General features: G+C 39.5%; 3 protein-coding genes across 6 annotated transcripts in view; 1 reads left to right on the top strand and 2 right to left on the bottom strand.

The window, feature by feature from the left end:
- LOC306861611 (uncharacterized protein) overlaps positions 1–16,448 on the top strand; it is a 17,498-nt gene extending 1,050 nt beyond the window's left edge. The window contains exons 2-3 of one of the 3 annotated variants that reach the window (XM_079403989.1): positions 13,889–15,589; positions 15,728–16,448. In XM_079403989.1, coding sequence (XP_079260115.1) covers positions 13,889–15,549 — 1,661 coding nt within the window. In that variant the 3' untranslated portion in view covers positions 15,550–15,589; positions 15,728–16,448. Of the gene's footprint in view, positions 1–8,700; positions 9,924–13,888 lie in introns of those variants that run through there. The other 2 variants (XM_079403988.1, XM_079403990.1) reach the window with 2 other exon arrangements.
- Positions 16,449–32,647: 16,199 nt separating this feature from the next.
- Positions 32,648–48,208, bottom strand: LOC306861676 (uncharacterized protein). Of its 2 annotated transcripts, XM_079404082.1 has the most exons (6): positions 47,873–48,208; positions 47,209–47,300; positions 40,507–40,548; positions 34,256–35,776; positions 33,553–33,808; positions 32,648–33,076 (listed from the first exon to the last, which is right to left on the bottom strand). In XM_079404082.1, exons 4-6 carry the CDS (start codon positions 34,318–34,320, stop codon positions 32,861–32,863), a joined length of 537 nt encoding a protein of 178 aa, XP_079260208.1. In that variant the 5' UTR covers positions 34,321–35,776; positions 40,507–40,548; positions 47,209–47,300; positions 47,873–48,208; the 3' UTR covers positions 32,648–32,860. The 2 variants fall into 2 exon arrangements, with proteins under 2 accessions (XP_079260208.1, XP_079260209.1); XM_079404083.1 differs by lacking the exon at positions 40,507–40,548 and having other exon boundaries at positions 34,256–34,366; positions 47,873–48,194.
- Positions 48,025–69,619, bottom strand: LOC306861617 (uncharacterized protein). Its single transcript, XM_079403996.1, has 2 exons — positions 69,037–69,619; positions 48,025–50,724 (listed from the first exon to the last, which is right to left on the bottom strand). Exons 1-2 carry the CDS (start codon positions 69,404–69,406, stop codon positions 49,400–49,402), a joined length of 1,695 nt encoding a protein of 564 aa, XP_079260122.1. The 5' UTR covers positions 69,407–69,619; the 3' UTR covers positions 48,025–49,399.
- Positions 69,620–72,089: the final 2,470 nt, after the last annotated feature.

Genomic DNA, 72,089 nt, shown 5'->3' with positions numbered 1-72,089 from the left:
GTTATGACATCCTGTGTGTGTGGCTGTGTGTTTGAGGGAGAAAGGGAAGAGACATGATAACTTGTTGATCAGATGATCACTGTTTCCTATAGTATAGCATTAAATAAACTGTAAACTAACTTAGTCAAATTTGTTAACTCCTTGGATGAACCTTTAAAAGCATAAGAAGGCATCCTGTGTGTGTGTGTGTGTGTGCGTGTGTGCAGTGGTGTATAAAGTAGGGCTGCACCATATTGGAAAAAAATTACATTGCAATATTTTTTTCCCAACGATATATATTGCGATATTGAGAGCCATCAATCCAGGTTCAAGTCAATAATGACCATTCCATGATATTAATAATTTCACTAATAAGCAAGCTTCATTACAAGTGACAAAAAGGTCACTTAATATTTTATTCCTAAATTAGAAAATTTCTGTGTAAACAAAAGCAGAACACATTTTTAAATAAAACAGCAGCTTTACACCAACCCCCCTGATTGGTTTACAACAATATAACTTTAAATAAATATATTTTTTATAAAACAACTTATAAGCATTTTGGTTCACAATCTTTTAAGTCAACTTTTCTTAGCCAAAGTGCCAAAGTAAAACAGTGTTGGTGTTGGTCATCATAATCATGGCTAAATATATGAAATAAACAAAATGAAATAAAGCTTTAATATATTTTGTATTAAATCTTCTAAACAGATTAGAGAACATATTCCTGTAAACAGAAAAGCTGAACAACTTTCTGTGTTGGCTGCAAAGATAAAGTTGACGATACTGACTCGCGATCTTCGCAGTAGTGAACGCGCCGGAGAAATGCACATGTCATACGAATTACATAGTTTTATTTTGTTTTGAATGGTTCTGTTTAAAAGTAGAGCTTTCTGTAGATAATAGATATAACGTTATTTCTAATAATTTTTTAGGTGTGTGAGGCGAGTAGGCTACCTTATACGCTGAGTTTCGGTTCATGGATGATAGTTTAAGTTCAGGCGCCGGCGCCTCCGTGTCGTGATTATCTATTGTCTGCTATTACTTTATTTATTAAAAGGAAATTGGATAATGAAACACTGATTGAAATTAAGATACAATTAATACAAAACGAAATTAGCTTTAAATAAAGGCTTTGTGCTTTCTGTTTGAGGTCTCTGTGAAAGTTTTAGTGCCGCTTTCAGAGCGGTCGCGTCCGTTACGGAGAACTGTCACGTAACATTGTTTTTTCCTCATAAATGCGAACATGAAAAATAAAAGACAAAAGACTTTTATAAAAAGACAACCATCAATTTTTGGGAAAAAATGGATGGATTTATATCGTTTTGAAAAGAAAAAAAATTAAGTTTGGGTGAATTTATCAACAACAATATAGTTGTTTGATTTAATAATCATTATTCAACATGTTCAGACTGAGCAAAAAAAAAAAAAAAACCACACATTTTAACAGGATAAATTGAATATTCACAAAATGTGTGGGTCTAGGTAAAAAATTTAATTTTCCCTGAAAACTATTGAAATGGAGTTATCGCGTTTTGGAAAAGAGCTCCTCAAATGTGCTCATAAAACTATTTTTTGCCACTGATTCAATAATAAGTTATATTTAAAATTAAATGTTTAGTGTCTATTTTTTTCTTACGTTTTAAAGCTCTACGTACACACATGCAACAAATTCATTTTACAAGTTTTGTCAGGTTCAGGACAGGTTATTAAGAAAAACAGCTGAGTAAAAATGTATATTTATTTAGGATAAAGATCATGGTCATTACTCACCAACTGCAAGATGCAGTCTGTGGCCGAAGCACTGTAGCCTGGTCCACTTGTTCAGATCGGCAGCTTTCACCATGTTCGCTGCATTATCTGTTGTTATACAGACTTGACGTGTCTCATCTAAGCCCCAAGCGGACACCGCTTCTCTCAGGGCCTCTGCGATATTCTCGGCTGTATGACTTTGCGGGAAAAATGCCGTCTGCAAACAGCGACTTTTTAGCTCAAAGTCCTCTGTGATGAAATGGACCGTCAGACTCATGTAGGGCTCCGTTGTCCTGCTGGACCACAAGTCTGTTGTAGTTGCATAGTATTCCACGTGCGACAGTTCTGCTTCAATCTTCAAAGTCAAGTCACCTTTATTTATATAGCGCTTTTAACAATGTAAATTGTGTCAAAGCAACTGCACAATATCCAAAAAAAAAAAAAAAAAAAGTTGGCCACAACTTTGACACTCCATGCAAAGTACCTCATTTTGGTCAACATCCTCCTTGTAGCCGAAATAGTCCCAAATAGATGATTTCGACTTTCTTTTTGGTACAAAATCATTTTTTTGCGGCGGATCCTCTTCGTCACGCATTTTTAGCAGTGAATGTTGGCTGTGAGTGTGAGCGGTGAGCAGCGGCACAGCGAACCAATCACTGTGCAGGCACGCGGAACAAGCATGTCACCCCAGCAACAAGCCATACAACAAACTCGTGTTTACTGTGTGCTACCCTGGTGCTACCGTTCTCTTAATACACCACGGGCTTCTACCCTTCACATCGCATGTTCCGGCGATGTGACTATCGCTCACGCGCACATCGCGATGTCAAAACAGAATATCGTTCAGCCCTAGTATAAAGTACCCGAAAGCCATACTCAAGTAAAAGTACAGGTATCTTACCAAAAAATTACTTTGGTAGAAGTCTTCGTTTAGAATATTACTTGAGTAAAAGTCTTAAAGTATATGATATTTAAACGTACTGAAAGTAAAAGTACAAGTAATTGCAAAATGGAAAAGCAGCAAATAAATATATATATATATATATATATATATATTCATACAGCTTTAGTAGCAAGATTGTGTTCAGTTTTAACTCTTTCTTCCATTTTGTATTTTTGGGTAAGAATAAGAAGCACTTCATCCGGTACTTAGTGTCTTTCATTCCAACATAAGAAAACATTTCTGCAATCTGCATCTGAAATAGCATTTAGACGTATTTACACAGTTTAATGTATCTCAGAGGGGACATGGATGCATTTAAACTGCAGTTACAGATGCATTAATAGGCCTAATGTTGTGTTTTTAACATAAAACGTCGAATACTGGTATTTGAAGTAATTTAAAACATGAAAAAAAAAGTGAAATTAAAACCGCTAGTAGCTGACAGCAAGTGACCATTAATGAGTGAGTCATTGAGATTCAAACGACTGATTCATTCAGGAACAGAGCTTTTGACTGTGTTAATGAGTGAATCACTGAATCATTTATTCAACCGATTCGTTCAAAAAGCGGATTCATTCAATAAGTACACCGTCCATTGCTCAGAGACGCAAAACAGTGCTGTGATCTTTGTTTGGAACTATTTTCTTTGGCAAAATTTAGCAAAAACAAGCAATAAGCCTAAAATGTAAGTCACCTATTGCTTTACTGAACTTGTATGAAATGATTATTAAATGTGTTCATGCTGATATCTGCAGAAAAACGGTACTCTTTGTGTGATAGATATAGAAGTTAACTATATTATATAAATATAAAAAACATACAGAAGCATTTTTGCCATCTATAATTTAGAATGCCTGGAATTCAGATTTTTAATACATTAATAAATCAAGTGTGTGATTTGATGATATAGCCTACTTGATAATGTCAGATCACACATCATTACAACAACACTTACCCTGTTATTGCAGAAGATATACTGTATATCACACACCCCAGACTCCACTTTGAGTGGAAAATGAATTATCCGCGATTGTGCGCGCACTTGTTTGCATGTAAAAGTGTACTTTTAATTAGGACATGTAGTGGAGTAAAAGTAAAAGTTGGCTGAAATATAAAAACTCAAGTAGGCTACAGATACTCCCAAAAAATACTTAAGTACTGTAACGAAGTACTGTATTATTACTTTGTTACAATACACCACTGTGTGTGTGTGTGTGAGAGAGAGCCCAAAAGGGGAGTTGTTTAAAGATGTGATTGGGTCGGCCCAATGTAAATTAAGATAATAACCAATGGGCTGCTGATTAAATGTCTCATGGGCCGGTCTGTCTGGGGGGAAAAAAAATCCTAAACCGACTTTTTTTTACAAATACATTAAACAGCCGCAAAGACCACACCGCCGTCAACTATAGGCTGCTAAGAGTTTTATGGGCCGATCAGACAAATATGGTATGAGAAGATGTATCGGCCCGGCCCAAAAAGTACGTCGGCCCAGTGGGAAAATGCCCGGTCTGCAGATGGCCAGTCCGCCCCTGCGTCGAGCCGATGTACAAAATCTCATCAGTAAGATGACGCTCATGGAGCGTTTGCTAATCGGGAATACGTCGCTGCGACGTCGGCCTCTGATCGGATGTTGTCCCGACATCGGCCTCAGCTGTAAATACTGGCTGCTCTGCGTGGACGCGGTTCACCTGCGTTTAGCTCATCGTTACGGAGCACAACATCTGCTTTATAATAAAACAATACACACCACTCTCAAGAACAGCTGCAACTTTATTAATATTATTTTAATCCATATTACATGTACAAATACATTTACCAGATGCTCTGATCAAAAGTGGATAATTCATGATTATTTGTAGTCTTTTGAAAATTAACCATGATTTTACTACAGCATTTGCAATAAAACCATAGTAAAAAACAAAATCAATCAGTTTTACTACAATCACCATGGTTTAATTATGACTGCTGCAGTAAAACCATAGTAAAAATTAAATATACCATAGTCATTGTTAAAGCGTGGTTACTGTAGTAAAACTGTTGCAATAAAACCATAGTAAGTACAAAAATAACCAGTACTACAGCAATTGCAGTAAAACCATAGTTACAACATTTACCATGATTTAAAAAACTACGGTTGCCACAGTTTTACTGAAGTATTACTATAGTAGAATATAGCATTAAAACCATGGTTTGGAAAGAATCATGCTTGGTACAGTTTTACTATAGTAAAACATGGTTAAATGTCGTAAAGGTATAACACTTTTCACAATAGTTATCATTTCAAAGTAGGTTTGCAGAAGATGCGCCTTTCAAGGTTACAATTTAAAAACATCCTTTAATCAGCCAGAAGTGACTGAGACTCGTGGGAAGACCATCTTCTGGCAACAAAATAATGTCCATATGACAGCAGTTCATAAAACAAGACAAGTGTTAGATTACATAAACACTAAATAAAAACCAGGCAAACAATAATTACGCAGTTAAAATGTTTTAAATTGCATTTATTTTCACATAAAATCTTACTAAACAAGTCTCTAGTTTTGTGTTCAGTTAAACATTAAGTTAAAACATTTTCAGTCCATTTTGTATTGTTACAATGTTGATAACATATAAAAGAATGTTTATTCTTTCTCCGAGATACTGTTTATTTGTCAGCAAAACAGCATTTTTTCATTTAGATGCTGCAAAAATTGTCATTTTGTCAAAACTCGTCATTTCATTTTGCATCATCCTGCGAAGTGCTGCTTACAAATAAAAGGGGGCATATAGGTCCACATAACTCAGAGAAAGAGTAAATATTGTTCATTTACAGATATTAGAGATGCTGCAATAATACAAAGCGGGTTGAAAATCGTCAAATTTAACCTTATAGGCAATATAAGGATAACATTTGTTTTGTGTGTCCATGTACACTTGCCGTCATCTGTAGTCTTTAGCCCGATTCGGACAGTAATTGTTTCTCATATAGACGTCTGTAAAAATGAATTTACATATCACCTCAGTGATAAAACTCATGGATTCAGATGGTGATTTATTCACAGTGGAGGAGCGAGTTCTGTGATCCTGCGAAGCCACGACCAGTCACATGATTGTGTGCTGTAAATTAATTAATTTATTCTTATTATTGTGTAAAATGCATTTAAAAATACTTATGTAAAGTATATTCTTATTATTCCAAGCATATTTTATCATGTATAATCTTATTTATTATTTGATTATTTAAATCTCCTGTTTACAATTAGGAAAACACACGCTATAGTTGTATATAATTATACACAATATATATCCGTTTATAATACACATTTTAAAATTGTATTGCATACCTGCCGCTGAGAATAATATATAACAATTATAATAACATATATATATATATATATATATATATACACAACAAATTCTACTACTAATAATAATATAATATAACAGATTCTATGTTTTTAGTTTTAGGTTGAGTGTCATTTACTTTTTGATGTCAAGGCCTTCTTAAAATTGTCTAAATATATTCTGAAAAATGCATATTAATGTATTTCATGATCTATATTTCATCTTCTTCAGTTCACCTGTATTTCTAAATCAGTAGCTCCCTTCAGAAATGTTGAAATCTTGGAGCTTGCCTTCTGTTCTGTAGAGTTTCTTTCTGTCCTCCTGAAATCACAGAACAATTTTTATTAATATTTGTATACCATGAAATATCAAAACTTGGCGATTACACTCTCCATGTAAGTGACGTCATTGATTCAGTAAATTAGCCTTTTCCAATAAACCATTGACAAATCACCAGTAGGGATGTAACGGTATGAAAATTTCTAATCACGATTATAGTGACCAAAATTATCACGGTTATCAGTATTATCACGGTATTGTTAAAATGTACTGGAGATGTTCAAAAAGTACCGAAACATAAATCACTTCACCAAGTTTCATACTTAAAAATCAACAAACAGCAAATAAAATGACTTTTTGTTTGCATAATCACTAAAACAATAACATTACCAATGAGGTCTGGATTTTAAATGACAATTTGACTGACACCAGTTTAATAGCATGTTCAAATAAATAATGTAAATGTTCTAATAAAGCTTTGAAAAAGTTTAACATAAAGGTAGACCACACATTTCAGCCTTTAAAGAAAAGGGTTAAATTAAAATGATAATTAATAAATGATTATATGTATTTTATCGGCTCCATAAATAATCCTATATAGCATATCTGAATTGTTTAAATGTACATAAGTTTGTTTTTCATCAACCGGTTAAAATTTACAGCAGGTCATGCAAATTTGGTCAATTTTTTGGCCAGACAGAAACTGCACACAGACTGAATGTAAATAAGTGTCTGTAAATCCACTCTCTGGCAGCAGGTGGCGCTTTATACGGAAAAGCTGAATTACAGCTGATTCCTGTGAACTCCGCGAACACTTCCTTTAGGTATTACATGGAGCGAAGATGAAAACAAAATGCCATCGAATTGTTTCTGAAGACAGTCAGATCCTTCAGACGTACATTCATATGATTAATTCATTGATATATTAATTTGTATAATTCCCTTAGCACTCTTTTAAAACCTCCCAGCTTTTCCGCCCTATTTTCACTCAGAACGAAACTACTGTGCTGCTGTGCGCTCGTGAGACTGTTACTGAAAACTCTGCTTTATGCCGGACAGTATTTATTTATCGCGAGTTGTTTAAATCACGGTAATCGAATACGGTTTTAATGATAATTAAAATATGAAACGGTAATACTAACCGCGGGGAATTTTATCATGATTTATCGTCAAACCGGTAATCGTTACATCCCTAATCACCAGCAAAACCTTACAGAGCTATCAAAATCTCTCATATGGGTAGTTGACGTATCAATAACTTAAGTTTCCATCCAGATTTTGTGCTGTTTTATCGACAAAGAGATATGCGTAAAAAAAAAAACCTTTGCGAAATTTCCATCCAACTGGCCTTTTACCGATAAAATGGTGGTCATCCCTAAAAAAAACTAATTGTCGCATAAGTTTTGGTGTATTGCAAAAATAATGTTGCCCTTGAGCTGTTTCCATACATAATTTATCCTATTGTGTAAATTATAGGCTAGGCTAGCTGTTCTTCATCCATTTGAAACACATTATCACATGATCATTTAGAAATCATTCTAATATGATGATTCATTATCAAAGTTGGAAACAGTTCTGCTGCTTAATATTTTTTCATAACATGTGATACTTTTGACCTGTACTGTACAGAGCAGTATGGACCGTAGTATACAGTTAAGAAAGTATAGTTTACAGTAATATAAATTAAATATATTATAAGAGCAGGATAGATATACAGTATGAACAACATATACAGATATGTGCAGTGTAGTTGCAGTAACAATATAAGATTAGTACAAAAAACTAGATGAAATTTGTTGGCACTTTTAAGTTGGCTTGAAAAGGCCTAGCCCGAAAGTTAAGGCAATACAGTTCGATAGATAGGTCGAAAAAAAAAAAAAATTAGGTGGAAAGAATAGATAAAAAATAAAGGTTAGAAAGAAATATAGAAAGAAAGGTTAGAGAGAAAAAAGAAAGATATGAAGGAAGGAAGGAAGTTTAATTGAGTCTAAGACTTCAGGGAGTTTAGATTTGAGTTTGTGTTGGGCACTACTGGGCCACCGTAGCCTTGGCTCAATTTGAACATTCTGCAATGAAAGTCAGTGGGATTTTCCAGAGTTTTAGTCGTCATTTTTAGGAAAACTAAGTCCAACCAGTTAGAAAAGATATAGAAACTTCAAGCCAACTTAATATAGATAAATACAATTAATTAACAGTAATATAATAAAAACACCCTGCAAAAGTTTACCCTTCCAATTATGGCATCATTAACAAGGCCGGACACCTGAACGCTGTGAAACTGGTTTATTACCCATGTTAAGGGAATAGGTGGAACCCATATATGGAGCATAAGTTTTCCCCTGCTGAAAGTTACAAACCATTTTTCTTTAATCAGTGATGTGAGGAAGGGTGCAGAACCTAAATCTATTGTTTTGCACTTTTAGTGGTAGAGGCAGAGGATGGTGAGGCAACTCCAGTTAAAACACTGGCTCTGAGTGATCTCTACACGTCCAAGCGGGCCCCACACCTGCTTCCAGTGCAATGCATCATTTGCAAACATGAGAAGTACAAGGTTCAGACACACAGCAGGAAAAGGGTAAAAGAAAAGCTAACACAGTGTGAAACACTCCATGCCGGGAAATTGCTACTCGCCGCTGAAGGGAGAAGGGATGAGTCTCTCCTTCTCCAGATCCAAGACAGGGACTTGGTGGCTAGTGAAGCACGGTATCACTTCACCTGCTATCGAGATTATACCCGGTACCTGACCACACACAAAATTGAGAGAACAGAAACAAACATATATGAAAATGGATACAAGCACTTCTGCAAAACAGTCATTGAGGAGAGGCTGTTAAAACAACGTGAAGTGCTTCGACTGTCAAAGCTGAATTTGCTTTTCAAAAAAACTGTGGAAGAAACAGAGGGAGTGAACATTGCAGCTTATAAGGCACACTCACTAAAGGCAAGACTTCACAAGTCTCATCCCTTCTTGAAATTCCTGAAGGCATCCACAACCTACCTTGTATATGTGGACAATCTGTCAGCTGACGAGATGCATGAAGTTGCCGTCTCCTCTGCTTCCTCCTGATCTGAAGAAAGTGAAGGAGAAATGACAAGTCAAGAAGATATTGAAAATGCTACCATCAACACGGATGATTCTCGGGTGTTATATCATGCAGCAATGACACTTAAAGAAATCATCCAAAAGACATCAAAAAGACCCCCAAAGATTCCATGGCCTCCCACAGCAGGTGACCTCACACTGGAAAATGCCATGAGTGTAGTGCCTCACCAACTTTTTAACTTCATTGCATGGATATCAGGAAAGTCATCACAACCATCATATTAACGTGTTGATGTCACTTCAGAGGACAGCAGAAAGATAGTGTCCACTTGTCAGGACATTATTACCCTGGCAACCAGAGGACGATGGCTCATGCCAAAACAGTGCTCACTTGCAATGGCAGTTCGGCATATGACTGGCTCTGCACAGCTTATAGGGTTGTTAAATGGTCTGGGTCACTGCTCATCCAATTCCCAGGTCCTTGAGCATGATACTGCCCTTGCTGAAAGAGTCTCCTCTCCAAAGTCATTTTTATCCCAGACAAGAGTCTAGAGTTAGATTAGTTTGTTTAAGGTTTATATAAATAAAATCTGATTTATATTGAAAAGAGAAGTATCTTGTGTTTTCTGCTCATAAGTTAATGTCTTAATCTGCCGATCTTGTTACGGTGCTGTTTAATAGTGTTTTCACTATATTTGGAGTTTGTCAGACGGCTCGTTCAGTGAATCGCCGTAACACTGATTCTGTTCAAATCCCTATAAAATCACAAATGATTCCCTTTGAGCTAAATTAAACTATTGCTGTAATTATCCGCCAACATACAGTGGAGCTGTAGTCTATGTGAGTTGGACGAAGTATTACCGTTAGAACGGAATGTTTACACCAAATCAAATATGTAATCGCATGATGCTAGCTACTGCCAGAGCCGTTAAATGTTATTCTACGACGGCTCTGGCTACTACTAGTTCGTCAGCTGAAACGTTACCCAACTTAAAACGACACTAACGAGACGCTTACACGCGTTTGAACAACACCGTGTACAAAACAAACATTTTATATAGATATCATATTCTAATTAAATGAATACTTACAATCACACAAAGAATGTCCTTGACGATGATCAATGGGCTGCTGCTGCTCGTGTCTGATAGCTAAATCATCCGTGACGTGTAACAGCTGTTCTAAATAAGCTACATCTGATTGGTTAATAATAATCCCATGTCAGTATCTTGCCTCGCTATTGGCTCAACTGATATAGTAGGCAACCGCGTTTACTTGCATATTTACGGGTCGTGCATTATGATTTCTGGGAAAATGTGCAATAAATGGGAGTGGCAATACTTTTCATATCGTTGAGAATAAAATAACCGTCCCAACTTTACAAATCCAGGTTCTCCCTCCATGGGGATCATCCATTTCGAAAAGTAAAGCAGATACGGACCCTCGGCCCACCGTCTAAAACAAACATCTAAAATTAAAACATTATATTAATAATTTTAGGGCTGCCTCTAACGACTATTTTTATTTCGATTAATCTAACGACTAATTTTTCGCAAAAAATCAACAATTTTACTTAAAAATATTTTATGAAACCTAATGAAATCCAAATTTCTATGAAATCCTTTTTTAAAGCAAAAGTGAAGTGCAACATAGAGTGCAAGAAGCAAGTGTCCATCTCAGTCAAAATCACTGAAATCACAGTTCAGTATTATAGTGACAACATATCCACATGCTCTAGTCTAATAATCATTTATTTATTTAGTCATTTAGCAGACGCTTTTATCCAAAGCGACTTACAAATGAGGACATAAGAAGCAATCAAAACCAACAAAAGAGCAACAACGTGCAAGTGCTATTACAAGTCTTGGTTAGCCTAACGCAGTACAGATAATTATTATTAATTCTTTTTTTTTTAAATAAAAAGACATATAGATAAAATAAATTAGAATAGAGAGTGCTAGAGTTAGAGGGTCAAGTAAAGATGGAACAGATGAGTTTTTAGCCGTTTCTTGAAGATGGGTAAGGATTCAGCTACACGGATTGAGTTGGGCAGGTCATTCCACCAGAAGTGAAACAAGTAGTAGGAATAGTATAGTATAATTAAAAGTCGATACTTATGTCCTCTGCCGGTGTCCCTGTCCGGTAGAGTCGATGGTCTTTACACTCTTCGGTCTTCACACTAGGAGGGCTTTACACGAGGGCTGCCGCGGTATAATAAGCTTTTTTATGCCCGTTTAACAAATCACTATTACAACCCACTTTCCTGTTTATCAGTAGAAATGACCAAGCAAGTGCACACACTGACAAGATACGCGATACAGTATGAGACCAAACGCGATTTCAGCAAGGCTCAACACCAATAATACAATTATAATCAAAAAAACACTTTTTAAAGGAGTATTTACCAGAATTTATTTACGTGAAAAATGTAAATGTGCAGTATTTCTGAAAAATACTTTTTAAAAAAATATAAAATCAATTAATTGGAGATGCTTTTGATTATTAAAATTTAATGGAACAATTCAAATGGAATCCAGAAATAATGGAAAACAGAATTTGGTAAAGATAAAACTGTAAAACTCAATTAATTAGACAGGCTTTTTGATTAATAAAATTTAACAAAACTGAATTTGGAAATAAAACTGATTTCATAGGGCCCTATAATTATAATTTTATATATATATATATATATATATATATATATATTTATTTATTATTTTTTTGTGGTAATACAAATGGATTTAAGTGAACAATAGATTTTAAAATGACTTAAAGTACATATATAATAGCAATGATGCAATAATAATTAGTTCAAATAAAGAATCAAAAGCAAGAAAGCATATGGTTTTATTGAACAAAACTGTTAAAATACATAATGTATTAAAAACAATAGAGCTAATGTAGATTACGCATTACAACAAAGGCCTGTTTTTACACATTACTGCGGGATCTAGTCCTTGTTTAATATTGACCAAGCACCATTTAATTCAAATGTCCACTTAATCTTTAATATTTGTCCATTTCTTTAGGACAGAAATGCTACAGCCGCTGTAATTAAATGAATATGTGGACATCGAAGCGTGTAACTCAGAGTGAGGGTTTTCGCTTTTATTCTGAAATCACGATGTATTCTCCTGTGTTTGTGTAGATTTATAAATGATTTACCTCACAAATCTGATGCTATGCTCCCAGATGAAGGTTATAATAAACCCAAACTCACAACAACATGCAGAGATGAGTTTGAGACGCTCCACATGTAAATGATAGCAGTTTCTGTGGAGCTACTGTGAACGGAGCCGCTGTGAGACGCACAAACTTAACCTACACGCATGGAAATAATTAAAGCACTGCATCGCATAGAATTATTGAATTCAATCCTAGCGTTTGTGAATTCACAATTATGCTTAATAGTGGGTTTTAAATGGGTTTAATATATCATGCAGCCTTGGAAAACAGTCTAATAATGTGTTTTCTGGATTCTTGATTGAAGTCGCCGATTTTTCATAATTGACTAGTCACGACAGCTCTAAATAATTTACAGTCTCCTTCAATAATTCTTCAGTAATGAATTTAAAACTCAATTTGGAGTTCAGAAACCAACAGCAACAATAGCTCACCGTATAAAGACGGATTCTCTCTGTCAGCCTGTAAAAGAGTGAAAAACATGGCGAAAAAGCAGTTAGGATTTCGCTTTAATAATCCGCTTCAACATGAAAAAATTACGTTTTTACCAATAGAATAAAACCCTTTTTAACTCGTGCATTTAGGTCTGTATTTTACTGCGTTAACTTGCTTTAATAAATTTGAAGGAAATCTGTTTATCCACCACATATGAGGGGTGCACCTGAAGTAAAATTACATTTTATTTGACTATTTCATTTTTTCAAATTAGAGATCAAAGACTGCCCATTTTTAATTTATGACAACAGTAAGTATTTTGTAGAAAGATGGAGGCCTGTCTGAATAGTAAATAAACTTACATTGTCTAAACATAAATCTAGCCCTTATAAATCCAAAAAGCATTGCTGAGGTCAGGATGCTTCAGCACTGTGTCATGTCTGTAAAATTTTAAAGATTAAGTTTATATAGTATAGTGATTATTAATGAAATTAACTTTAAACTTTGAAACCCTCAGACAGAACAGACAGGTTGTCGATGAGTGACAGAGCTGAATAAGGATGGAGCAAAGGATGTGAATGTCCTTGAAGGTCGTTCAGTTCAACTCGGTTTTGTTTCTTTATTTTTCTCTGCGACACTTTTCTTTAACAGAAATAATGTCAAACACGTTTTGACAAGACTAATAAAACATACACTTTTTTTTTTTTTTTCTCTCTGGGACACTTTTTCCAATTGTGTTTTAAATGTTAAACAAATTGTATCCTGGCAATAATAAAAAACAGGCTAAGAAATAAAATTTTTGTACAACATTTTATTTTCTCTGTGCCTCCCCCCCCAATCATTTGAATAATTGTTAGATTAATCAATGATCAAAATAATCATTTGTTGCAGCCTTAGTAATGTTTTCCTTTTCTCAAATCTACCAATTGGTTCTTATTTATTCCTTTTAGGCCTGATGAAAGTGAAAGAAGGACAAGATCTGAATGAAGTGGAGGAGGAACATCAGTGTCAGAAAGATCATGATGTCAAGGGAGAAAAATCAGTGAGCTGCAGCATTCAAATAACAGACGCCAAAAGGCCTTTCACCTGCTCTCAGTGTGGAAAGAGTTTTACAAAGAAAAGCCAACTTAAGGGTCATTTGCATATTCGCTCTCCAGAAAAACCTTTCAGCTGCTCTCAGTGTGGAAAGAGTTTTACAAAGAAAAGCCAACTTAAGGATCATTTGCTAACTCACCCCTCAAAAAAGCCTTTCAGCTGCTCTCAGTGTGGAAACACTTACAGACAGAAACAAAGCCTTATAAATCACATGAGAAGTCATACTGGGATAAAGCCTTTCAGCTGCTCTCAGTGCGGAAAAACTTTCACATGTAACATTAACCTTAAGAATCACATGTTAGTTCATGCTGGAATAAAGCCTTTTACCTGCTCTCAGTGTGGAAAGAGTTTTACACAGAAAGGGCAACTTAAGGGTCATTTAAATATTCACTCTCCAGAAAACCCTTTCAGCTGCTCACAGTGTGGAAAGAGCTTCACATGTAAAGCAGCCCTTGAGGATCACATGTTAATTCATGCTGGGATAAAGCCTTTTTCCTGCTCTGAGTGTGGAAAGAGTTTTACCAGGAAAAGTCAACTTAAGGGTCATTTAAATATTCACTCTCCAGAAAACCCTTTCAGCTGCTCTCAGTGTGGAAAGAGCTTCACATGTAAAGCAGTCCTTGAGAATCACATGTTAATTCATGCTGGAATAAAGCCTTTCAGCTGCTCAGGATGTGGGAAGTCATTCACAAAGAAAACAACCCTTAAGAGTCATATGTTAATTCATGCTGCAATACAGCCTTTTTCCTGCTCTCAGTGTGGAAAGAGTTTTATACAGAAAAGGCAATTTAAGGATCATTTGGTAGCTCACTCTTCAGAAAGGCCTTTCAGCTGCTCTCAGTGTGGAAAGTCTTTCATTCGTAAAGCAAACCTTAAGAAGCACATGTTAATTCATGCTGAAATAAAGCCTTTTACCTGCTCTCAGTGTGGAAAGAGTTTTACACAGAAAGGGACACTTAAGGAACATTTGGTAACTCACTCTTCAGAAAGGCCTTTCAGCTGCTCTCAGTGTGGAAAGTCTTTCACACGTAAAGCAGCCCTTGAGGATCACATGTTAATTCATGCAGGAATAAAGCCTTTTTCCTGCTCTCAGTGTGGAAACACTTTCACTCGTAAAGCAAGCCTTAAGAATCACATGTTAATTCATGCTGGAATAAAGGCTTTTTCCTGCTCTCAGTGTGGAAAGAGTTTTACCAGGAAAAGTGAACTTGAGGTGCATTTGGTAACTCACTCTTCAGAAAAGCCTTTCAGCTGCTCTCAGTGTGGAAAGGGTTTCATTCGTAAAGCAGACCTTAAAACTCACATGTTAATTCATGCTGGAATAAAGCCTTTCAGCTGCTCTCAGTGTGGAAAGAGTTTTACACAGAAAGGGACACTTAAGGATCATTTGCATATTCACTCTTCAGAAAGGCCTTTCAGCTGCTCTCAGTGTGGAAACACTTTCACTCGTAAAGCAAGCCTTAAGAATCACATGTTAATTCATGCTGGGATAAAGCCTGTTTCCTGCTCCGAGTGAGGGAAGTTTTACACCGAAAGAACACCTTAATGATCATTTGGTAACACACTCTTCAGAAAATCTTTCACACTGTAATTGGATTTGGTTATGATAGTATGACATTTTCTAATCAATCCCCAGCAGCTAATCAAACAAGACGACCAGAAAAAAACAGAAATTGATTTTCACGATCTTTTAGACCAGGGGCTGCGACGTTACCAGAGTAAGGAGGACAAGAAGAGACAGAAAGAGGAACGACGCAAGAGGGCCAAAAACAGAGCTGGAAGATCAAAAGATCTGTGTTAAGTTAAAAGAGATTCTGAAGTTGATGAGAAAACGAGCACGAATATGAATTGCTTTGAAGTTATTAATAAAGTGTTTATGAAGTTTGTTTTGCAAAGAGATGGTTGTTGTCAAGGAGATGCATTTTGCACTTGTTAGGTTACATTTGCAGAATGGACCTTCTTTTTCAAGATAAAGTCATGAGGTGTTATTCATGTTTGCTATATGTGAAGTGTATGGTTTTGGCACCTACATTCGGAATGTATATGTGTGAAATGAGGTGTTACATTTTTCCATAGTTTAAAATAATAATAGGTATGTTTTGCTATCTAGAAAAATGGGGAAGTTGTTATTTTGTATTTGAACTGTTAACCCTGCCATGAGTGATATCTGAGTGAAAGTTCACGGTCTCTGCCAGCTTGAGGAACTGAAACCAACCCAGACAGGGGGAGACAGGCGACACATGCAAAAGGAATGCAGGTGGATGGAGGACTATAAAAAGCTGAAGGCAGAGATGGACGAGGCCAGCAAGTTGCGTGGTGAAGACGTCTCGTTTGTTATTTTTGTTATTTGCTTATGAGTTACTGTATTTTTTTGAATAAAACGAAGCCATTGTACTGGTGATTCGTTAAACTTTTAAATCAGTCTCTGAGCAATTAATTCTTAACTAGTTATCAGAACCTAAATAAATCCTTAACATCGAGTTTCAAGTGGTCAGAACTTGACTGAATTAGCACGGACACCGGGAACAGAGGGGTGAAGCTACATCTAATATCCATTCAACGGAGAGGTGAGTATGGAATGGTCTATTGTGAGCCTATCCTGAGAAGTAGGGATATGATTATAGGGTTTTAATTCCCTGTACCGGTATAAAAATACTACAACACATAAAGGATTCATTGAAACTCGCATGTTAATTCATAGTGAGGTAAAGCTTTTCAGCTGATCTCAGTGTGGATGGAGTTTATATTTACATTTATTAATTTAGTAGAAGCTTTCATCCAGTTCATCTCAAAGAGGCAAACAGACACAGTGCTTGTAATACCAAGTTTCAGGCATTGTTCAAATAAGTACGAGCTAGACAGGGAAAGATTAAAGGAAAGAGAGAAAGATTTTATTTTTTTTCAAATAGTGACAAAAAATATGCATTCACACTACAAGCGACGCAGTGACAAAGTAACACAAATTTCAAAGGAGAGCCAGCCATTTCTGGTGACACAAGTGGGTAGGTGATAAAACAGTGAGGTTTATTCACAGGAGTCGTGCTGAGTGCCAATGGTGCTGATTATAAGAGGTGAGTGCAGGTCTTGTGAGTTCGCCAGGAACTTGAACTTGAGGTTGATAGAGGCTTTGTTCGTTCACAGGGAAGGAGAGCTGAGACAGCGGTCTGTACAGGAAGTATTCGTCGCAGGGCATGACGATCTAGGACCAGAGGGCAACAAGAGGAGAACAGAAGGTAAGTACTAACAGATATCAAATTTCAGAGGTTATACTCAACAGACTGGATGGTGTTCGAGGAGTCCACGTTGTATTAACGAGATCGGACGGTTGGAGTGACAGAGGTGAGCGTTCTTATATGTTTCCTGATGACGGAGGTGACGAGGTGCAGGTGCGGATGATCAGTAGACAGGTGAATCGGATCGTGGTAAATGACTGGGGGGAGAGCCTGGCCGTGCTGTGACATTACCCCACTCTCCACGGGCCGCTCCTGAGGGCCGACCCCGGCGACGTGGTGGTGTGCCTCGGCCGCGCGGAGCAGGACGTTCTGGATGGTTGGCATGGAATTCCACTAGGAGTGTTGGATCTAGAACGTCATCCCTGGAGACCCATGAGCGCTCCTCGGGACCGTATCCCTCCCAGTCGACGAGGTATTCCAGATGACCACCACAATTCAAGATCTCCCGAACCTTATATATGGCTCCTTCGTCCGTAATGAGAGGGAGAGGTGGATCCTCGACCTGGCCAGGCTCTGTGGAAACAGAAGGAGAAAATGGTTTTAGTAGAGAGACATGAAAAGTGGGTTGAATCTTGTATTGAGAGGGCAGTTTGAGTTTAAACGTGACCGGGTTGACTTGTTCCAGTATGGTGAAGGGACCAATGAATCTGGGACTTAACTTCCGGCTAGGCAGGCGCAGTCTGATGTCCCGGGTAGATAACCATACCTTTTGCCCTGGATGGTAAGTGGGAGCAGTAGAGCGCCGAACATCAGCCGTTATCTTCTGTCTGCGCACTGCCCGTGGCAAGCTGATGGTGTGCTGCGTCCCAGACTCCCTCGCTCTCTCGGAACCAGTGATCGACTGCGAGGACGTCGGAGGGTTCTCCTGACCAATGGAATAGTGGTGGCTGGAAACCGAGTACGCACTGGAAGGGCATAAGTCCAGTAGAGCCTTGACGCAAGGAATTTGTGCGTACTCGGCCCAGTCTAGGAACTGGTTCCAAGAGTTCTGGCGGCCATGGCAGAAGGTTCTCAGGAAGCGCCCTATCTCCTGGATTTTCCGTTCAGTCTGCCCATTGGACTGTGGATGGTAGCCAGAGGATAGACTTACGGTCACACCTAGGAGTCTAAAGAAAGCCTTCCAGACATGAGAGATGAATTGAGGACCTCTGTCCGATACGATGTCCTCAGGGATGCCATAATATCGAAAAACATGATTGAAAAGGAGTTCCGCTGTCTGAAGAGAAGTAGGAAGTTTAGAAAGTGGTAGGAGACGACAGAATTTGGAGAAACGATCAACAATTCTCCAGGATGCAGGTATTTCCATCAGAGGGAGGTAGGTCCGTGATACAATCCACTCCTAGGTGTGACCAAGGATGGTTAGGTATGGGTAGTGGATAGAGTTTACCAGCGGGAAGATGACGGGAACTTTTGGATATGGTACAGTCCGGGCAGCCTTGAACAAACCTTCTTACATCCCTTGCCATATTTGGCCACCAGAAGCGGTCTCGTAGCAGCGAGAGAGTAGTATTGGCCCCTGGGTGGCCAGTACCGAGAGATGTATGCGTGGAGTGGATGAGTGGTGTGCGTTGGGCCCGGGTGACATATTGACGATCAGGGGGACAGCCCGGCGGATTAGCTGGAGGATTATCGGAGGCTACTGGTGGAGAGGACCATTGGATGGGACTGATAATCATTTCGGCTGGTAGGATCCCTTCTGGTTCCTCTTGTCTTTTTTCTGAGGCATACAAGCGTGAAAGGGCATCAGCCTTTATATTTCGGGGACCGGGACGATATGAGATCTTAAACTGGAAGCGGGTAAAGAATAAAGCCCATCTGGCCTGCCGGGGATTGAGACGTTTAGCTTCACGCAGATATTGGAGGTTTTTATGGTCCGTAAGTACCAAGAAGGGGTGTTTAGCTCCCTCCAACCATTCTTCTAGGGTGAGCTTGATGGCAAGTAACTCTCTATTCCCTATGTCGTAATTCTTCTCCGCCGGGCTGAGCTTCCTGGAGAAGAAGGCGCATGGATGGAGCTTTGGAGGCGACCCCTGCTGCTGAGACAAAACCGCACCTACTCCTGTGGTTGAGGCATCCACCTCGACAACGAAGGGCAATTCTGGGTTGGGGTGAACAAGGAGAGGTGCGGAGGTGAAGGCTTCCTTAAGCTTCTTAAATGCGTTCAGGGCGCTGGGGTTCCAAACCAGAGACTTTGTCCTTCCTTTAAGCAGGTCGGTGAGGGGAATTGATACGGTGCTATAGTTGGCGATTAAGCGGCGGTAGAAATTGGAAAAGCCTAAAAAGCGCTGAAGGTCTTTAATGGTGGTCGGGGCTAGGAGGTTATGGCTTCCACCTTCCTCTTGTCCATACGAATGCCACCACTATCGATGATATAACCGAGGAAGTGAACTAAGGATTGATGGAAGGTACATTTTTCTGCCTTGCGGTATAACTGATACTTCCTGAGTTGTTGGAGGACCTCCGCAACGTGTTGGCGATGTTCTGCCAGGCTCTGGGAGTAAATCAGTATTTCATCAATATAAACGATGACGAATCGATGAAGGAACTCCCGGAGCACCTCGTGCATAAATCCTTGGAAAACTGAAGGAGCGTTGACTAGCCCATAGGGCATAACCCTATATTCATAAATGCCAGTGGGCGTCACAAAGGCGGTCTTCCATTCATCCCCTTGCCGGATACGGATCAGATTGTAGGCACTGTGGAGGTCCAATTTAGTGAATATGGTGGCACCTCGTAGTTGTTCCAGGGCTGCCGGGACAAGAGGAAGGGGATATCTGAATTTCACAGTGATTTCATTGAGTTTCCAATAGTCGATACATGGCCGTAAACCTCCATCCTTTTTGGCCACGAAAAAGAAGCTGGAAGCAGCAGGGGAGGTAGATGGTACGATATATCCCTGTTTCAAAGCCTCCTCAATGTACTCCTCCATGGCCTTCTGTTCAGGAAGGGACAAGGAGTAAATCTTACCCCGCGGTACTGACTCACCCGGTATGAGGTCGATTGCACAGTCCCATGGCCGATGAGGAGGAAGTTGGGAAGCTTTCTTATGGCAGAAGACGTCACTGAAGTGGGCGTAATCGGCTGGGAAATCTATGGATTGCTTCTCAACTGGGCTTTCTATAGAGGTGACTTGGAGAGGTAAGGGAACGGGCATTCCTGGAGATGGTCGTGGCAGATACGGGAAGCACCGTGGAAAGCAGCTGTTACCCTGCTTTAGGACGTCTCTTGACTTCCATGAAATTACAGGTTCATGCTGCACTAGCCAGGGTAGGCCCAGGATTACATCCACGGTGGAGTCCTCCAGAACCAACAGATGGATAGATTCCTGATGGAGCTGTTCTATACGGAGATGAAGGGGTCCAACACAGTGTTTAATGTAACGTCGAGAAAGAGGTTTACCTGTTATGGTCTGAATTTCGTAGGTGGTTTTGGTTGCGATGGTCGGGAGTTGGAGTTGTCGGCGAAGGCTTCCAGAGATGAAGTTTCCCACTGAGCCGGAGTCGAGGATGATGGTAACTGAGAGGGTAGTAGCACCAGTCGTTAGTTGAGCACAGGTCGTAAGAGGTTTCATTCTAGGAAAGTGTGGTTGGATATCACTCACCACCAGCCGGGGAGGTCGAAGAGGACAGGTAGGAAGCATATGACCCTCACCACCACAGTACAAGTATAAACCTCGTGTAATTCGCCTGCGTCTCTCAGAGGGAGTGAGTCGATAGGTATCAGTTTGCATAGGTTCTGGAGGGTCTCTGGTGTCAGGCTGTTGGCGGGAAGGAGTAGCAAGAACTGATGGAGTCGCTGGATCCGATAAGCAAGCCTGCATACGGTTGGAGCATCTGTTCGTCAGCTGGATGAATTTCTCTAGCCCGTAGGTGTCATCATACGCCGCTAGATGGAGCCGCAGCCTAGGATTCAGCCCTTGGCGGAAAGCAGTTAGTAGGGATGGTTCGTTCCAGCCGCAAGGGTGCGGAATTGCAGTGCGTATTGCTGGATGGTCATCGTGCCCTGCCTCAACTGATATAGTTGTTCACCCACCGAGGAGTCTCCGGGAGAGGAACTGAAAACCTTGCGGAAGTGTGCCAGAAACTGAGCAAAAGACTGGGTAGCAGGGCCTGCTTGACTCAAAATTGTCTCCGCCCACCTTAGCGCTGGACCCGTGAGAGAGGTGACTATGAAGGCTATTTTTGACTGGTCCGTGGGGAACATCTGTGGATGTAAGTCAATCGTGAGAGTACATTTCAATAGAAAGCCATTGCAAACCTCTGGGTCACCTGAGTAGGGCGCTGGTCGGACCATGGGACTGGCAAACAACGCTGGAGAATGAGAACTGACGGCGGTGTTGACAGGCGGAGATGGAGGTGGCAGAGATGGCGGAGGTCTGGAGGGCTGAGATAAGAGCTGCTTGAGTATATCGACCAACTCCTGGAAGGGATCGGGTGCACTAATCCTGTTGCGGTGTGGGTCCGATCTTCTGTTATGTAATTACAGCCGGACACAAAGGTAGGCGATAAAACAGTGAGGTTTATTCACAGGAGTCGTGCTGAGTGCCAATGGTGCTGATTATAAGAGGTGAGTGCAGGTCTTGGGAGTTCGCCAGGAACTTGAACTTGAGGTTGATAGAGATTGATAGGAGAGCTGAGACAGCGGTCTGTACAGGAAGTATTCGTCGCAGGGCAGGACGATCTGGGACCAGAGGGCAACAAGAGGAGAACAGAAGGTAAGTACTAACAGATATCAAATTTCAGAGGTTATACTCAACAGACTGGATGGTGTTCGAGGAGTCCACGTTGTATTAACGAGATCGGACAGTTGGAGTGACAGAGGTGAGCGTTCTTATATGTTTCCTGATGATGGAGGTGACGAGGTGCAGGTGCGGATGATCAGTAGACAGGTGAATCGGATCGTGGTAAATGACTGGGGGGAGAGCCTGGCCGTGCTGTGACACAGTAGGCGTTTCTCAATGTCAAGGAAGGATCCTCGGAAGCCAGAATTTCGAGGATGCTACGTCATCGACATCCGTCGAAGGACTGTTCCAATGTCGAGGATCCTCGGAATTTCAACCAAGGACTGAGTCCTTCGTTCGAAAAATATCCCATACACAGGCAAGGATGCATAAGTGTAGCCTTCGCGCTCTTCGCGCGCTAAAATCACCCACAATCCTATGCGCGCAGCTTTGCTATCTTGCTCAAAAATTCAAAATGTTGGACGTTAGCGGAGTCGGAGCGCCAACGGGGCAATACGCGTTCAAATTTAAGTATATTTACAAATTACAAATTACTTAAAAAACATTTTTGTATTAAAAAGTATTACTACCGTATTGATATTATAAATTCTAGAAATTACGTTATTGATAGCTAACTGAACCATATCTGAAAAAATGCTGTACAGCAACCAAACCAGTAATGTTTGCACTTCCATTTTTCAGCGCCAAAAGCGGACCGTTTCACTGACGTAATGACGCAATAACGTGCACTTGCTAGCCTGTTCCATTTACGTGTTCTCCGAATGCTTTAGAGGAGCCTCGCCTAGCCTCTGAAGGAAGTGGCTTGGAAGGACCAGTCCTGCCAGGGACGTATCCTTGACATTGAGAAACACCTATTGTTTGGGTGCACCCCATACTTCAAAAACGCTGCTGAGGTTTCAAAGTAATGGAAAAGGTGAGGAAGCTGATTGGTTGGTTCTTGTCACATGACCTGCAGTGAGCTTGCGGCATTCTGAAAAGTTGAGATGTTTTTATCTCTATGTGCCTGGAAAAAAACGAGCGCGTCGCGCATACCGCATGCCTACATTTGAAATAATGAACTTGAGCGTGCAAAAGACGCGATATGTGAACGGCCCCTAAAACTGCAGTGACTCTCAGCATGTGTTGTGCTCATTACGTCATCATTAGCGAACATGTCTTCGCCGGTCTGGAAGTTTTTCTCGGTGGCAGAGGAGGACAATGCCATTGCTATTTCCAACGCGTGTTCAGCAAGGATTCCGAAAGGAGGAAAAAAGGCATCAAGTAGGTTTGTGACAGTGAGGAAATGTTCCCATTGGTTAATCGACGTGTGTCAACACCTTACCGGTATCACCTCGGTGGATGGGGGGGTCGTTTGAGTCTTCCCTCTGTTCCTCGCTTTCCTTCGGTTTTAAATAGCTTGTAAGCTCTGTGCGCATTTTATTTTCATTTCACTTTCAAATTAGTGGCAATTCGGCGTCAAGCAGTTGTTTGTTTTTAGTTCGCTTGAGTTTTCTCACTTTCCTTTGCTTAAATAGCTTGTAAAAGCACTGTGCGTATTTTACTTTCACTTTTGGCAATTCGGCATCAATTGCTTGAATTCAATTCAAGAAACAACAAAATACAACATAGAACATATAGCTAACTTGTATTAACAAAACAAATAGAAATACACCATGCTATATGCCTAATATAAAATAACAAATAACTTACAAATTTTAAATATGGTAGGCCTATACAAAAAATCAGTAAAGACTGAGGAACAAATAATTATAAAACGCAGAACGTTTATTAGTGAGATGGAAAGTTTTGAGGCACGGACTGCATACACCTTGATGTAAAATAATGGGAAAAATATCACAGTTTAAATAAAATAAAAATCAGCAAATACTGTGGAACCAAATAGGCTAAATAAGAAACGAATGTTTAAAAAATAAATAAATAAATAGACCTTCCAATGTCACCTTAGATAAATGGCAGGTCAACAGGCTTTTCAAAATCCAAAAATATTTTTAAAACAGGCGCTTTTACATTTGGTTTTGAAACTCTTCTGCCATCGCCTTGTGTTTTTCACCTCACTCTTGTCAGTCAGCTCGACTCACTCTCCTCAGGTGATAAATGAAATCTGATCTGTGATGCGCGACTGTCGTTCGTTTGGTGTGCTGCATTGAGCAGCCGTGTTCAGTTTTAATTGTTGTAAACTAATAGTTCTGTCATAATGCTGTTTAACCATTTCTGTTACAAAGTATTGTGGTGCCTTACACAAAAAATAAAAACATTTGAAGAGTCAGGACTGATGTTTACTATAGTTAGGCCAGAGCTACTAAAATATCAGTTTAATCAGTGAATCTTAGATTTTGTATTCTCCTGGGTGCACACACTGCAGATTATATGAAAATTATAATATAAAAATATGAATTTATTGGTTATCGGTATCGGCCATGAGAAGGACTTGATTATCGTTATCGGTTAAAATTTTTCATATCGTGCATCCCTACACACAATATTATATATTATTACAATACAGTTATGTATATAGCCTACTAAGATATATATAATAAATTACATTTTTACGATCAAATCAAACCGGCAGGCGCAAATCAAATGAGCACGGAAACAATATAGCCTGTATCCTTTCATATCAAAGCGCGAAATAAACTACGTGCATGCAGTGACATAGTCAGTTAAGTCATGAAGTTATCCAAAAGGCGATTAAAGCTGCCTTAAAACTGCATGCATTTATATTTTATATGTCGCATTTAAGGACATGTCTCACATGTTTTCAAAACATTCCTGGAGCAGCCCAGCTCATTTAACACACCCGATTTAAGTGGGTGAAGTGGGTCAGAAAAGGTAAAAAGGGTTGAGAGAATATACGATGCGTGTCAGATCTGCTTCACGTTCAGCAGCGGCAGCTTCTTAAAGAAATAACAGCCAAAATAACCTAATAACCAGCTGCTGTGATGTCTATTAATCAAAGGACAAAGAAAAAAAAAAGGAAAAAATATTTTTTATAGATTTAAGGATTCATCTATATTTAAAATTGTGTTTGATTAATTTCAATTTCTGTATTTCTGCTTATTATAATGGGTTTATGTGAAGATTGTTTTAAGTTCACTTAAATTAGAAGTTAATTTTTCAAAGTCTAATAAATGTTAAAATTGATAGCTCTCAATTATACTGTAATGTTGAATGGCTATAGTCAGTGGTTAAATATGGGTGAGGGGGAATTTTATAGAGACATCAGTAGTATTGGGATCATTGATACTGACCTTCAGTCATAAAAAAGATGCCATTAAACAAATATTTAAAAAATATACTGTCTTTATGTTGTTTCTACATTAAATTGAAGATTGAATGTGAAATTATTGCTATATAAAAGTATATTTAAATACTTTAATGTTAGGTGGTATTAATCGCGATTAATTTCAGAAAATGTGTGATTAATTAGGGTTTTTATCGATTGACAGCACTAATATATATATATGTAGTTGTATAATTGTATGGTATGTTAATGATAAAGCGCTAATATAAGTAATAAATTAGGTTATATATTGCTCTAATATGGTATATTTTATTGGCATATATAAAAGTTATCTGTCTAAATGATAAAACACTATTATGACAAGGTAATGTTTAATTTATTATATTAGCCTATATATATTTATTACATTTTATATTATCATCTCGCACATGGATCGGATTCAAGAAAAAACACATTCTCCCAATTCAGTTTAATACCAAGGATATACATGCTTGGAGGTAGCATCTATTGAAGAATAGACTCTGGAAGAACTGCATGGAAGCAAATAAGAGACATAACTATTTGAAATTTAACAGGCACTGAATACTTAGTTTTGACATATTTTATTTTGAAAAACATTTATCTGAATTTATTTGCTCTGAATTCACCCCTTTGAAATTATTTTACTTTGGAAACCATGTATCTGAATTGATTTGTTTCGAATTTACCTCTCAACACCTGAATTTCGATGAATATTTTTCAATGCTCACAAATTCAGATAAAAAAAAAAAAATCAACTTACAGAATTTCAGATTAAATAGATTCAGGTTGATCAAATTTGATTGCTCAAATTCAGATCTCAAATTTAGATCTCAAATTTCAAGTTAAATATTCACATGGTAACATCCGGGCTACCCAGGACAGGAAAAACAGTTGAGCGCCGAGCACGACGATCATGTGCGCAAGGTGTACAGTAGGTGGCGGTAATACTCCTAAGGAGTGAACGGCCATGAAACGGAAAGAAGAAGAGCCTGTCTGTCATGATCCAAGAAGTAAAGATGTAAAGAACCTGTAAAGATGACTTCCAGGGAAAATGAAGGCACCCCGGTAAGTTTGCTGTTTATGTACAATCGGACTCAGGGCTCGACAGAACAGAAGTATGTTGCTGCTAATTATGTTTGGAACACATATGCTATATTAGGGCTGAACGATATTCTGTTTCGACATCGCGATGTGCGCGTGAGCGATAGTCACATCGCCGGAACATGCGATGTGAAGGGTAGAAGCCCATGGTGTATTAAGAGAACGGTAGCACCAGGGTAGCACACAGTAAACACGAGTTTGTTGAATGGCTTGTTGCTGGGGTGACATGTACGTTCCGCGTGCCTGCACAGTGATTGGTTCGCTGGGCCGCTGCTCACCGCTCACACTCACAGCCAACATTCACTGCTAAAAATGCGCGACGAAGAGGATCCGCCGCAAAAACAATTATTTCGTACCAAAAAGAAAGTCAAAATCATCTATTTGGGACTATTTCGGCTACAAAAAGGAGGATGTTGACCAAAATGAGGTACTTTGCATGGAGTGTCATAAAGTTGTGGTCAACTTTTTTTTTTTTTTTTTTGGATATTGTGCAGTTGCTTTGACACAATTTACATTGTTAAAAGCGCTATATAAATAAAGGTGACTTGACTTTGAAGATTGAAGCAGAACTGTCGCACGTGGAATACTATGCAACTACAACAGACTTGTGGTCCAGCAGGACAACGGAGCCCTACATGAGTCTGACGGTCCATTTCATCACAGAGGACTTTGAGCTAAAAAGTCGCTGTTTGCAGACGGCATTTTTCCCGGAAAGTCATACAGCCGAGAATATCGCAGAGGCCCTGAGAGAAGCGGTGTCCGCTTGGGGCTTAGATGAGACGCGTCAAGTCTGTATAACAACAGATAATGCAGCGAACATGGTGAAAGCTGCCGATCTGAACAAGTGGACCAGGCTACAGTGCTTCGGCCACAGACTGCATCTTGCAGTTGGTGAGTAATGACCATGATCTTTATCCTAAATAAATATACATTTTTACTCAGCTGTTTTACTTAATAACCTGTCCTGAACCTGACAAAACTTGTAAAATGAATTTGTTGCATGTGTGTACGTAGAGCTTTAAAACGTAAGAAAAAAATAGACACTAAACATTTAATTTTAAATATAACTTATTATTGAATCAGTGGCAAAAAATAGTTTTATGAGCACATTTGAGGAGCTCTTTTCCAAAACGCGATAACTCCATTTCAATAGTTTTCAGGGAAAATTAATTTTTTTTACCTAGACCCACACATTTTGTGAATATTCAATTTATCCTGTTAAAATGTGTGGTTTTTTTTTTTTGCTCAGTCTGAACATGTTGAATAATGATTATTAAATCAAACAACTATATTGTTGTTGATAAATTCAAACTTAATTTTTTTTCTTTTCAAAACGCTATAAATCCATCCATTTTTTCCCAAAAATTGATGGTTGTCTTTTTTTAAAAGTCTTTTGTCTTTTATTTTTCCATGTTCGCATTTATGAGGAAAAAACAATGTTACGTGACAGTTCTCCGTAACGGACGCGACCGCTCTGAAAGCGGCACTAAAACTTTCACAGAGACCTCAAACAGAAAGCACAAAGCCTTTATTTAAAGCTAATTTCGTTTTGTATTAATTGTATCTTAATTTCAATCAGTGTTTCATTATCCAATTTCCTTTTAATAAATAAAGTAATAGCAGACAATAGATAATCACGACACGGGGGCGCCGGCGCCTGAACTTAAACTATCATCCATGAACCGAAACTCAGCGTATAAGGTAGCCTACTCGCCTCACACACCTAAAAAATAATTAGAAATAACGTTATATCTATTATCTACAGAAAGCTCTACTTTTAAACAGAACCATTCAAAACAAAATAAAACTATGACATGTGCATTTCTCCGGCGCGTTCACTACTGCGAAGATCGCGAGTCAGTATCGTCAACTTTATCTTTGCAGCCAACACAGAAAGTTGTTCAGCTTTTCTGTTTACAGGAATATGTTCTCTAATCTGTTTAGAAGATTTAATACAAAATATATTAAAGCTTTATTTCATTTTGTTTATTTCATATATTTAGCCATGATTATGATGACCAACACCAACACTGTTTTACTTTGGCACTTTGGCTAAGAAAAGTTGACTTAAAAGATTGTGAACCAAAATGCTTATAAGTTGTTTTATAAAAAATATATTTATTTAAAGTTATATTGTTGTAAACCAATCAGGGGGGTTGGTGTAAAGCTGCTGTTTTATTTAAAAATGTGTTCTGCTTTTGTTTACACAGAAATTTTCTAATTTAGGAATAAAATATTAAGTGACCTTTTTGTCACTTGTAATGAAGCTTGCTTATTAGTGAAATTATTAATATCATGGAATGGTCATTATTGACTTTAGCCTGGATTGATGGCTCTCAATATCGCAATATATATCGTTGGGAAAAAAATATTGCAATGTAATATTTTCTAATATCGTGCAGCCCTATGCTATATAGCTATGGTTTGTGTGACTCGTCTCCCTATGTAAGTTAAGTCAGCTAGACAACACGTTATAGCTAGAGCAAGATAACTTTAGAGCTCGACGGTGGCAGCCCACTTTTTGGCTGAAAGCTACATTAACGTTTATAAAAAGGTTTAAGCCTGGAACCAAGCCAACAGCTCCGAGATGAATCTTGACAAAACATTTGATTTGGCGACACATTTTTTTTTTAAACGGCAAAAAAAAGACTTCAATGGTAGAAGCTCACAGACAGACAGGGAGCCATCAATGTAGATGGATACGGTTAAAAGAGTCAACACATAAAGTATAACGTAACGTTACAGCGGGGTATTTGTGTGATATAAACAGCTGTTTATGCAGATTACACTTTATCTTTAACATCAGTCGTATGGTCAGTGGGTTTAAAACGTTTTCTCGTGATGTTATTTTGTATTTTCTGTATGATATTTGTGTTGACAGGGTACTAGTCATGCTGAGCTGTTACGATCAGCCAGGCACTTAATGTCCTTATTGACCGAATCTGAAAGGGGAGGAGGTGCAGCCAGTAGTGATGTTCCTTGCAGCAGTCAGGATATAAGGTTAAGTGTTTAAAATACATTTTTAAATCTGTTCACAAGGATATTTTGAACAGTGAACAGAGAACAGTGAGCAAGGTGAGAGACAATGTAAAAAATAAATTTAGCATTTTCAATAGATTTGACATTCAATATGGATGGCCTAAAATCACAATTTTTGATAAGGGCAAATGGTTTTGTTGAAACATACAAAGCCATGACTAAATTTAGTGGTTCTTGCTGAAGTCAAATTTTTGATCATCTAACTCCATTTTGTCAGCACCAGTTCAGGAACCCTGTCCTATCTGCATGGAAATGTTTACCGCTGACTTTATTGAAGTACATGCTGCTTCGTGTGGTGAAAGGTACATTATATACTGTAATTCAGTTTTTATTTGTATGTACTTGTTTCACTCACCATCAGATATAAACCATGTAGCAGTTTCACAAATATAATTATAGTGTTTAACATTGTGTTGTGAATGTGGGCAGTGAAGGAATGTATGAGGTGTTGGATAGGAGTACTGTTGAAGAGCAAGCAGCAATGCCTGGACCGTCCAGTAGTGAAAAAGTTACAGATGGTAGGTCCTATTCAGGGTTAGCAGCAGGATAATAATGTTAGGGAGGGTAAACTGTGGTGATGCAATGCAGTCAAAAGTGGCATGTCACATGGCATAACCTACACCTTATCTGACCATGTGAAACATTACGGTATTGTACTGATTTTAGTAAATAGCAGTTTCTATTTATTACAAGCAAGTTTAATGTCTGATTTTTAGAATATGTAATTGCAGAAATACTCTTTCCATAAGTTACATATCCAAAGTCATTTTATTGGTAACATTTTCATTTTTATCTCTTACTAGAGTGGCTCACGGTACAAGACCCTACCAAGGCCATGTCTCTGTTTCGGGATTCTATTCTTAGCCATCATGAAAGTAAGAATCCCTTACTTCTCAGCATGGATATTAGACAGAGCCCTGCTGAACAAGACGCTGCGCTCATCTGCTGCTATAAGAAGCCGAATGTGGAATGGGCACGACCCTTGAATGTAGCTTCAATTTCATGTCAAAGTAGTTAAAGCCTACCTTAAGTATTGCTTTTCCCTTTTACTATATCAAATCCTCCATTGTGTTACAGGTGATGCAGCCATTGGAGAGGGTGCGAGTCGCTTTTTCCTCTCAACTTAATGAATGTTTTTACATTTTAATGTTGTATGTAAAGCGATTTAAATAGTGCTATATAGATAAACTTCCTCGCCTTTCGCTTCCCTCTCTGTCTTAAAGCTTGAAGGGGAATCTGAACTCTCAGACAAGGACAAAGCAAGTGTCCAGGAGTTGGCCTACGCTTGGGATCTCCCTGGCCTTACTGGAAATAACCGAAGATGGCTTTTTGAGAAGATGTTGATCCATGCTGTGTGTGAAATTTAAAGAAACTGTCACATATTGGCAAAAGTCATCCTTAGAACTTGCTTTGGGATAATAATAAAAAATGACTAGTTTCCCCTTCTGTCCGGTAATGTCATTAACAGGTAATTGGACGTGTCACATGACAAATCAAACCATTCAGGCGTGGTCTTAAAGAGACGCCAATGTGGACATTGCTGACCAAACCACCTGACACAGTGGCCCAGCTTGTTCCACAGGAGAGAGCAGTGGATTGTAACTTTTTACAATTCAATATTATTTGTGTGTATATATTATATAGATACAATCCATGATAAAGTTGTAAGATTATTAAAGTCATGTTGTTTTATTGTCAATGTAGATAATCCTGCAGCACATCACCTGGCCTCATGATGACGACGATTATTCACTTGACACAAAATAACGCATATCAGGTTATCTTCGCCACTTCATTGAAAATGGTATGTGTACAGAGTTCGAAAGTGGCAGGTTACTTTTTAAACAGCTAGTTATAGAAATTGTTCAATTCATTATTAAGGTTATTATTAAGACTATGTATATAGGACAGGAAGAGTAGATAACCGCACACTCTTCACACACAGCTTTATTAATAGTATTTTTTCATACCTTTTTGACATTTCACCAGGGTATATGTTGTAGAAACTGCTTTATTTGTTACATAACAGAGCTACTATGATACATTTGAATACTAAACATTATTTTCCATTATTTGTAGCAACCTATCATTTGATCCATTTTGTTTAATCCACAGCATCACCTGATGAATTGACTGACCTGTTGAAATTCTGGACAGGGTGGGAGATTATGCCAAGGAATAACCTATCCATTGAGGTGGTTAAAGGCAGCTTCCCAACAGCCTCCACCTGTTTTGAGACCCTGCGAATCCCAGGACATTACAAGGACTATGCATCCTTTAAAAATGACATCCTGGCTTGTATTGGCACTTGCCAAACAGGATTTGGTCTTGTGTAGGGACAAAGCAGTGGTGAATAACGTTACTGTTACTGAATAACGCTAATTTTAAATGATTGCATATTAATATGCTAAATTACGGATACAAAGTTCATTATGTGTTTTGATGGACAATTATATTATTGGCATGCAATGTAGCAACTTCAAAGTTAATGTCCTTTTAAAGAAAGTTTTAAGGAAAGTTAAGTGGTATTTTAGTTACGTACAAATGCAGTTAAGCACAGAAATATTTGGATGAAGTATATTTTGCTGCCACTGCTTTTCTCAGATTGCTTCATCAGTATTTGTCTGTGAGGTTCTTATAATAAATGTATCATTGTGTTCATGACAGATCCGTCAGTGTTTTCATTACAAAAACATTCATCAGTGATTGACATTTATTGTTTCAGATTAGAATGATGGAAACTCATAGATTAACTCATATGATGCCGGTTTTATTTCACTGTGCTTAACATCTTATGCAGAAATGCATCTGTCTCCAGAGTGAATGCTCAATGCCTAGAACAAATCCACTGTAACCTTTGTTGCTTTTGCAAACATGCTTTTCCAATCTTTGGTACCAAATAACTTCTATAAAGACATGACACTGATCATCTTAACACCCATCTATGCTTTTTAGGGTCATTTGACTGCAATTTAGCAACGGTTTTCAGTCTGATTAACTTCATAACATCCTAAATATGAAAATAGTGCATGTTTAATCCTCCGCTTATTCAAGGAAACTGTGTATATTGTGATGCAGGGTCAGTTTGATCTTCAGTGGTAATAGCACATTTTGCAATGGATGTCTGTCAAAGTGATGACTTGTCGATTGAATAAGAGTCATATACGGTAGGTCACTACAACTCATGAACTGATTAATTTGTGGGGCGTTTGCTCAAATAGACACATTAGCAGCTGCTGCCAGTCTTACAAAAAGTTTTTATTGTCAGTTCAATTAAGTTGTTCACATCTGTACAGTATAAAGGCCTGTTCATAAAACTCAAAACAATTACAAGAAATGCCTAAAATGCATTTATGTCTTGTAAATGTTGGTAGTTAGCTTGCCCTGATCTGACACACTATGGAAAAAATAGTTTCAAACAACAGAAACAAGGGGGGCATGTGTGTGTCTTTCAGGTTTCAGATAGAACATGCTCACAAAAGTGAACATCAGCAACATTGATATCACAGCCAAAGGACTGGGATGCAGCTCGTGGGTCAACAACCTCTCTTAAAGCTGCCATTTGTTCATCAGTCAGTGGGCTTTCTGTGTCTGGGACGATGACACTGGAGTAGCCATCAGCAGTAAGTCCACTGTTTTCCCACTCAATGTGAGGAATATCCATACCCTATCAAAGCAAAATAGAAAAACCTTACTTGTTTGCAGTATTATTTATCCTAATGGCTTTATGGCACTTACTGTAACCTACACTTTTCGAAATATTTATTAACTTAAAGGAATACTTCACCGTTTAGCGTTAGGCTTTGTATCCGTAGTATCTCTGTAATATTTTCAAATGAACGTGCGTCGTTTCCTCATATCCCTCTGCGACGAGAAATTTTTTCGCATCATCGGAGGGAGGCATTTTTCCCACACACAAAACAGAGCAGTGGGATATGAGGGACCGATGCACTTTTGTTCGAAAATACTACCGGGATACTACGGATACAAAGCTTAATGCTGATCAGTAAAGTATTCCTTTAAGGCCAGCCTTTGGTAAGGGAGTATTGACATACGTGCAATATCTTCATAACTAATGTTTGCAAGCACAAATGTAGGGATTTACACTATTGAAAGCATTCAAGTTGTACATTTGGTACATACCTCCATATTTTCTGGGCCTTGAATTGGGTGATGGATTCGGCCCAGCTCCCACAGCTGATTAGGGGTCATATGGCCTTCTGTTCTTATTGGATGATTGTCCAGGGAATCTTGCAGCCGTGGCAGGAACACATAATGGCAACAGAGGAGGTGTGTAGCATTGGCGATGTTGAGGAAGCCCTCTTCCTCAAGGTAGTGGAGAACATCATAGTAGATGTTTGTGACAGCTACCCACAGGTCTCTCCAAAGCCTCTCGATTCTGTAAAATAGTGAAGTTCAATAGGAACCTTTAAACTTAATGTACAGGGAAAATTCATCAGATTGTTCAATGCATAGTTGTGTTTTTCTTTATCTACTTTATTTGTTTAGAAGAAGAAACAATGTTTAATGGAATATGTCACTGCATACTATCAAAACAGAAGTGACATACAGATGTAATTCCAGACCCATTGCCCACCAAAAAAACTAACTTATTTTTTTGCAGCAAGGAAAAGGCTGTTGAATTTGCATGCTAAGGAGGTTGCAATTCAGTACCCTTTAACTGACAGCAGCTTCCACTGGAGATAGGACTTTCAGCTCACACATTTCTCAAATAGTAGTACTGCTGCAAGCTGATATACTGTATTTGTAGCAAATAATAATGTTCTTGCATGGCAGCAGTGAGGTGGTATCTTTCAGCTAGCATTATCTGAAGTTTTGGACTGACCGTTGATTGTGAACACTCTTGCCGGATATGAAGCTGCCCCTTCCAGTGCCATGGACTGTAAACATGAGGCGTGCAATGTCTACATTTTCCACGCCCCGATCAGCCCGTACCCTTAAAACAGAGTAACATTTATAAGAGTTATTTTTTTATATATATCTCAACAAAACATTAATATGGAACATGATGCATGCTTTTAACTTAGTTATAAAGGGTACCCCGTTATATCTATATAGACTTTGCTTTAACAAAAACAGATCTATAGTCATGCAAAAATAACTGAAATCGTCTCGGTTACTAACGTAACCTCGGTTCTCTCTAGAAGCTAGCTTATCCGAGCCCGGTATTTCTAGCCATAAGCCACGCCTATTTCTTCATTGGCGTTGACGTCACTGGCGGCTCGTCGATAGGCGGCTGTCGATAGGTCTGCTTGCTGCTGCAATGCGTTGACAAGAAATGTCAACGCATTGCAAAACCTGGCTGTATGCCCGGTTTTGGTACTAGAGGGGGAAACTCCTGATCAAACGACCAGTCAGACCTATTAGGTGGGGGGCTGGATGGAGTTCTTACATCCTTCCACCTTCTAGGTGATGTCTGTACCTCTACATGTATATGTGAAGTACCGTTTTTAGGTCTGACAACCAAAGGTGCGTGTGTGTGCGTATCTGGTTCGACCAAGTGAGCTGAGCTCATGGAATGAGTGAGAGAATTTGGTGGAGGGCGTGAATGAGCGAGTGAATCAAGTGCACAGAATGTCTGTGAGTGAGTGAATGAGTGAGAGGATGGATGAATGGTTTAGATTGAGGAGAATGAGTAAGAGAGCGAGTTTGTTTGAGGGAATGGACGAGTGGGTCGGATGGAGTTGAATGAGTGAGTAGGTGTCTAGAAAGTGGGTTGGATGAATATGGGTGAGTGGATGAGCAGGTGAGTGGGTGGGTTGCGTGGAGGGAGGGAGGGAGGGTGGAGGAGGGTGGGGGGTGGCCAGGTGGGTTGGCGGGGAGGGGGTGGCCGGGAGGTTTGGTGGGGGGTGCTGCCGGGGCCTCCGGGTGCGTGGCTAGGGCGCGGGGGCGGGTTCCAGCACATCCCGGGGAGGCGTCTGGAGCGGCCTGGTCCTCCCGGGCGTTGGTCCTCGTGTCCTGCCGTTGGTCCTCGTGTCCGGTGGGGGGGGGGGGGGGCTGCTCTTGGGCCCATAAGGCCCTGGGCTCCATGCTCTGCCTGTCCCAGGCGGCTGGCTGCGTGGCGGGGTCGGCGGTTGCCATTCTCGGCCCGATGGGGCCTGCCCTCCGCAGCTGTGGGGGTCTCTGGCGGGGGGCTTTGTCTGCCACCGCCTGGGTGGAAGCATGTCCATCTCTGTGGTGTGGTGGTAGGGGACATGTGCCCTGGGGTTGCTGCTGCTGGCCGGGGTACTGGGTTTCCTGGCCTTCCTCTGCCTTCCTTGGGGATACGGTTACACTTGCACTATCACACATAACTGAACGCGCTTCACCCCTCATATTCTGCATGGTGACACTATCACTGCATCCCCTGTAAACATGTAAAGGCAAGGCAAGGCAAGTTTATTTGTATAGCACAATTCATGTTACAAAACAATTCAAAGTGCTTTACATAAAACATTAAAAGCATTAAAGTGCAGAAAAAGCATTAAAAAGTAAAAGAATAAAAAGCATTATTTCTGTGAGTGTAAACCGTGTACATTGATGGCTACTGTTATTTAGCTTTTTATTATTTTTTTATTTTAATTTTTTTGTGTTATACATATGTGGACTTATGCATGAGTGTACAAACTTTTTGTGCCATGTTTGTTGTTTACTCCTAACTTTTCTCTTTTGTGTGCCTATTAGGATTGTTAGCCTGCTTTCCGGCCGGGCCGGGTGATGTTCTTTTTTGTGTGTCTCAACAGCAGTTGGCTGCTTGGTGTATCCCTCCCTTTTGTCTCTCTACTCCCTCTTTCTCTTTCAATCCCTGTCCACTCTCGATCTTCTCTTCGCTCTCTCTTTCCGTCAGGTCCAGCAATATTATGTAAAGCTCATCTACAAACAAGCATCAAAAATAAAATAAAATAAGCTTAACTTAGGTTATTAAGGGGAGCCTTATCATTCATAAAGCTCCTCTTGCAAAGCATAATCTACTCGGCACAACATAGCAGACAGATCATCATTCTGCTGCTTCAATGCTGGACAGGACAACAGGAAAAACGAAAAAAATTAAAATAAAATTAAAAAGGACTTGCAGGAGGCCTCATCATCAATCTGTCTGCCACTTCTGGGTTGTTAGATGTCCTTGGACCAAGGAGTAGCATGTGTTTCTATCAAGGTGTAGCTACACCAACAATGACTGATGTGTTGGCTGTAAAAGGTATAGTAGATCTGTTTGGTTTGGCTATCTGAAGATCTTCAGGATGCATTGACATATACATGGTTTATGGTTAAGACGGTGAGGGGCTGAGGTAGTTAAAGAAGTAGGCCTGTAAGGACAGAGGCCCTCTCAATTTAAGTAAAAGAATAAAGCTGCAGAAAGCTTTCCGACTTACAGTGCATGGAGCATTCACATAAACACTTTCATTGGTGCAGTGACCCAGATTGGGACAGATTTATGGGGATAAGTGTAAAGGAGACAGCATTGCTACTGCTGGCATTTAAATATTGATATTTATATTGTATGAATATTTTATGAATATTAACTTAACATAAGTTGCTTATAACCTGTAGAATGTTTGGTAAACCCCTCTGATGCCTCATATAGGACCTATTTGGCTACCCGATTGGCTTTTGGTCAGTTTGCACATCCATCTACCGATACCAGGATACCCGGATTCAAGACCCGCTTGGGGAGTGGTTTCTGGTATCAGAGGTGGAAGTAATTAATTACAAATACTCAGATTACTGTACTTAAGTAGTTTTTTGAGGTACTTTTATGAGTAGATTGTCAAGCCTGTACTTACTTGTAATTAAGTATTTTAATCCATGTAATCTACTAAATTACTTTTAAAATCATAGTTGATTACTGAGTACAATTTTAATTCATATCCAAGCCTTTTATCTGCATTTTTGTAGCCAGTAAGGTGATTTGATAGCAAACAAGCCGATGAAAACCGGGTCATTATTGAGGACGAAAAACAAACCAAACCAAAAAAAGAACGTTAATGATTGATCTTTAATTGATTTTGAATTAAGAATTTAACCAGTTAAAAATGTATTCATGGATATTTAATCAGTAGCCGTGGCTCCTCATGTAATTTAGTTTTTTGTCTGCCAGAGACATTTGCTGAATAAGGAAATAAAAACTTAAATGAGAAAAAATTAGGGGAAAACACTTTAATTGTTTTGCATCTTATCAATTGATTAATAGATTGTTGGCATTTTAACTTCTGGTAAAGGAAAGCACACAATTTCCAGCCCTAGTCTGGAGAAGTGACAGTGACATCAGAGTATTTCTCTAACACCAGTACTTTTACTTGTAATTGAGTAATATTTTAGCAATGCACTACAGATTTCAGTACTCTTTTCACCACTGCCTGTTATGCACAACAAAACCTTAGGCTCATAATGAAGCCAGCGAAGCAGTTAACTCGTTTGTTAATTCTCTCACATATCCTTTAATTACGAATTTGACTGTATTTAATAGTTATTTGGTCAGGCAGTTCTTAGGACATCTATAAGAGGCCTGTATGCAAAGGCCGTTTCGCGCTCAAAACGTTAACATTTACATTTAGTCATTTGGCAGACGCTTTTATCCAAAGCGACTTACAATTGGGGAATACAAAAAGCGATTCATCTTGAAGAGGCCGTCAGACAGAGGAAGTGCTTGTAACACCAAGTCTACCACCAAGTCAATGGGTTAACAGTCCATTCGGAAAGAAAGCTGGCTGTGAGAGAGAAGTTCACATCACACTTTCTTCCGACCAACGCCGAATTTCCATAAAATTAAGGTAAGTTGAAATATTATGTTGCCAGAAAAAATAACACTGCAGTCAGTAAAACGCTGCAATCATATCAGGGCAGGAAATTAACTTTTTCATTCAAAATCCTACCGGCCACTCAATGTTCTTACATCGCCACTATTTAGCAATAATTGTTTCGCATCACAAGTTGATTTTCTTTATTTGTCAACAGCACGGCGACATTGAAACATTCTTTACATAAAACACTGAGCAGACGCTGAAAAAAATATATTCATAATTTCACTTCAAATTCATCTGAGTCAATATCAGATTCAGAGTTTGGTTCCCTCCCGAGCCCTTCCTCATGAATCATGCTTTAAACATAAAAATATTGCACATCTTGCATAAAACATACTTCAACATATTGCACTGTCTCCACCTTTTGATCTAACTAAGAATAAATTGGAACAAATCAAATCAAACTAAATGTGAAATGTGTAAGCAAACAGTCTCAAATGTTGGGCTTGTAAACGTCATAATGTTTATAATAACTCCTCATTAACAGTGTCCCTTTTCTGCATTTTCTGGAGGCAAAATCATCAGTAATGTCGTCATGATATTTGCTTCCCCACATCATGGTTGATGCTCATGATGCCAAACCACTCAGATGTTCCTGGGAGTCATAAGGCTGATATTAATTCAGCTCCATCAAATTGGCTGTGCTTGTTTTACTTTCATATACTTCGAATGTAGGTAATTATTTATATTATTATTATTATACAATTATCATTTATTTAGCTCCTTTGTCAGAATATGATAATAATGTATGCAAGCAAACAATATTAGGCCAGCTCTGTGCTGGGGGGCTCCTTTAGATGCAGTGGAGGTGGTGAGCGAGAGGAGAATGATGGCCAAGCTATCATCTATGATGGACAATGCTCTCCACATCACTGAACAGCTCCTTCAGCAGCAGACTCCTCCATCCACGGTGTCTGAAGGAGAGACACCACAGGTTGTTCCTTCCTGCTGCTGTCAGACTGTACAATCAGCTCTGTTCCCAGTAGCTCACGCTTTACCATCACTTTCTGTCTGTTTTTATTTAGCCTGTGTGCACCAGCAGGTCTGTGTATCCACCAGGGCAAAATATAATAGTGTACACTGTACAGTATGAAAAAATTTCAATTTATTTAATTATTATCATTCATTATTTGTTAATTTATTTCCGTATTATTGCTGTTATTATTATTATTATTGATGTTTATGTGTAAATGCTGTACAGCATACACAGCATTATTTTTCAGATCTTTTTTACCTTTTACTGCTGCTGTACCGACGTCGCCGTGATACACAGGTACCTCCATGTTAACATTAGGGCTGCAACTAACAATAGTTATTTAATAGTCGACTAGTCACCGACTATTGAAACGATTAGTCGACTAATCGGATCATTATTAAATTTTGCATGAGGTTGCTTTAATTATGTGGCAAATGATAATAAACACAAGAAAGATGGGTACTTCAATGAAAAATGCATCTTTTATTCAACTGGTGCTGATAGGCCGATTCATACAAAAAGTAAATAAAAATGTAAATCTAAAACCAATTAGGCACAGTGCTCGGTCAGTATAAACATAAATCCATAAACAAATAAACCTCTATCCATTTTTTAAGGACAGGCTAATGTGTTTTATAGAATATAAATAATAAATTAAAATCCAGTAAACATGTTTTCCTGTAAACCAAGGGCAGGCACATTAGCAGCAGTTAAACAGTGAACACAACAAATATTAAGCGCATTTTGTGAAGTACATTCAGTGGACAACTGCACAGTCTGTTGCAAAAGAACTTTACAATTCTCAACAGTCTGAAATTATTCGCTGTATCCAGGCTAAAAGGCTCCCAAACTGCTGTGTAGGACACCGCTATTACTGTACGTTACCGCTCGGCAAAGATGCTAATTGCGCATTTGCTACTCTCGGCAGAGATTGTAATGAAGTGAGATGCCTCACTCCGTTTGAAAAACACGTCTGGCAACAATTGTCGACAATGGAATTCATTGTCGACTACTTCTATTATCGATTTTTGTCGACAACGTCGACGGCTCGTTGCAGCCCTAAACTATGCATATTGCTGAGTGACACGTGAGCCTTGCTTATCGTGGACGCTTACACACACTAATGTCCCTGTGTGCTCTGCACGCATGCACATGCACACAGACACACGCACACACACACACACACACACACACACACACTTATTAGTGTCATGTAAGCTGGTTATTTTATGTTAATTTGTTACTTATCTTTTTATTGATTGAAAACTCCTGTTGAACACTGATTTGCTCAATTTTTGTCTAATTTCATTAAGGTCTTACCAGCCAGGAGACAGGAGCCAACCAGACAGGAGGAGGTGTACCCTGTAGTTCATAAATATGGCGTAAGTTTCCATACATCAACCTTAAAGTTTCCTTTAAATGCTCCTGATATGTTACAAGACATTGACAAATTATGTTAATTTCAAATGCTTATATCACTGACTTATATCACAGTAATTTAACCAGGATATTCTCATTTCAAAAGCAGAGGTGCAGCCCACAACTGATATTGTGTACATTTGATATTTGATGAAAGTTCCCAATCAGGGAGAGGAGGGCTCTAAAGTATTCAGAATTTGGGTGGATATTTTATTTAACCCATTTTGGCCATTTTTATCAATTGCAGGGTTTTTCCTCCATAGAGATTTCACATTATTTCTTGCCGCCACTGCCTCACGATGAGGAAATCCAAAAATAAATACTTCAAGCGCTGTCTGTCGGGTGCAATGGTTTTTATTATTCTGCGTGACCCATGCTATTTCTGGATCTTACAGTTACGCTAGCACCCCCCCCCCCCCCCCCCCCCCCCGCCACCCTCGTCGTAGCTATGATCGCACCACGCTGCGTGCTCCGCTAGGGGTTACCGCCACTCTCCTTTTTTGGCCAAGGAAAAACCCTGATTAAACATGATTGTAGTATCAGTTTTGGCCACAATCTTATGACTCCTTTAAACAGACCGTCGCAGATTAAGGATGTGTCACGATCTTTGGATATTGGAATATATTATCTCTGAGCCAGAATTAATTTCACACACACGTGTGTGACAGTCAGCAGGTCTTTAACTTAAACACCTCAATATGTCTGTCGGTTTGAGTACAAAAGCTTTGTCTGTTACAGATCAAAAAGAAAAATGGATTATGATGACAGTCGTTGGACTAAACGAAGACGTGTTAAAATGAAAGTACAGGAGCACTTGAAGTTTTTGGAAGACTGCCATAATGACGAGGACATTGTGCCAACAAATATGGATTTCATTGCATCAGAGGAAGAGTTGGCGTCTCATGGAAATAACAATTCAAATGACAGACAGATCTGTGGACATCATAGTGAAGAGTTGGGGTCTCAAAGTGATGAAGAATCACATTCTGAAGTTGTTTCCAAACACAGTTTTGAAGCCACAAATGATCAGACTGATTCGGAAAGCACAGTTGACAAATCCGACCCTTGTAGCTTTAGTGACATTACAAGGAAATTGGGCGACTGGCAGTAAATCACAATATTTCACATAGTGCCCTGTCAGAGTTGTTACACTTATTAGTGCAGTGTGGCTTAGAGTTCCCAAAAGATCCAAGAACTCTTTTGTCAACCTCAACAACCTACGAAATCAAAGATATCGGAAATGGATGCTACTGCCATATTGGAGTGTCTAACTTAATCATTTCAGCGCTGTCACAGGAAACACATTCCTCAGTAGACACTATAACACTGCGCATTAACATTGATGGTATACCCCTCTCAGGCAGCTCTAAACAGGAGTTATGGCCTATTCTGGCTAAGATCAAGGAACTTCCCAGAGCTAATGTTGGTGTCATTGGTCTGTTTGCAGGCCCAACAAAGCCTCAATCGGTTCATGAATACCTGAAGGATTTCATTGAGGAGTTGAAGCTATTAATGCGTGATGGTCTAGAATACAATGAAAGACATTACAATGTTGCTCTTCCAGATGCATTTATCTGTGATGCACCTGCTCGTGCCTACTTGAAATTCATCAAAGGTCACACTGGCTACAGCGGCTGCGAGCGATGTACTGAGTATGGGGTTCATTTAGGTACAGTTGTGTTTCCAGAATTGACTGCACCGCTTCGGACAGACTTGACCTTTGAGCAGCAGCTTGATAGTGAACATCACCATAATGATATACGTATATGCATTTGGTATGCTTAGGGCATGTTAGAAGAATTGTACATCTTTGGACCAAGGGACCTTTAAGTAGTCGTCTTTCTGTTTCCACAATCAACATGATTTCTGATCACTTAGAATCAATCAGGGCAAATCTCCCACAGAATTTTTCACGTAAGCCAAGGTCACTTCGAGAATACAGAAATTGGAAGGCCACTGAATATCGGCAGTTTCTGTTGTACACAGGTCCTGTGGTACTGAAAGGACGCCTACCAACAAGGCTGTACAAAACCTTTATGCTACTCAGTTGCAATGAGGATACTTCTCAGTCCAGCCTTGTGCTCTGAGCACTGTGAATATGTAGACAAGCTACTGAAATGTTATGTGACTCATTTTGGACAGATATATGGATCAGAGCAGCTAGTCTATAACACTCACTCACTCATCCATCTTGCTGATGATGCCAGAAACTTTGGTGCCCTAGACAACGTGTCATGTTTCCCTTTCGAAAACCATCTGGGGACTATGAAGCGGCTAGTGAGACGGCCCCAAGGCGCAGTTCAACAACTCGTAAGACGTCTCAGTGAAAAGCAGCGTTCACTATCCCTTAAAAGTGGAAAAGAGAGGGCAAATAAGCCTCTACAACCACATTTCTCAGGTCCGACTCTCCCTGATGTTCCTGTCCGCATGCAGTACATGAAGTACAGACATGAGGGCAATATCATTTCGCGTCGTGAAGGCAGCAATTGTTTTAATGTTAAGGGCAAAGTTGCCGTGGTGCGGAACATTGTTCAGTTGGTCTCAGGGGGTGTGTACGCAGTCTGTCAGTTTTATGAAAAAGAAGGCAGCTTTTACAACTACCCTATTGAGTCAACGTGTGTGGGGATTAGAACAGTGACACGACTGTCTCACCAGCTGCATGGTGTGTCAGTCACAGATTTAACTGAGAGACTAATACTTCTACCATTGCAGGATGGAGCTGTTGCATTTGTCCAATTACACAATCAGTAACCATTATGAACTTTGCAGCATGCCCCTGTACTGTGTTGTCGAGTTTATTGACGAGACCTACGATGGCCAATCTGTGGTGGATATAATTCCAACATGTTGGATGACCGAAGAACAAAATGAGTGTTTCTGGCCATCAGGCCGTAATGTAACCAAGGCTGTCAAGGACCGACAAAAGCCAGAGGAATCGTGGCCGAAATACTCCATCAGAGTACTTGGATGGGCAGGTAAGAGGTTCTTTTCTGAATTTGACAAATACTCTGTCTGTCATCTATCTAGCTCAATGTCAATAAGGCATCAATTTCTATAAGTGCCAATAATGTACTTTTCAAATTTAGGCTGTAAAATTGTGATTTCTATATTCAATTGTCTTTTTCTGAACCAACATCAGTCATCATAAATGGTAAACAATATTTTTTCATGTTTACTCAACTCCAGGTATTTGAGATTATTTATAGGTGCAAATACCAAAATGATTTCTTTTATCACGGTCAGCATAGATTGCATACTAATACCCTTTTTCCTTTTGTTATTAAGATACTTTCGAGGCTGCTCGCAAAAAATGCAAAAAAGCGGAGGCAACGTCTGACTTACAGACAGATGGTGATGATATGCCTGCAAGGCGAAAAAAGGAGGTAATGTAATATACAGAATATATAATGTTTGTGGCGTTGCAGAATTTCTGGCATTAAAGGAAAAGTACTGTTTTTTTTAACCTGTACTGTTTTTTTTAAACCTTGTTTCTAGCATGTGATGCTTTCATAAACTTACCCGGGGAAGTTTGGAGTGACTTTTTGTCCTTCTGGAGATATTTAGATCCATGTCATTCCAGCAAAACGGTAGAGGTTGGGGCCAGTAACATTTCAGCCTAAATAAAACATTATCAGTGACAAAACATCATCTTTTCACCAGTATGTAGTTATGCATTGTTAGTGCTATCCCTCGATGACTTCGGAACAGATTGTTTGTCATCCAGGCATTTAAAAAAAGATTTGTCAATACGAGCTGATGACGTCATTGCCGTTTGCCACCACATGATTATTTTATTTCAGCCTTGTACACTACATCCAATGTCCTGCTAACTTGCTACTGCTAGTACAATATAGCAGAATATCCGATATTGAGGATATGTTGGACATCTTCATTGTGCACAATTGGAAGTGACGTCATCGTCAATGTCATGTTACTGATAATGTTTTTAGGCTGAAATGTTACTGGCCCTGACCTCTACCGTTTTGCTGGAATAGCACTCACTGAGATGGATGTAAATTTATCGCGTACAACATCAGGTTACTCCAAACTTCTCCGGGTGAGTTTATGAACTTATTTCGGGCTAGAAATAAGGTCCAGGTTCAAAAAAACTTTTCCTTTCCCTTTAATTTCCATCAAATATGGCAGTTGTTAGAAAAATGCCTTGAGCCACATACAGTATAAAAACTCCTTTCGGTGGGAATAAATAATAAAAAGCAATATTGATGCCAATATTTTAGAGTCCAAAACTAGATCAGTATTCCTCTAATGCCGCTTTTCCACTGCAACACGGTACAGCACGGTACGGCACGGGACACGCTTTGGACAACCAGGACGGTTTTTGTTTCCGTACTGAAAGTTGTGTCGTTACGACCTGGAAGTGGGTGGCGTTGGCATGGCGACGATTTTCTCTGGTTTGGAACCCCAGCGCCCTGAACGCATTTAAGAAGCTTAAGGAAGCCTTCACCTCCGCACCTCTTCTTGTTCAACCCAACCCAGAATTGCCCTTCGTTGTCGAGGTGGATGCCTCAACCACAGGAGTAGGTGCGGTTTTGTCTCAGCAGCAGGGGTCGCCTCCAAAGCTCCATCCATGCGCCTTCTTCTCCAGGAAGCTCAGCCCGGCGGAGAAGAATTACGACATAGGGAATAGAGATTTACTTGCCATCAAGCTCGCCCTAGAAGAATGGAGGCACTGGTTGGAGGGAGCTAAACACCCCTTCTTGGTACTTACGGACCATAAAATCCTCCAATACCTGCGTGAAGCTAAACGTCTCAATCCCCGGCAGGCCAGATGGGCTTTATTCTTTACCCGCTTCCAGTTTAAAATCTCATATCGTCCCGGTCCCCGAAATATAAAGGCTGATGCCCTTTCACGCCTGTATGCCTCAGAAAAAAGACAAGAGGAACCAGAAGGGATCCTACCAGCCGAAATGATTATCAGTCCCATCCAATGGTCCTCTCCACCAGTAGCCTCCGATAATCCTCCAGCTAATCCGCCGGGCTGTCCCCCTGATCGTCAATATGTCACCCGGGCCCAACGCACACCACTCATCCACTCCACGCATACATCTCTCGGTACTGGCCACCCAGGGGCCAATGCTACTCTCTCGCTGCTACGAGACCGCTTCTGGTGGCCAAACATGGCAAGGGATGTAAGAAGGTTTGTTCAAGGCTGCCCGGACTGTGCCATATCCAAAAGTTCCCGTCATCTTCCCGCTGGTAAACTCTATCCACTACCCATACCTAACCGTCCTTGGTCACACCTAGGAGTGGATTTTGTCACGGACCTACCTCCCTCTGATGGAAATACCAACATCCTGGTAATTGTTGATCGTTTCTCCAAATTCTGTCGTCTACTACCACTTACTAAACTTCCTACTGCTCTTCAGACAGCGGAACTCCTTTTCAATCATGTTTTTCGATATTACGGCATCCCTGAGGACATCGTATCGGACAGAGGTCCTCAATTCATCTCTCATGTCTGGAAGGCCTTCTTTAGACTCCTAGGTGTGACCGTAAGGCTATCCTCTGGCTACCATCCACAGTCCAATTGGCAGACTGAACGGAAAATCTAGGAGATAGGGCGCTTCCTGAGAACCTTCTGCCATGGCCGCCAGAACTCTTGGAACCAGTTCCTAGGCTGGGCCGAGTACGCACAAAATTCCTTGCGTCAAGGCTCTACTGGACTTACGCCCTTCCAGTGCGTACTCGGTTTCCAGCCACCACTATTCCCATGGTCAGGAGAACCCTCCGACATCCTCGCAGTCGATCACTGGTTCCGAGAGAGCGAGGGAGTCTGGGACGCAGCACACCATCAGCTGCAGCGGGCAGACAGAAGATAACGGCTGATGTTTGGCGCTCTACCGCTCCCACTTACCATCCAGGGCAAAAGGTATGGTTATCTACCCGGGACATCAGACTGCGCCTGCCTAGCCGGAAGTTAAGTCCCAGATTCATTGGTCCCTTCACCATACTGGAACAAGTCAACCCGGTCACGTTTAAACTCAAACTGCCCTCTCAATACAAGATTCACCCCACTTTTCATGTCTCTCTACTAAAACCATTTTCTCCTTCTGTTTCCCCAGAGCCTGACCAGGTCGAGGATCCCCCTCTCCTTCTCATTATGGACCAAGGAGCCATATATAAGGTTCGGGTGATCTTGAATTCCCGGCGTCGTGGTGGTCATCTGGAATACCTCGTCGACTGGGAGGGATACGGTCCCGAGGAGCGCTCATGGGTCTCCAAGGATGACGTTCTAGATTCAACACTCCTAGTGGAATTCCATGCCAACCATCCAGAACGTCCTGCTCCGTGCGGCCGAGGCAGACCACCACGTCGCCGGGGTTGGCCCTCAGGAGCGGCCCGTGGAGAGGGGGGTAATGTCACAGCACGGCCAGGCTCTCCCCCCAGTCATTTACCACGATCCGATTCACCTGTCTACTGATCATCCGCACCTGCACCTCGTCACCTCCGTCATCAGGAAACATAAGAACGCTCACCTCTGTCACTACAACCGTCTGATCTCGTTAATACAACGTGGACTCCTCGAACACCATCCAGTCTGTTGAGTATAACCTCTGAAATTTGATATCTGTTAGTACTTACCTTCTGTTCTCCTCTTGTTGCCCTCTGGTCCCAGATCGTCCTGCCCTGCAACGAATACTTCCTCTACAGACCGCTGTCTCAGCTCTCCTTCCCTGTGAACGAACAAAGCCTCTATCAACCTCAAGTTCCTAGCGAACTCACAAGACCTGCACTCACCTCTTATAATCAGCACCATTGGCACTTAGAACGACTCCTGTGAATAAACCTCACTGTTTTATCACCTACCCACTTGTGTCACCAGAAATGGCTGGGTCTCCATTGAAATTAATAGAATTGTGTTGCTTTGTCACTGCGTCGCTTGTGGTGTGTGCATATTTTTTGTCACTATTTAAAAAAAAAAAAAAAAATTCTCTTTCCTTTAATCTTTCCCTGTCTAGCGCATACTTATTTGAACAATGCCTGAAACTTGGTATTACAAGCACTGTGTCTGTTTGCCTCTTTGAGATGAACTGGATGAAAGCTTCTACTAAATTAATAAATGTAAATGTAAACTCCATCCACACTGAGATCAGCTGAAAAGCTTTACCTCACTATGAATAAACATGCGAGTTTCAATGAATCCTTTATGTGTTGTAGTATTTTTATACCGGTACAGGGAATTAAAACCCTATAATCATATCCCTACTTCTCAGGATAGGCTCACAATAGACCATTCCATACTAACCTCTCCGTTGAATGGATATTAGATGTAGCTTCACCCCTCTGTTCCTGGTGTCCGTGCTAATTCAGTCAAGTTCTGACCACTTGAAACTCGATGTTAAGGATTTATTTAGGTTCTGATAACTAGTTAAGAATGAATTGCTCAGAGACTGATTTAAAAGTTTAACGAATCACCAGTACAATGGCTTCGTTTTATTAAAAAAATACAGTAAATCATACGAAAATAACAAATGAGATGCCTTCACTACGCAACTTGCTGGCCTCGTCCATCTCTGCCTTCAGCTTTTTATAGTCCTCCATACACCTGCATTCCTTTTGCATGTGTCGCCTGTCTCCCCCTGTCTGGGTTGGTTTCAGTTCCTCAAGCTGGCAGAGACCGTGACCTTTCACTCAGATATCACCCATGGCAGGGTTAACAGTTCAAATACAAAATAACAACTTCCCCATTTTTCTAGATAGCAAAACATACCTATTATTATTTTAAACTATGGAAAAATGTAACACCTCATTTCACACATAAACATTCCGAATGTAGGTGCCAAAACCATACACTTCACATATAGCAAACATGAATAACACCTCATGACTTTATCTTGAAAAAGAAGGTCCATTCTGCAAATGTAACCCAACAAGTGCAAAATGCATCTCCTTGACAACAACCATCTCTTTGCAAGACAAACTTCATAAACACTTTATTAATAACTATTAATATCATATTCGTGCTCGTTTTCTCATCAACTTCAGAATCTCTTTTAACTTAACACAGATCTTTTGATCTTCCAGCTCTGTTTTTGGCCCTCTTGCGTCGTTCCTCTTTCTGTCTCTTCTTGTCCTCCTTACTCTGGTAACGTCGCAGCCCCTGGTCTAAAAGATCGTGAAAATCAATTTCTGTTTTTTTACTTACTTACTTTTGTAATTTAGCAGACGCTTTTGTCCAAAGCGACTTACAAATAAGAAAAAGTATCTAAAACTAAAAAGTTACAACTCTATAAATACTATCTACCCACATATTTAAGAAAATAAAGAAATGAAATAAAATTGACACATGCATATAACATTTCAATAATAAACATATAAATGAAAAAAAATTCAATAAAAAGCGATACTACTATCCCTTGCCGGTGTCCCTGCCCGGTGGAGTCGCACGGTAGAGTCGATGGTCTTTACACTTTTTGGTCTTCACACTAAGAGGGCTTCACACGACGAGTGCCGCGACCGCGGTATAGTAACCTTTTTTATACTAGTCCAACAAATCATCATTTCAATTCAGCTGGACCCACTTTCCTGTTTATCAACTACAAATGGCCAAGCAAGTGCACACACTGACAAGATACACGATACAGTACGAGACCAAACGCTCTCATCCCAGTAAATAAAATAAATTTTTCTGGTCGTCTTGTTTGATTAGCTGCTGGGGATTGATTAGAAAAAGTCATACTATCATAACCAAATCCAATTACAGTGTGAAAGATTTTCTGAAGAGTGAGTTACCAAATGATCATTAAGGTGTTCTTTCTGTGTAAAACTTCCCTCACTCAGAGCAGGAAACAGGCTTTATTCCTGCATGAATTGACATGTGCTTCTTAAGGCTTGCTTTACGAGTGAAAGTGTTTCCACACTGAGAGCAGTTGAAAGGGTTTTCTGGAGAGTGAATATGCAAATGTTCCTTAAGTTGACTTTTCTTTGTAAAACTCTTTCCACACTGAGAGCAGGAAAAAGGCTTTATTCCTGCATGAATTAACATGTGATCCTCAAGGCTTGCTTTACGTGTGAAAGACTTTCCACACTGAGAGCAGTTGAAAGGGTTTTCTGAAGAGTGAATAAGCAAATGATCCTTAAGTGTCCCTTTCTGTGTAAAACTCTTTCCACACTGAGAGCAGGTAAAAGGCTTTATTCCAGCATGAATTAACATGTGAGTTTTAAGGTCTGCTTTACGAATGAAAGACTTTCCACACTGAGAGCAGCTGAAAGGCCTTTCTGAAGAGTGAGCTACCAAATGATCCTTAAGTTGCCTTTTCTGTATAAAACTCTTTCCACACTGAGAGCAGGTAAAAGGCTTTATTCCAGTATGGATTAACATGTGATTCTCAAGGGTTGTTTTATTTGTGAATGACTTCTCACATCCTGAGCAGCTGAAAGGCTTTATTCCAGCATGAATTAACATGTGATTCTCAAGGACTGCTTTACATGCGAAGCTCTTTCTACACTGTGAGCAGCTGAAAGGGTTTTCTGGAGAGTGAATATGCAAATGATCCTTAAGTTGACTTTTCTTTGTAAAACTCTTTCCACACTCAGAGCAGGTAAAAGGCTTTATTCCAGCATGAATTAACATGTGATCCTCAAGGCTTGCTTTACGTGTGAAAGACTTTCCACACTGAGAGCAGCTGAAAGGGTTTTCTGGAGAGTGAATATGCAAATGTTCCTTAAGGTGCCCTTTCTTGGTAAAACTCTTTCCACACTGAGAGCAGGTAAAAGGCTTTATTCCAGCATGAACTAACATGTGATTCTTAAGGTTTTCGTTACATGTGAAAGTGTTTCCGCACTGAGAGCAGCTGAAAGGCTTTATCCCAGTATGACTTCTCATGTGTTTTATAAGGCTTTTTTTCTGTCTGTAAGTGTTTCCACACTGAGAGCAGCTGAAAGGCTTTTTTGAGGGGTGAGTTAGCAAATGATCCTTAAGTTGGCTTTTCTTTGTAAAACTCTTTCCACACTGAGAGCAGCTGAAAGGCCTTTTGGCGTCTGTTATTTGAATGCTGCAGCTCACTGATTTTTCTGCCTTGACATCATGATCTTTCTGACACTGATGTTCCTCCTCCACTTCATTCAGATCTTGTCCTTCTTTCACTTTGATCAGGCCTAAAAGGAATAAAGAAGAACCAATTGGTAGATTTGGGAAAAGGAAAACATTACTAAGGCAACACATTATTATTTTGATCACTGATTAATCTAACAATTATTCAAATGATTGGGGGGGGGGGGGGGGGGGGGGTCACAGAGAAAATAAAATTATTGGGGGGGGGGGGGGGGGGGGGTCACAGAGAAAATAAAATGTTGTACAAAAATCGTATTTCTTAGCCTACTTTTTATTATTGTCAGGATACAATTTGTTTAACATTTACAACACAATTGGAAAAAGTGTCCCAGAGAGAGAAAAAAAGTGTAGGTTGTACAAAAATAGCCTATTAGCTGTTTTATTAGTCTTGTCAAAATGTGTTTGACATTATTTCTGTTAAAGAAAAGTGTAGCAGAGAAAAATAAAGAAACAAAACCGAGTTGAACGTCCAGAAGTGCTTTTGGGCAGTCAGCATTTTTATAGAGCAGTACATAAAAGAAACACTATACCCATAGAAATAAGAAATATTAGATCTCTTGCTTCTTTCTCTGAATCGATAAAAGGGTGGTTATTGGATAATCAAACATGTCTTCATAATTTGAAGTAGTGGTTTCTTGTTTTGTGTGTGTATTTGCTTAATAAAAATTTTTCTCTTTGGTTTGTGACTATGTTTGCCAGAATACATGTTTTCTGTGTACTTTGGTTTTTACCATCAACCTGCCAGGGACTGCAGATGAAAATTAGCCTGAATGGCTAAATCTGGCACATTTACATAGTAGACTTCTTCACTTATATTAGTTAATGTGAATTGTCCCTTTTAAAATAAAGAATAAAAGAATTAGGAAAACTTTAGGGTGCTTCATAATGTTTTTGTGCCTTTCGTTGGGCTTAACAATAACACAATAGTAGATGCACAATATCGGATTTGGATTGGTTTCGTCTGACCAATACTCGATCCGCCAGAATCGGAGCCGATACCGATAGAGTATCGGACTGATGCATCCCTGGTGATAAGACATTTTATTTTTGGATAAACTATTTTATTCACAAGATAATCTACTGTGTATCTTATTGAGTTATGATGATCAAAACGGTTGATGAAAATGATTGACTGCAGCATTAAATTTATTTCAGCCATAATGGATTTACTTTAACTGTGCAATGGTATTTTTGTCCACGCTTGTAGACTTTACAAGTTGTTTGATTGTGAGTGAATGAATGAATGATGCATTTATATAGTGCTTTATTGTGTATTGCTCTACACCCAAAGCGCTTTACAATCATGAGGGGGGGGGGGGGGGGGGGGTGGCACCACCACCACCATTGTGTTTAACGCCATTCTGTGGCCATTTTCACGAAGAGAAATATGACTGAATTATTTCATATTTTTAAAATTTATTTAAAAATAACTGTATTTGGCTTAACTCTGTTAAACTCTCTTCAAAAGAGTTAACTGAATAAATAAAAAATGACCAATAAGTCGAGACCAGCACAATCCAATAAATCATGCTTAAAACCCTCTGGGGTCTGAGGTCATTTTGGGGCCCTTGAGATGTGTTGACATGCCCTGATATTTGTGCTTATTTCAGCTTCTTAAATCATACCATTGACCAACATGTAATTTTTTTTTGTATTCAGCACAAACTGTGCTACAATATTATGTGACCAAGATGGATGTACATGTCTGCATTTCTTAGAAAAAAAAATATTATGCGTGGTTAGTAAGTTTGGGGGAAAAAAAATGTAGCTGAAATAAGGCCATAAAAGCCACACTAAATCGTCCTGAATAAGACTTTTGAGTAATCAGTCTTGTAGGCTGGAATATTTACTTCACAATTATGTGAAAATCATTCTGCTTATTCATTCACAGAAAACAATATATTGATTTAAATTTTTTAAGGCATGTTTTGTGATTGAAAGCCAATATGCGAGGGAGTGGTAATGGTCTTGAATATGGTCTTCACATGTCGGTTTTCCTTTCAGTTCTGTTTTGACCTTATTTGGTAGTTCCTGTTCTGATTTAGTTAATTAGTCATTATCATTTAGTCCTGTCACCTGTGTTTGATTATTTAGTTTGCTCCTTTGTTTCCTGTTTCTTTATAAGCATTCAGTTTTGTCCCCATCCTGGTCGGAACTTAAGTTAGCAATGGTGTATAGTGTGTTGATGCTGATAAATGTACCTTTTTGTTATTCGTCGTTGTGGGCGCCTTTACTACAACCACCAACCGTGACAGAAGATCCGACCTACTACCGAAGACGAGATCACCGCTCGTAATGATTGAGCTTGTTCCCGTCGTTTGCGGGGGTTCACGCCGCCATTCGCAGCTCGCCCCTGCCCGTTGTGCGTGGGATGTTGGGCTGCCTGTCGTGGCTTATCCAGGTCTGCAGTTTTGGGGAAAACGGGTCGCCATTCGCCCAAACCCACAGCCAAGGAGGGATTTGTTCCGCCCGTGGCGAAGTGGATGCCGCCGTCCAAGGCGAAGAATGTTCCACCCGTGGTGAGGAGGAAACCGCCGCGGCGATGAACGTTGCACCGTACGCGACGGTGATGATTCTGCCGCCCACGCATAGGAGGATTCCACTCAGAACAGGGGGCTATTGGATGAGGCTCTTCCCCCGGAGTTCTCGGCTCCCGTACTCTCTCCAGTGTCTGCTTCTTGCCAGTGCCTTCCAGTGCCTACTCCACGTAAGCGCCCTCCAGTGCCAGCTCCTCGTCAGTGCCCACCAATTCCTGCACCTCGCAAGAGGGTCCCGTCCAGCCCACCTGAGTTCCCGCTGGTCCCGTCCAGCCCACCTTCGTCTCCGCTGGTCTCGTCCAGCCCACCTTCGTCTCCGCTGGTCCCGTCCAGCTCTCCTTCGTCTCCGCCCAGCAAGAGCACCCTCAAGAATCCGCGCTTTCAGAGCGCCCCTGAGTATCTAGTTCTCAAGCCACGGCCAGGAGTGCCGATCCCGAATCCCGAGAATCCAGTTCTCTGACCACGGCCAGGAGTGCCGTTCCCGACCCTCACGCGTCCGAGCTGCAAGAGCGCCCGCTTCTCTGGAGCGCCCCCTCCTCCTGAGCGTCCCAGAGAGCCCGCTCCTCCAGAACTTCCCCATGAGCCTGCTCCTCCAGTGAGACCCCTAGAGGGGAACATTCCCAAAAACAATTTTTTTTGGGGGGGGGGGGGGGGCATATAGTCTCTGCCTGTGTGGCCAGGCCAAGGCCACGGAGCCCCCTGATCCACCTGGGGCTCTCAAAAAAATAAACCTGCCATGGCAGTCTAAGCTCCCCGATCCGCCATGGCCTTCCAAGCTCCCTGACCCGCCATGGCGTCCCGAATCTCCAGTCCCGCCATGGCCTCCCGAGTCTCCAGTCCTGCCATGGCCTCCCAAGGCCCCTGATCCGCCCTGGAGGCTTCCCTGGTCTCCTCCCTGTCCTGGTCCTACGCCAGGGTCCAGGGTGCCCGCCCCCCTCCCCGATGTTACTGTTACGGTGTGGGACGCACCTACCGGGAGGGGGGCGATATCTGTCACATGTCGGTTTTCCTTTCAGTTCTGTTTTGACCTTATTTGGTAGTTCCTGTTCTGATTTAGTTAATTAGTCATTATCATTTAGTCCTGTCACCTGTGTTTGATTAATTATCTAGTTTGCTCCTTTGTTTCCTGTTTCTTTATAAGCATTCAGTTTTGTCCCCATCCTGGTCGGATCTTAAGTTTAGCAATGGTGTATAGTGTGTTGATGCTAATAAATGTACCTTTTTGTTATTCGTCGTTGTGGGCGCCTTTACTACAACCACCAACCGTGACACTGAGACAAAGGGCCCTCCCCTAAAGCTGCTAATGGCCCATCAGTGTGACTGTGACTGAGGCAGGTAAAACAGAGAGTGTGAGGAGACTGAAAAAATGGGGTTTTTAAATTATTTTTATTTTATTTACAACACAGTATAATCAAAACATACATAATGAAGGTCAAAGACACATTATTGTGCACACTGATCTAACCACAGAGATGTGAACAGACTTTGAGTCATTTCTGCAACAGATTCTGATCAACAAGTGAAACAAGTACCTGACATTTACTTATTTCCATGGATTCAAGAAGAAGAAAAAAAAAACAATCAGTAGTCAAGGATCTTGTTTTACCATAGAATATCAGTGTAGTTGAACATCAAGATGTTTTCCTCTGAGATCGCTGCACCAACATCAGAAGAAAGTCATCAGGATTCATCTGTGGTTCAGGTACCTGATCCAAAAAAATACAAACATTTGTGAGCATAGACTCATGTATGCTTTGTACTATCATACACAAAAAAGACATTTACTATCTGAGAAACGAATTGTTATTGTTTAGCATGCTATTAAATCTATTTGTGAACATTAAACATTCTTCTAAACATTCTTAGATGCTAGCATTCATCATGTTGCCGTTTGGGAAAAACCCAACTAAACGCGTTCAAGTTTGTCACAATAACACACTAACTAATGCAAAAAACAAGAATTACTTACTCATCATATCGATCGATGTCTTCTGGATGAACTGTTGCTGTCATTCTGAGGTAAATCCAGCCTTTACTCAGCGCGTCTTCTTCCAGAAACAAACAGTACCCGGATGAACAGAGTGCAGTGTTTCCCCTATAAATTTTTCCAGCAGCGGTGCTGTTACGTGCCGGAGGTTGTTACCAAGCCGCTCGCGGGGGGTCTGAGGGCATGCACCCCCGGAAGATTTTTTTTTAAATAACCCCTTAAACCATGACTTCTGGCAAGTTTTGTGGATAGAAATGCACATTTTGAGACATAAAAACTTGAGATACCATCAACAGAAGGCATGATTATTGCCTTGAACTGGTCACAAACAAGATTAGGACAGGATTATTCATGTTTTTCTTTTGTGTTAATTTTCAGCTGTAAGGTAGAAATAGATAGTGGAAAAATGAAACGGCACAACCCAGAAAAAGATTATTTACAATTTATTGAAAATTTTACCCTAATGGCAAGGGCCATACCCAATCTGTGAGCACTTAATTTTTCTGGGCTTTTCATAGAAGATTCATATCATGTAGGGTGTCATATCAGGTGAGTTCTTATTGATCGGCTGTTGGGTTATTTTTTTTGTGAAAAAAGGTATGTAACAGGTATCTGCATGAAGAGATTTCAGGGTGCCTGGAGCTGTAGGTATACAGAAATCACGTCAATATGTCTTAATGAATGAATAATGGATCTGATTAAAATCACCCTATTCAGTGTGGAAAAGTCACGCTCACAGTTCACACTGGAGATTGGTATGCCACAGGATTTCACCCATCTGAAAAATGAATGGTATTTTCAATACCAGTGAAAATTCACGGTTTTCGGTACCAATTTCGCAGTTCGCTTTCTCCTTTCCACAAGCGCTTGCTCGCTCTCCCGTGGCATCTGTCGTTGCTATGAAACCATGAACAGAGGAGCGCAAAACGAGAGTGCCGCGTCGCTTTCCGCGCACCCACATTTGAAATATTTGCTTACGAACATGAATGTGAACGGCCCCTTATGGCAACGTGACATTAGCCTAATCAAAAATAATTTCCATTTGTGGCTCTTTCCTCCTTTCTTGTCAACAAGTGGATTCAGAGCCATCGCATTAGCAGCGCCGCCGGTCGCCATGTTTGTGTTTTTAGGTATGTAAGTGAATGACGTGAATGTCGTGATATTACTGATCATGTGAAGATTTTTCAGCGCTGCTTAATACATTGTAGGGGAAACACTGGAGTGTCGTGACTGTTTGTTTATGTTGGACGTCGCCAAGCGCGTGTGGATCACGTGGTGATTAATATGTGAACACGAGGGGGTGGGATCTCATTAGAAATAATGAGGTAGACTGGACAGACTGAACATAGTGTCGGTTTTATATGGATTACTTCATCACAGAACATTTGTTTTCGATAGCACTTACTTCATTTGGAAGCGGACACTTCAGGCTTTCTATAGAGATAACTCATGTCTGTGTGTCGAGTATTCACTGAGTTACACTTCATTTTAGTGACGCGTTACTATAAACAGATCACGGAGATGGAGAAGACAGAGAGCGCATCCTGTTGGTTTTCTTTTTTTTCCCAAAACCACAAAGTTTTGTTGTAATCGTGAGTGTACTCAAAAAAAAGTAGACACTTAACAGTTTCGATTGATGTATAATACTTATTTTTAGTGTCTTTTGCACTGATCTTAAAAAAAACGAGTTGGTATCGCCGGCGATACAGCCGTCCCCAGAGGGTTAACGAATAAAGGCATTCAGGAAAAAAAGAACGTGTTGGAGGAATCCCTAGTATTAAAAACTTGTGTGTCATCCTGGAATGACCAATTCTACAGCAGATATAAACAATCTGGTCCCATCGGTTGGAATTTTATTAATTTTTTTTTAACATTGGGACTAATTTCATGGAGTTAATTCATTGTATATACAGTTGAAACCAGATATTTACATACACTTCAGAAAAAAAAAACCATTAAATCAGAGTAAACTTTTTCTGTTTTATATCAATAAATATTAATTTTTTTTGCATTTGTTAAATGTCAGAATCGAGCGAGGGATCATTTTATATATTTTTTTTATCACTTTCATCAATGTCAGAAGTATATCCCACTCTGCTTGCCATTTGTTATTAAAGCTGCAGTCCGTAAGTTTTGCCTTTTTGTTGCCATCTCTGTTTGAAACCCAGGAATTGCAAGCTGCTTGCAGAATTATCTTGCGTGTGTGGGGTTGTTATTATTGTTATATTTTATTCTCAAATTATAAATGTTAACATCAGCATTGCGTGACTAGGAGTATAGAGTGTATTAGCATGTAGATTTAAATTTCTGTACAGTCTTGTCATACTATTCGAATTTCATATTCAATAAGAGCAATGTCTCATTCCCTCATTTCGGGGAACCAAGGTTATGTGAGTAACCGAGAACATTCCCCTTCAATTCGGTCACTCTACATTGCTTATGGGAAAGTATAAAATCCCACCGTGTCACAGCGATGGAGCCTGGCTTGACTAAGTACGCCAAGTTTCCGTCAATACAGGGTCAGTACAGGGTCGAAACCACTGATACACATCTCAGATTATAGCTCGCACTGACAGCACATGCGAGGCAAGCGACGACACATCTAGGTTATAAAACATCACGAAATTGCTGGGTGACGACCAGCCTGCTGCCGTACAAATGTCCTGAATAAACATACCATTTGCCCAGGGCCAGGATGACGTGAGTCCGTGGGCTGAGGAGGCCCGAACCCCTATAGGACATTCCGCGCCCTTAGAGCTGTAAGCCAAAGCAATTTGTGTTATGACCTGCGCTTTAAATGGAGTCGAAAGCACTTTAGACACGCATCCTTTTCTAGGCTTCAAGGTGAGTCTGCAATCACCTGGCTCAAATTCAATACACAAATCATCAATCGAAAGCGCATGCAGGTCTCCAACTCGCTTAATAGAGGCCAGCGCGAGCAAGTTCGCTAATTGTATGGGCTCGAACGGGGGTCCCGTGAGAGCGTAAGCGCCAAGTCCCATGTGGGTAGAGTAGAAGAGCGAGGAGGGTTCAGCCTTCTTGCTCCTTTTAAAAATCATATGATCAGTTCATTTCTGCCGATCGGGTGATTTTCGACGTGTGTGTGAAAGGCTGTTATAGCAGCCACATACACTTTCAATGTGGATGGCATACAACCACTATCAAATGGCTCTTGGAGGAAGGCAAGAATTATCGGTATTGGGCAGTTGATTGGGTTTTCACCCCGCAATATGCACCAACTTGAAAAAAAGAGGAAAAGGAATCTGTTTTGTTAAAGTACTTGCGTACTTTCGGCCAGCTGTGAGCTAGTGCATCCACTCCCAGGGTAGAGTGTGTCAGTGAATAAAACAGCGGGCAGTGAGTGTTCTCCACTGATGCAAAGAGATCCACCTCCGCTCTGCCGAATACACTCCAAATCATTTTGACTGTCAGAAGGTGTAATCTCCACTCCCCGTGGATTACCCCGCCCCTCGACAGTAAATCCGCACCGTAGTACAGGCGGCCGGGGACATGTACTGCCCGGATAGAGAGGAGGTGTCGATCTGCCCACAGGAGGTGGTCTCTCGCCAGCTGCAGCAGTGGTCGTGAGTTCACACCGCCTTGGTGATTCATAACTGCTACAACTGTCATGCTGTCCATCCTGATGAGAACGTGAAGCATGTCTGGGAGAAAGCACTCGAGTGCTAGGTGTACAGCACAGAGCTTCAGACAGTTTATGTCTTCTCAGTTTCTTCATATTGCGCCAAGGGGTCAGCGTTTGCAAACAGTCGCACGTCACTTTGATGCGCAAGGTGCCTGTGACATACTCAACAACAAAAATACTTCTCAACAATTTGTTAGTGTCGATGTTGTAGACTAATCAGTTCAGCCCTATCGTGTACAGATGTCCAAACTGTCCCTGTTCACACAGATGACAGGGTACCCGCGGGGTCTTAAAAGCATTGAAAGAGTCTTAAATTTGATAATCTCAAATTAAGGCCTTAATAGCCTTGAATTTGGTATACAAAGTCTTGGATTTCGTTACAAAGGTCTTTTTTTCCTCTCCTAGGATTAAGTTCATACCGTAACAAAATTAACTGGTACTAATGTAGGCTAATTATAAATTCATTATTTATAATTATAAAATTGAGTGCACCTCACGCTCCACGTCACAGCAGAAAGCTGCGAAAGCGTACGCACCCGTTACTATGCAGGGCTCGCAAAATCGCTAGCCCGACGTACCGGGGCTATTGCGTTTTCCAGTCGGGCTACCAAAATGTATCACTGCCCTGCCCGACAGGCTACCTTAAATACAGGACTCCCACGCAATGTTCTCTCTAAGATGAGCGCACGCGCGACCGCGCTCTTCTTCCACCGCGGCCGCGTGTTTGATTGAATGCCGCCAGTAAAATGGAAAGGATAGCAATGCTCAGGCAAACCGCTATAGAGCTGATGTCACGACAGAGTTAGAACTGGTTTCACAGAAAGAGCACGATGTGCACCAAATGAGTCGCTGTAGAAACTGAATACTTCAATGGTTGCTCAACACGAGAGACTCCACAAACACTATAGAAGAATTCATATGTTCACTTTTTTATATTTAACTTACAGATCTCAGCTTAAGTTTTGCTTCAGTTTGTATTCTATTCTATTCTATCAGTTTAAATAGTTTGTTTTGATCATATATTATGTTAGGCTTGTATTACAGACTCAAAAACAAGGTCAATTATTTATCAGGTGTTTGACTTTGAGTCTCTTGCTCATCAAAGCTGTATTCATTTCAAAAATACAGATAAAACAGTGATATAGTGAAATATTATTGCAATTTCTAATATTGGTTTCCTATTTTAATACCTATACTTTAAAATAGCATTTATTCCTGTGATCAAAGCTGAATTTTCAGCATCATTCCTCCAGTCTTCAGTGTCCCATGATCCTTCAGAAATCATAATAATATGCTGATACTTGTGCTGCTTCATATTTATATGGAACCTGTGTTTCTTTTTTGTTTGATTATTTGATTAATAAAAAGTTTAAAAGAACAGCATTTATTCAAAATAGAAATTTTCTAACAATAGAAGTCTTTACTATCAATTGTATCCATTTAACACATCCTTGCTGAATAAAGTTTAACTTTCTTTAAACCTTTTTTAAAGTATCTTTAAAAAAGAAAGAAAAATTTCTGACCCCCAAATTTGGTATGGTTTATATTGTAACACAAAATCTCTATTTTGGCTAAACACTGTTCTTTTTAACTTTTTATTTAAAAAAAATATCACAGGTCCCAAAAAATACAGTATAAAAAAAAGAAAAAAAAAAGCAGTACAACTGTTTCCAACATTGATTAAAAATCAGCATATTAGAATTATTTCTAAAGGATCATGTGAGTCTGAAAATACTGCTTTGCTTCACAGGAATTAATTACATTTTAAAGTATGTTAAAATAGAAAATAATTTTAAATTGCAATAATATTTCACAATATTATATAATGGGATATTTCATATTCGGTAATATTATATAAAATGGGAAAGTGTCGGTTTAATCCGCTGTGACCCAAGGAATCCGAATTACGTTTGGGTCAAGCCTGTGCCAGGAAATAACCGCGAGGCCTATTGCAACCAAGAGCTGCGAAGGCTGTAGTCTTCAACACCAAGTTCAAATTTATTTGTTTATTACAAATCAAATGTTGCATATGTATTAAATATAACTGATAATTTAAATAAAATGTTTTGTCTAGACTACTTGTACATAATTATTTTCTAGGGTTCGAAATTTATACAGATTTGACATTTTCCCCTCATACTTCTGTCGGAATGGGTACGAAGTTGGCATTGAATTTCATTTGAAATGGTATTAAAAAGGTCTTAAAAAGCCTTGAATTTCATTTGGAGGATCCTGGGGGTACCCTGGATGAAAACAACTAAAAACACTGCATTATGCTGACAGGCCAGATGGCGATGTCACCTTGTAAAGAAACACTACACATCTATAGGTTGAACGTAATACAAATGCGCATGATGTTACTGCTGTCTACAGGGAATCTGCAGGTATCAGCACTTCAAAATAAATTATTTAAAGGGGTCATGACCTGCATTTATTATTATTATTTTATAATGTTCTTACATAGTGTTCAATTCAGAAGCTAAAATGATTTTACAAAAACATATATTTTTTGTTGAAAAGTGTTAATTATACCGTTATATTTCAATCTACTCCCATCACATGAAAGGATTGAGATTGTAGGTAGAGTGTCAATGGTCCATTTGAGAGATAGGTGATGGTAATTAAGGCTGATCGATTAATTGCATTTACGACTTGAAGATCAATCGATATATGGCAAAGTACGGCAAGAGAAAGCATAAGGAGACGTCGGCTCTCTCATAGCTCTCTGTAGGTCCTCTGACATACAACGATCGATCTAAGCAGCACTGCTTCATGTTGAACACATCTAAGTAGGGCTGGGTATCGTTCAAAATTTTCGATACCGATACCTTGAGCTCGATACCGGTTCCTGAACGATACTTTTTTCGATACCAGTTTTATGAAATCAGTTTTAATAAGATTACATTATCTCAAAAAACTATTTTTTAATGTTGATATTTATACAGACTCAAAGCCTCATCTCCTGAGCCACTGCACAAAGGAACTAAATATATCCAACACAATAAATAAATAAATAATTTTAATAAAGTTCAAATAGTTTTCAGTTTACACATCTGTTAGGCTACGTTTACATTAGTGCGTGTTCATTTTAAAACACATCATCACTTCTAGGTTGTTAAAGACTTCAAGAAATTTTAAATCTTCATCCACTTTCATAAGTGGGTGTTTTATTTTCTTTCACCATATATTTTATTATTAAATTCTGGTGTAGTATGTCTAATTATTTGAATGCATAAAAACAACTTAGTTTATTTAAATTTATTCTTAAAATAGCCTTATGAAATGTTTTATTTTTCCTCAGAAATTCTGTGTTCTGTATCTGGTTTTCAAATGAAGACAAAACATTAATTTCTCTTTAAATTATTGAAAACCAAAGTTTATTTATTTTGGCAAACAAAGGGGGGTTGCTATTAAAATTAAAACATGGAATAACTGTTGTGTGATCATTACTAAAAAAAAAAAAAAAAAAAGTTTTAATTTTAATAGTAGCAGTGCTGTCTGCTGAACAATATTAATATATTTCTGCAGCAGTCTTCCAAGTTAAACCGAACTTTTATTTTGACGGGTTGTCTGGAATACCTTTACAGTTCTGTCTGTATATGATATGACGCTAGTTTTACTCGAATCAAACGGTAAAATTCTCATGAAGTGACTCTCAGAGCAGGTCTGGAGATGTTGTTCATGTGTTTATGTCCTCATTTAGAGAGACGGCAGACGCTGAAATGACCGCGAGCGTCACGCGAGCTTCAGTCTGTGTATAATAAACAAACAGTGAGATTTAAAGAGCAGACTGCTCCGTGCGCTTTCGAATCGCTCTCGCGGAGGTCAAACACTGATCTATCAGCGCCGCTTCTAGTCAAACACACCTAGTGCTGCAGGATTATTGGCTCACTGACGGTGATGAGATTAACCCCTTAGGTATCGAAATTTGGTACCGAACAACAAGACGTTTTTCGATACTCGGTAGTATCGAGGCAATTCGGTCGGTGCCTACAAAGTATCGAACTCGATACCCAGCCCTACATCTAAGCAGTCTTCAGAGGAAGCATCGAGTTGGCACGCTACAGTGCTGCCAAGTCCACGGGTTTCCTCCAAAAATGTGATATTTAGCCCCTGAAATGCAAATCTTACCAGGGGAACCCCTTCAAAAAATGTGTATTTTACCCCCCGGAATTTGATTTTTACCATTGGACACCCCTCAAAACACGATTGTGTTAGTTTTGAGTAGCAATTGGCCAGGTTTTGTTGGCACGGTACATGTGGAAATGTTTGAAAGTAGGCTACTTCAAAATGGCACATGGAAATTATTCAAGTAGTAACAGTGTTACGGTGCATTTCATTACTGAAGACTTCGACCTTAAGATAATATAGGCTACAGGTGCATCTCAGAAAATTAGAATATGGTGAAAGTTAATTTTTTCTTGTAACTTATTTCAAAAAGTGAAACTTTCATATATTTTAGATTCATTCAATTTAATGTAAAACAAATAAAAAGTTTTTTTTGTTTTAATTTTGATGATTAGAGCTTACAGATAATGAAAGACACACCGCAAGCTTGAGAATACTGTCAAGAAAAGCCCATTCAAACACTTGGGAGAGCTTCACAAGGAGTGGACTGAAGCTTGAGTATTAATATAGTATAAAATATTTAGACAAATAAGAATGATGTAGCCCACATCTCTTGAGCATGCTCGAGCTGAACACGCAAAATCTTGCTCTCTGCATGAATGCAATGCAGATAGTGACACAAGTTTGTTTGAAACACATAAGTTTAAATAAGATAATATTAACAATGAACATTATATGACATTTAAAATAGTTTTGGCGATTTTTCCTTCAGTCCGCCTGTGCATTTCTGACCCAAACAGCAAAGCAGTCTAAATCTCTGCGATGTTCTCGTTAAATATGCAATTTCTGAGATATTACAATGAATTCGTTTCTAAAATGTTATGATATGGAAAGCCTGAAACAGATCACAGCAGTATAGCCATACACAGGCTTTCAGTCATCAGCAACGTGGTAAACATGCGTGCCTGTATGCATATGATTTATTATGAAGCGTCCGTAACGCATTATTATGGTTGATAAGAGCAATTAATGGAGATCAGCTGTTGATCATAATTAGCATGGCCATAAGTTGGCTTTGTACAGAAAGTTTCAAGTTAATTGCATTAATAATTACCATATGAAATGAACTTAATCTTTAAAACATTACGGACGTGACACAGCGCTGAAGCGTCCTGACGTCATAAATCTAGCCCTTATAAATCCAAAAATCATCGCCGTTTAGACCAAGTGAGTGTATACTTACTGTTGACATAAATTTAAAAATGGACAGTCTTTGATATCTCATTTCAAAATGAAAATGTATTTTTACTATAGGTGCACCCCTCATATGTGGTGGATAAACAGCGATTTCCTTCAAATTTATATTAAAGCACGTTAATGCAGTAAAATACAGACCTAAACGCACAACTTAAACAGGGTTTTGTTCTTTTGGTAAAAACTTCATTTTTTTCATGGTAAGGTTGACATTTGCATGGAATTATTCATATGTTATTATAATTGTTATATATTATTCTCTCTTTTATTTGCATTTTACCTCTGCTCTAGCTTGTTTCCTTCTAATAAACCTGGATCTGCAAACTAAATATTGTTGGCTCAGTCACAGATTGCTTGTTTTGTTGATTCTTCAGTGGGGATGGCCTGCTGCACCCTGCAGAGTTGGAGTGAACTGACTGTCAGACAGTGGCGTACCGTGGGGTTTCAGTCAGGGCCTTCGGTAAGCAACTGTAAACTACACATCTCTGTTACAGCTAACACAGCCATATAATGCACATATTATGCCGCACATATACACTATGCACATTCACATCACTCTAAAACGACGACGTGACCAAAGCAGCAAAACTGTTCAAATGCTGGACATCCACAGACTACACCACAGTATTATCAACGCACCACGTACACCTTGTGGTTTTTATTTAGTGTTTATTAATCGATCTTCAGTTTAACGCAACGATATCGATTCGGGAAATCCCTGAATCGATTCTTAATGCGCGTGCTTCACGTAAGAGGATATGAATATTCACCTCTCGTCCTGAAGGTGTCACCATCTTTCGAATTGCTCCACTAAAAAACAACAATAAAAAAAAAAAAACAGAGGATCATCATGGCAGAAGGTCACGGCGGCCAATTGAAGCCAGCCCCGGCGAAATTAAAGTCTGAGGTATGGAAGTATTTCATGTTCAAAGGCAGTGACGGTAAAGATGAGCACGAAAAAACTACCGTCGTTTGCAAGTTGTGCCCGCAAGAGCTAAGATTCTGCAACAACACAACAAACCTACGAAACCACCTGTCCAGACGACACGCTGACAAGCTGTTTGGTTTTTCTGATTCTGGGCAGCAACGGCTAGATGTTGCGTTTGCTTGCAAACTACAGTCAGATTCACCTCGCGCTAAAAAAATAACAGAGGCCATTGCCATGCTGATTTGCAAGGATTTACGCCCCTACAATATCGTTGAGAACGAGGGTTTTCAAAATCTTATTAAAGTAGGAGAGTTTCAGTTACCAGGATTTATATCAAAATATGGATCCCATGTCTGCAAAACTAACATTTTAAATGAAATATTGATAGCTAATCGAAATCGAATCGAAACCATAATAAGAATCGAATCGCAGAATTGGTCACAATACCCAGCCCTAGTGTTTATGTAATCTAACACTTGTCTTGTTTTATGAACTGCTGTCATATGGACATTATTTTGTTGCCAGAAGATGGTCTTCCCACGAGTATCAGTCACTTCTGGCTGATTAAAGGATGTTTTTAAATTGTAACCTTGAAACATGCATCTTCTGTAAACCTACTTTGAAATGATAACTATTGTGAAAAGTGTTATACTTTTACGTCATTTAACCATGTTTTACTATCAGGGCTCCAAACTGCGACTAAAATGGTCGCATTTGCGACCAAAAATATTGATTTGCGAGTGAAGTTTTTGCTGAGGTCACCACTGGCGACTATATATATAATTTGCATGAAAGGACTTTTTTCCCGATTGTTTTGCGCTCACATCTTTTGTTATGTTCACGTATTAAACTTACATAAGAAGATGCGCATCAAAGTTTTACTGGAAAAGAGTTTCAAACAGTCCTCGTCTCTGCCGCACACAGTCTGCTGAACGCAGTGAGAGAGACCTGAAAGGGCCTGTTTACACCTGCTCACTTCATGCATTTTCTCTGATCGGATATCTATATGATTTGTTAAAACGTTTCCCCATTTACACTTGGCCACATAAATGTGTTTTCGCAAAACGGATATAAATCCGTTCTTCAATTCCCGCTTCATATGCAAATATAACGGAGTTCACGTCAATGAAAGCAATGGATAATTTTATTAATTATCAGCTAATTTCAATATCAGAGACCGCAACAAGAGTGCGCGCGGCATCAGCACTGGAAAGGCTGGTCTCGCTACTTTTAATGAAGAAGATTGTATGTTGAGCGTCTGCGACTTACTTTCAGGTTCATTCAGTTTGCGCGTCGCTTGCTGAAGAAATACTCCGCTACTCATCCGCGGTGATGCTTGTTGCATTGCGCTGTCATATCTGACTATAACATGCCATAGCCTATAAAACGCTCTCACACGTCTATTATTTTAATATTATGGGAGGAGTAAAATTACCATATGTGGTTTCAACAACCAGATGCATTTACACTTGTCCGGTTTCGCCCAGACCACCTCCTGAAGTGGTTTGAGCGATTGGATTTATATCCGTCTCGAATGCGTTTCGGACAGCATTTACACCTGGTCTTTTCAGGATCAGATTAGGGCTGGGCGATAAAACGATAACGATATGTATCGCGATAGACACGTGAACGATATCAATAAAAATGTGTTCGATAAAACGTTCGATATTTTTTATTCTTCGTCGGAAGAAAACAAAGGCTGCGAAGCAAGTTTGGTTGCATTAACAAAGGCACTCGCTCTCTGGTAACCTAGCAACGTAGGGAGTGACACGCTAACAGCCAATCACGTAACAGTATCATGTTTGGTTGCGCCATATCGTTGTCTCGTGTCTAAGTGCGCACACGCGGCTGAGAGTGCACGTCTGCAGCCAGACCCTATTGGCTGGTCTGCTGGATTCCTCTTCATAAGCAGAAAATGAGTGCCGCAGCGAGCGAGGAAATTGTAAATAAAAGAGAAAGTCAGCTCGCCAGTATGGCAGTTTTTGGATATTATAAGTCTGACCGTAGTCAGACCAAATGTCGTCTGCAAATTATGCAAGACCGTCGTCCCCGCCAAGACTGGTAATACCACGAACTTGATGTACCACCTTAAAAAAATATCAATAATTATCGATATCGACCGATATGAAACACTGATATCGTGATACAGTTTTCAGCCATATCGCCCAGCCCTAGATCAGATAGCTATCCGATCAGGAAAAAATGCATGAAGTGACCAGGTGTAAACAGCCCCAAAGTGCAAGTGCAGAAAAGCTGTGTCTATTTCGTGCACAACTTGAACAAACTTCAACAGGTAAAGCTGTCAGCTCTGTGGATAGCTACTGGCAATATCGTCAACAATTCTCATTTATAATCATTACTAATATGGCTTCTTCTTATCGAGATCTTAGTCTATGTGTTCTGTTAATGCATGGACTTCCTGTTATTTGTGTGTTGAGCGTCTGCGACTTACTTTCAGGTTCATTCAGTTTGCGCGTCGCTTGCTGAAGAAATACTCCGCTACTCATCCGCGGTGATGCTTGTTGCATTGCGCTGTCATATCTGACTATAACATGCCATATAGGCTATAAAACGATCTCACACGTCTATTACTTTAATATTATGGGAGGAGTAAAATTACCATATGTGGTTTCAACAACCAGATGCATTTACACTTGTCCGGTCGATCTTCTTATCCAGATCTTATGCTGTGTTCTGTTAATGCATGGACTTCCTGTTGATTCAACTCCTCCTATAAAATTGCATTTTACTAATGAAGAAAAACAGACTGAATGTGTGAAAGACGTGACAACATTTATAGGATGCACTGCCAAGTGATGCTTATGGTCCAGGATATTGGTACAGATTCTGTGTAACGAACAATTCTTTGTGACTGTATATTTCAAGTTGTAAAAGACATTTAATTCACACTTTAAGTGAACCTTAGTCCCCCGGTCGACCTGATCATCTACAAGATGGATTAAAATGCTGATAAAGCCTAGAAAAGATAAGACATAAACACATGACAAAATGATTGAAATGTTAAAATAGGGGGGAAAAATAAAATGATAATAATAAAATAAACCACTTTTATTCTGTGGCACCTAAAAAAATAATTTGGCGCCAAAGTTTTTCTTTTATAGGAGCCAATGGCTCCTTACTCTATTTTTTTGTCTGGAGCCCTGTACTATAGTAAAACTGTACCAAGCATGATTGTAGTAACTATGGGTTTTTTTCTTTCCAAACCATGGTTTTGATGCTATATTCTACTATAGTAATACTTCAGTAAATCTGTGGTAACCATGACTTAGTAACCGTAGTTTTTTAAATCATGGTAAATGTTGTAACTATGGTTTTACTGCAATTGCTGTAGTACTGGTTATTTTTGTAGTTACTATGGTTTTACTGCAGCAGTCATTGTTAAACCATGGTGATTGTAGTAAAACTGATTGATTTTGTTTTTTACTATGGTTTTATTGCAAATGCTGTAGTAAAATTATGGTTAATTTTCAAAAAACTACAAATAATTATGAATTATCCACTTTTGATCAAAGCATCTGGTAAATGTATTTGTACATGTAATATGGATTAAAATAAAAATATTAATAAAGTTGCAGCTGTTCTTGAGAGTGGTGTGCATTGTTTTATTATAAACCAGATGTTGTGGTCTGTAACGATGAGCTAAACGCCGGTGAACCCCGGTATTTACAGCTGCATTGTCGCAACATCGGCCGGAGGGCATATCCTATCAGATATATAATTTTTTTTCCCATTTTGCATTTACTTGTACTTTTACTTTCAGTACTTAGCGACGTATTCCCGATTAGTTCAGCAAAAATAAAGTCAAAGAGTACTCCTCAGTGTCGAATGCATTTCTAGTAGAAACAGGATCTTGAGTCTAAAGCTTTAGCTTAAGTACCACAAACAGTCATTAAAGATTAATTAAGAATAAACACCAACCTTCTGGTTCCTCATGTTTTATTCTCAAAGTTTCTGGTTCCTCGTGTTTTATTTCCAAAGTCTCTGGTTCCTCGTGTTTTATTCTCCAGGTTTCTAGTTCCTTGTGTTTTATTCTCAAAGTTTCTGGTTCCTCGTGTTTTATTCTCCAGGTTTCTGGTTCCTCGTGTTTTATTCTCCAGGTTTCTGGTTCCTCGTGTTTTATTCTCAAAGTTTCTGGTTCCTCGTGTTTTATTTCCAAAGTTTCTGGTTCCTCGTGTTTTATTTTCAAAGTTTCTGGTTCCTCGTGTTTTATTCTCCATGTTTCTGGTTCCTCGTGTTTGGGTTCTGGTTTAATCTTGTTCTCCTCTCTCTCTTCTTGAACAAACACCATCTTCTCAGCAGATCTGTTTCAGACGATACTCCTCCAGATATTCTTGCTTCAACACTTAGTCATGACTCGGAGGATGAGAATATTACAGAGATTTACTGACCTGATTCAAAACTGTATTTCTCTATTAACAGAAACTACCTTTCTAGCAGTTTGTTTTAAGGCAGCATCGCAACAAAACAACAGAAAGCGCGGTGAAACTGATCTTCTTCCTCCGAGGTTTAATGGTGTCGTGTGTGTTTTAGCGCCCCCCGCTGGACTGGAGAGAAGCGGCGAGAGGAGGGAATTATTTAAAGCTGATCTGCACATAAATGAAAATGAGAAACTCTCACGATATTTGCTCTTCGTGTGAGGATTAGAGAAAAACGAGCGAATTATTACTCAGATATTTAAATGAAAATGACACAACGTTGCAGCCTGTAAATATGGAAAGGATAGTTTTGTCTTAATTTCCATAATAATAATAAACAAAAAAAACTGGTGCTCTTTGTTTTAAAAAGTTTCATGATCATTGTCAGTTTCTGTACATGACGAACTGTAAAATGTTACTCTTATTGCAGTTAATGTAGTTATTTAAAAATCAAAGTATATTAAGATTCATATGGACATGTTAGGGTATGGCAGGGCTTCTCAAAGTCTTTTCATCGGTGTCAGCGGCCCGGACTGGAACAACACTTGTTTTTAATAAACATACTACATAACATGCATAACAAATCAACACAATGAACAAATAAAGTGCCCTTTGCATTCAAAATACATTAATAACAAGTGCAAAAGTGGCAAAACAATTAGTTTAAGTGTCAGCATTATAAGTCGACCGATACGGGTTTTTCTAGCAATCGATGGCCAATATATGATGCAGATATATTTGTCCTATTTTCTTTTTCCCTCCTTCATCTCAAAAAAGAGAGTAGAGTAAGTGTTTATTGCTGGGCACAAGCTGGTACCCAGATAGCAAGCACAGTCGGGCCGATTCTGGCTATCGGCTGAAGTACCGTCTCACGGTCGGACCAAGTCTGGCGTCTTGTAGTCAGACTAACTACATTGCATTGTATCTGGCCCTATTACGGCTCAAGTAATGCGAGTAACGATGTCTTGTTTGGTGCAAACAAGCTGTGCTAATTATTGATGATAATGATAATAACAATAAAAAAATGACCTAATAATACATTTTATTTGTACTCTTCATTTCTTACCTAGATTTTTACCCAGTTGATTTTTCATGATAATGATACAATCATGATGAAATAAATATGAAGTAAAATAACATAACCTAATTAAAATAATATTACAGAAACAACAAAACGATAAAAAAGTAGGCGTTAACGTTAGATATAGGCCTAACTTACTATGTTCTTATAGCGACCATTTAAGCCAACAATAAACATGTGTTGCCAGAAGTATTTATGGTTTAATATTAACTTACTTGAGTGGTTTAGTAAACTTTGACAGCATATAGTGTAAGATGTATAGTTTTCAGTAACGTTAACTGGCGCGAAGCGGTGGAGGGCAAAGAATATTTATCACGTCAAAAGAAGAAAAACTAAAATATGTGAACAAACTGCAAGTTTACAGTATTTCAATCACTATAAAACAACGGCATAGTTTTAAGCACTTCATGTGAATCCGTCATTTTGTCCGACGTACAAACCAGGAAAGTTAACATGGATGGACTTGAAAAAATAAATCACTTGATGTTCAGTAAATATGAAAAGATGATCAGCTCATGTTATTTTAAAGCTAAGACTTTGTTGCGTGAGAACATGATATCATGTGAAGCGTAAGTCAGACTGGCATAAGGGCGGGTCTTTGCGAAGTCTCAGTTACTCATACTCTGGGTTCATCTGCTTGTCTGTATATAATACACATTAGCAACCAGGTGTAAACTGAATTTGGTCTTTTAACATAACTGTGTCACTGCAGGCACCTGCTCTCCAGGTGGGCGTTCAAATAATTGTGCAAAGTCACATAAATACATGATTTATGAATTTGAGTTTATGAATAGCTGTTAGTTGATACCGCCCATTGTTGAGAATATAAGTAGTATTTTTATTCAATACGTTTTGGATAAAATAAGTATCGAGTAACATAAATAAATGTGGTAAAGTATTTTACAGTACAGTAAATGTACCATTTTAAGTTGTACTTAAATGCAATTTATATTAGTTATTTACATAAAAAAATGAATTAGGCAAGCTGACTTAAATATTATAGCACTTACATATTGTTCATATTGTGCTTCTATTGTCCTAATTTGTAACTTGCTTTGGATACACATAAATATACAATACACACTGAATAAATAAGTGTTTTTAATACAAGTGCATCATTTAGTTAATGTCAATGTTGATTTCTCACTCGTCTTTTTCCTTAGGTTGGAGAAAGAAAAAGGTAAAAACATGGATAGACGTAGTCTTAGAAAACGAGCAGTTCTTTCAGCCAAGTTGTCTGGTTGCATATTTACAAGATCTTGTCACTGAGTTGCAGGAACTAAGCAAAGGATTCTTTCTCAAAGGGAAACAGTGCTTCTTGAAGGCCACCTCTGTCATCTGTGATGCACCAGCAAGAGCTTTCATTAAAGGAACAAAAAGTCATACTGGTTACTCAGGTTGTGACAAGTGTGTCCAAACAGGTGTTTATCTTAAACACAGGATGACATTTCCAGATGTTGATAGCCCACTACGGA

This window comes from Barbus barbus (assembly GCF_936440315.1).
Source record: "Barbus barbus genome assembly, chromosome: 42".
Lineage (NCBI taxonomy): Eukaryota > Metazoa > Chordata > Actinopteri > Cypriniformes > Cyprinidae > Barbus > Barbus barbus.
This window is presented reverse-complemented; position numbering and strand designations above follow the sequence as displayed.

Excerpts from the sequence above, each read along its gene's own strand:
- LOC306861676 (XM_079404082.1), bottom strand. The coding sequence starts at position 34,320 with ATGTTTACAGTCCATGGCACTGGAAGGGGCAGCTTCATATCCGGCAAG. Across the intron at positions 33,809-34,255 it reads AAGAGTGTTCACAATCAACG|AATCGAGAGGCTTTGGAGAG; the intron begins GTCAGTCCAAAA and ends ACTATTTTACAG. Across the intron at positions 33,077-33,552 it reads AAGGCCCAGAAAATATGGAG|GGTATGGATATTCCTCACAT; the intron begins GTATGTACCAAA and ends TTGCTTTGATAG.
- LOC306861617 (XM_079403996.1), bottom strand. The coding sequence starts at position 69,406 with ATGGTGTTTGTTCAAGAAGAGAGAGAGGAGAACAAGATTAAACCAGAA. Across the intron at positions 50,725-69,036 it reads AAAACATGAGGAACCAGAAG|GCCTGATCAAAGTGAAAGAA; the intron begins GTTGGTGTTTAT and ends TATTCCTTTTAG.